This window comes from Castanea sativa, chromosome 6, assembly GCF_040712315.1.
Source record: "Castanea sativa cultivar Marrone di Chiusa Pesio chromosome 6, ASM4071231v1".
NCBI lineage: Eukaryota > Viridiplantae > Streptophyta > Magnoliopsida > Fagales > Fagaceae > Castanea > Castanea sativa.
Genome location: NC_134018.1, coordinates 26,932,294 through 27,004,382, shown reverse-complemented (window position 1 = coordinate 27,004,382; position 72,089 = coordinate 26,932,294). Strand labels below are relative to the sequence as shown.

Sequence of the window (72,089 nt, the reverse complement as noted above, 5' to 3'; positions counted from 1 at the left end):
GTATTTCGTTTTTCATGATTGACTGAGTTTTTTGCTACTTCCCTTGAAGCTCTCCTTAGGTGACCTAGGTCTTCAAAAATTAGAGCTGACCCATCGTTCTTTTCCTTCGTCCTCGGCCCATTGACCCAGGCCCAGTAATCCCATTAACCATCCTCGGGTGTATTATTGTCCTCGGGCATGGCCCATAGCCGAACACGCTTGTTTGGACTTCCCACTCCCACAAGTAATGTACCTGTGATTGAACCAACCAAGTCTAACTTTAAGAACCTCTTTTCTTGATCTAAACTATTGTTCATTGTCTTGAGAGAAGTACGGGAAGGGATTGGTTTGACCTCATTGCTACACCAGCCTCTTTTAGAATTAGGAGGACTTCCTTTCATGTACTCTGCTGAAATGAGGTTTGTGTTAATTACTAAATTTGGAGCTTTAAAATGTCCTTTTGTCTTATTGGTCAGGTTGTTAGCATCCAGGGAAATGAGTTGATTGTAAAGGCTTTCAAGAAAATGGGAGAGAATCAAATTGGTGATCTCCCATATATAGGTGCCTTCAAGCAAGTGTTAATTAATGTGACAAGCCTTGCAGCTAGCTAAATAATTTGTATGATTTCCACTTTTCATGTATGCTTAAACGAGATCTCTTTCATATTCTGTTGCTTATTTTGAAACATGTCAAATTTGTGTCCATTGTAGAGCAATCTAACTCTCATGTCAATGGTTTAATCACATATTGTTGGAAAAACATGGTCTGTATCGCATATAGAACATACGCAATGGAAAAATAATGGATCTACTTCATTCTCAACTGATAACATGTACTATGTAAACTTGAGAATTTAAAAACAAGAGAGCGTACCTTGGTGCGGTGAAATTCAAAACCAAACATTAGAAGTACTTGGAAACACTTTTAATCTTCACTCCAATTCCACTTATGTCCAAGAAGTGTAGTTTCTCAATCAATTTATATGTATGTGTTCAGGGGAGAATAAGAGAGTGGCTTACACTCATTAACACACCATTTCCATTCCCTAAAAATTCTGTATGTTTCTCTCCTTATATATAACTGATTATCTAATTGGGTTAGCCTTTTAGGCCATTCCAATTGGGCTTTAGTATGTGGCTTGGAGTGGGACCAAATGAGACAAATAAGACACTAGCTCTAATGAGTTTTGGGCTTTTCCGTCAACTCTTGACAAGCCCAAAATTACCATTAATTATATTTAATATCACTATATAAATATAATTGCACTCTAGGCCTTATTAATAAATTATATCCCAAGACTTTATTATACATTTAACCCCTTTATTAAAATATTCGTAGTAATACAAAGTCATGAATGTTGACTGTCATTTTGAAGATTACTACATCTTAATCCTTAAGTACCCGATTTAGTCCTTTAAGTTATTCATTATATATTTATGAAATCCAATTTTATAAATATATACTTTAGTAACTTCTTACTAAAGTAGTTAGGTCTAACATTCTGATTAACTAAACCCATTAAACTTATCTCAAGGAAATATTTTATATCTCCGTTAAGAGATTATTAATTCCATCTTGAGAATATATGTTCCTTCAATATTAAATGTGGTTGCCCAACATACTAAGGTTTTGATTGTGACTTTAAATCCCACTCCTGATATTTCAAAGCAACCTACACTTCATGATCAGGTTCATTATTTTCTCAGAATTAAGAGTTGATGTAAACAGAAGTCGTGAGATTTATTATTCATTTGAAAGTCGTTAGTAAAATAATAAATCTCACAGCGGTCTAATTCAATATGTCTTAACACTTAAAATATATCAATATATTAACTAGAAGTCTCCACTTCCATGATCAAGACAAATCGCCTTAATTGATATAGAGTCCGTTTGGATAGAACTTATTGCTGAAAACTGAAAACTGAAAACTGAAAACACTGTAGCAAAATAATTTTTTAATGGGTAAAAAAACACTGTTCACTCTTTTTTTTACTGTTTATATGCCTTGGTGCACTATTCATGTCCCATGAACAGTGCACCAAGTGCTGGTCTTTAAAAAAAAAAAAAAAAAAAACGCAAACGCAACTTGTAAAACGGGGATCCAAACGGGCTAATAGTCTTCGTAGATGAAATGCCCAATTTCATCACTGACTACGAACTAAAATTCTGTGTTTACAAAGAACTTGTGATTTATATCTTCCGTGACTAAATCACATAAATCACATACTATGCATTTCATGGATTATATGATAATATCCAAATATTCATGTTACCATTATTTTAGATAATAATAAAACAACTTTATTAATCACAACATAATGTCATACATAGCATCATACAATAGGATTTAAAGGGCACGTATCCTAACAATCTTCTATTTTCCCTAAAGACTATTGTGCTCTAATCTAACTCTCATTCCCTCCAAATGTGACTCAAAAGTCCTTTGGGGCAAGGCTTTGGTAAAGGAATTTGCTAGATTACATGCACTATCAATCTTTGCTACTACTACATCTCTTTGAGCAACAATATCTCAAATGATGTTGTACTTTCTTTCTATGTGCTTTCCTTTCTTGTGATTCCTTGAATCTTTGAATTGTAAAACTGCTCCACTATTGTCGCAAAACAATATGATGAGAACTTGCTCCATTCTCACAACACCAAAATCAAAAAGGAATTTCTTGAGCCAAACAGCTTCCTTTGTCACTTCACAAGCAGCAACATATTTAGCTTCCATGGTGGAGTCAACAATACAAGATTGCTTAACACTCCTCCAACTTATGGCTCCACCTCCCAAGGTGAACACACAACCTGAAGTGGACTTTCTGAAATCAAGATCTGATTGAAAATCTGTATAACCAACGAGAATCAAATCCTTACTATGGTAAACAAGCATATAATCACTCGTTCTCCTTAGATACTTGAGAATATGATTTCAGCTTGCCAATGTTTAAGTCTTGCATTCGATTGATATCGGTTGATCATGCCAACTGAATAACAGATATCTGGTCTAGTACAAAGCATGGCATATATGAGACTTCTCACTACAGAAGCATAAGGAACTTGTCTCATTGTATTTTCTTCCTCAAGAGTCTTAGGCCTTTGGTCATCAGACAGAGGAACTCCATGTCTGAAAGGAAGTAGAGTTTTGCATGCTAAACCGTTCTAGAACCTTATCTATATATCCAGCTTGTGATAAGCCTAACATTCTATTCTTTCGATCTTGCCAAAGCTTGATCCTAGAATAAAGTTAGCTTCGCCCAAGTCCTTCATATCAAATTGGCTTGACAACCAAATCTTTACTGGTGACATTACCCCTACATCATTTCCAATGAGTAGAATATCATCAACATAAAGTACTAGGAACATTACCACTTTATCTCGATGTCTTTTGTACATACATGCTTTATCTAGATTTTGTTCAAAACCGAATGACTTGATTGTTTGATCAAATCTGATGTTCCATGATCTAGATGCTTGCTTAAGTCCATAAATAGATCTTTTCAACTTGAATACTATATGCTCTTGGTTCTTTGCTATGAAACATTCTAGTTGCATTATATAGATTTCTTCTTCAAGATTGCCATTTAGAAATGCAATCTTGACATCCATTTGCCAAATCTCATAATTATAATGAGCAACAATGGATAAGAGAATTCTGATAGATTTAAGCATTGCTATTGGTGAAAAGGTTTCTTTATAATCAATACCTTCTTTTTGTATATACCCTTTCGCCACTAGTCTTACTTTAAAGGTTTCAACCTTTCCATCTATCCCTCTCTTCCTTTTGTAAACCCATTTGCAATCAACAAGTTTAATACCATTAGGCACCTTTACAAGATCTCAAACTTGATTGGAATACATAGAATCCAATTCAAATTTCATAGTTTTGACTTAATGATGTGCGTCTATATCTCTTATTACCTCTTCATAAGTGCAAGGATCAGATTCAGCCTCTTCTGAGATAGCTTCATAAGTTTCTCCCAGACCTATAAATCTTACAAGTTTCCTAACAATCCTCCCATTACGACGAGGCTCCTGTGTACTAGTCATCTCATGAGTAATATCTTGTGGTGTATCCGATACAGCCACATCATTTCTAGTTTCATCCATTGATTGTTCAATTACAGGTTCATTCATTTTAGCAAAAATAACTCTACTTTCAGGAGTATAATCATTCATAGAGTCATTTTTCAAAAATTTGGCATTTGTACTAACAAACACTTTATTATCTTTATGACTATAGAATAAACCTCCATCAGTTCCTTTTCGATACCCTACAAAGAAAACCACTTCTGTTTTAGATTGTAACTTGTCAGACTTTCCTTTCAACACATGTGCTAGACAACCTCAAATATGGAGATGTCTCATACTAGGCTTGCGCCTAATCCACAACTCTACCGGTGTTTTAGGAACAGACTTTGAAGGTACTAAATTCAGAAGATACATTGTAGTGTTTAAGGCATATCCCAAAAAGAAATTGGTAGAGTCGAATAACTCAACATGGATCTAACCATATCTAAAAGAGTCATATTCCTTCTTTCTGCTACACCATTTTGTTGTGGAGTTTCAGGTGCAGTCAATTGGGATATAATCCCATTTTCAGTTAAGAAATCCTTAAAATCCCCAAGAAGGTATTCACCACCTCAATCAGATCGAATGACCTTTATGCGTTTACCTAATTGATTCTCAACTTCAGCCCTAAACTCTTTGAACTTTTCAAAGGCTTCAGACTTCCGTTTCATTAGGTATACATAACCAAATCTAGAGTAATCATCAGTGAAAGTAATGAAATACTCATAGCCACCTCTTGCTTGGGTTGACATAGGACCACATACATCTGAATGTACTAGTTCTAGCAAATCTTGGGGTCTTCTACCTATTGCATTAAAAGGTCTTTTGGTCATTTTGCCCTCCAAATAAGATTCACAAACTGGAAATCCATCAAAGTCCAATGGCTCTAAGAGTCCATCTTTGATCAGTCTTTGAATCCTATTTGAATTAATATGACCCAAATGTAAATGCCAAAGATATCCATCACTAGTAGAAGGAAACTTTCTTTTTAATGATTTTACATGTGAATTATTTTCTAATTCAAAATTGTATAATTCATGCTTATCATGAGTTTCAATATAAAGACCATCAACAATATTGCCAGAACAGATAAATACTTTATCCTTCTTTGTTACAACATTGTCTTTCAGGATAACATAATATCCATGTCTACCTAAATAAATTGCAGAAATTAAATTCCTACGAATATTAGGTACATACAAACAGTCTTCCAATATTAAAACTGTAGAACCAAAACAAAAATTAAACACTCCAACAGCTATAACTGGAATTCTGCCCCATCAGCCAAAGTAAGAAACAATTCCTCTTCATTTAGCCTTTTGGTCTCTTGGAACACCTGCAAAGAATTGCAAATATAATTAGTACAACCTAAATCCATACACTAGGAATCCGTGTGATTTTGTACTAAACATATTTCAAGAAGGAATGAACTTTTCATACCCTTATTATTGGCAGCTTTGAATTTCAGAAAATTCCTCTTCCAATGACCTTTCTCGCCACAATGGGAACACTTTCCTTTTGTGTAGTCCTTCTTCTTTCCCTTGTTGGCAACTCCTAAGGCAATTTGTTTACCATCTTGCTTGGTGAAGTCCTTCTTCTACTTCTTTTTACCTTTGCCTTTCGACTTAGGTTGAGAAGTAGAAGCTTTAGCCATATTAGCATCAACACTGGTTGTACCAAGAATGCCTTCCGTTGCCACCAACTCATTCATTAATTCAAACAATGTATAAATCTTTTTTTTATGTAATAATTAAGTTTGAATTCCTTTAATGATTCTGGCAGTGATTGAAGTATCATATCCGCTTAGGATTCTCCATCAATGTCGGCACCTAAAACCCCCAGTGTATTCAAATGAGAGATCATCTTAAGACAATGTTCCCTTACTTGAGTATCTTCAGCCCTTTTGGTATTATAAATTTGTCTCATGGTTTCTTGTCTTGCAGAACGGTCTTGCTCACCAAACATCTCCTTTAAACTTAGCATTATGTCTGAAGCTAATTCTACATCCTACATTTGATGCTATACAACATTTAAAATAGATGCTAGGATATAGCACTTGGACATCTCATTAGATTTTTGCCAACGATCATATCGCTGTTTTTCCTCAAGAGGAGCATCTAATGATGGGAAGTTAGGACATGGTTGACTAAGCACATACTTGTGCTCTTCAGCAGTAAAAACAATGTCCAAATTTCTTTTCCAGTTAACATAGTTGGACCCAGTCGGTTTATTTTGATTAAAAATAGCAACAAGTGAGCTAAATGATGCCATGTTTAATCTGAAAACAATAAACATGAATATAATAAGTAAATTGGACATTATCAATTTAGCATATAAACATATAATATGGAATCTTAATAAAACCATAATATAAAATATGCAACGACAACCCAATCCATGTTCAATGTCCCTCAACATAGAGTGAACATTGAATACTATGATTGATTGAGAACTATTCTCATTATTAGTGCTATTATGATAACTCTTATCAAACACTAATAATATGTCGTTATACATTTAGCCTCTAAATAATAATAGTAACAACTCAGTATAGAGGATATTATAATATTTAGTCTAGTGTGTACCATTGTCTAGAGCCATGTGTAGCCACATTTCATTTACCATTAACAGGTTTATCTTGTAGTACCATGATACAAAACATTCTTCGCATGTAATGCAAAGCTCAAGGCTAAGACAAGATATTTGATCAAACCACTATAAACTAGGAAGTTCAATCTTGTAACACCATGAAATAAATACTCTCCGCATGGAATGCAAAGCTCGAAGCAAAGACAAAGTATATATTTCATACTACTATGAACCGACAATGGAGGCCATGAGATGCAACCCTTGTATCTCTCTCCCACTAGATATTTTAAAAGAAAGGTTTTTAATTAGAAAACATGTGTAATCTCATCACACATAGCCTTGCACTTTATATATGTTTTAACACTTAGTGAAATTTCAAAAACAATTCATTTGATCAATCGAAGGTATTTCTCGATTGATCAAAACATTCAACAAATCCATTTCAAGTTTCTGGATGACTTAATCAATTCTCGATTCCTATTTGATCGATCAAAAAGGAAAATCTGATCGATTGAAAGAAATTCTCGATCGATCAAAAAATTGAAGAAATTCATCACAAAGTCTCGAATTGACTCGATCGATTCTCGATTGCCATTCGATCGATCGAAAAAGAACATTCAATCGATCGAAGGTGATTCTTGATCAATCGAAACTCATGAAACTGAATTTTTTCAAAATATTCTGATAATTGTTTTTTAACGTTTCACTTGAACAAAACATAGTTTCTTGATCACATCATAATGAGATTGAGATCAAAACTGAATTTCATTGATGCTATAGCCTTAAAGTTCAATTTAATATACTTAATATCAAACTTAAACAACATCAGAACATCAATATCAGTTTTTATCAAACAGTAATTTCAACAACCATGCAGAAAATTGATTGCAGAATCTTCTAACATCATGAAATTACTATCTTTAATTCCAAAACTCACAAAACATGTTATACAAATTTGAAATTGAAAACTTGGCTCTAATACCAATTGTTGGAAAAACATGGTTTGTATCGCATACAAAACATATGCAATAGAAAAATAACGGATTTACTTCATTCGCAATTGATAACATATACTATGTAAATTTTAGAATTTAAGAACAAGAGAGCATACCTTGGTGCGGTGAAATTCAAAACCAAAGATTAGAAGTACTTGGGAACACTTTTAATCTTCACTCCAATTCCACTTATGCCCAAGAAGTGTGGTCTCTCAATCCGTTTATATGTACGTGTTCAAGGGAGAATAAGAGAGTGGCTTACACTCATATACACACCATTTCTATTCTTTGAAAATTCTGTATATTTCTCTCCTTAACATAAATGATTATCTAATTGGGCTAGCCTTTCGAGCCATTCCAATTGGGCTTTAGCATGTGGCTTGGAGTGGGACCAAAAGGGACAAATAATACACTAGCTCCAATGGGTTTTGAGTTTTTCTGTCAACTCTTGACAAGTCCAAAATTACCATTAATTATATTTAATACCATTATATAAATATAATTACACTTTAGGCCTTATTAATAAATTATAACCCAAGACTTTATTATACATTCAACCCCTTTATTAAAATATTCGTAGTAATACAAAATCATGAATGTTGACTACCACTTTAAAGATTACTACATCTTAATCCTTGAGTACCTGGTTTAATCCTTTAAGTTATTCATTATATATTTATGAAATCCAATTTCATAAATATATACTTTAGTAACTTCTTACTAAAGTAGTTAGGCTTGACATTCTGAATAATCAAATCCATTAAACGTATTTCAAGGGAATATTTTATATTTCCGTTAAGAGATTATGAATTCCCTCTTGAGAATATATGTTCCTTCAACATTAAATGTGGCTACCCAACATACTAAGGTTTTGATCGTAATTTTAGATCTCACTCCTGATATATCAAAGCAACCTACACTTCATGATCATGTTCATTATTCTCTTAGGATTAAGAGTTTATGTAAATAGAAGTCATGAGATTTATTATTCATTTAACAGTCGTTAGTAGAATAATAAATCTCATAGCGGTCGAGTTCAATATGTCTTAACACTTAAAACATATCAACTAGAAGTCTCTATTTCCATGATTAAGACAAATCATCTTAGTTGATATGTTATAGTCTTCACAGATGAAATTCCCAATTTCATCACCGACTACGAACTAAAATTCTGAGTTTAAAAAAACTTGTGATTTATATATTCTGTGACTAAATCACATACTATGCATCTCATGGACTATATGATAATGTCCAAATATTCATGTTACCATTATTTTAGATAATAATAAAATAACTTTATTAATCACAACATAATGTCATACATAACATCATACAATATGATTTAAAAGGCACATATCCTAACAATAGGCAGGTATTTCAATATAAAATTGGTTGGCAAATTGTGCTTGCAATATGAGAACCCAATGTTAATTTAGTTGCACTGCAAATTCAAACATTTGGTGTTAGCCAAATTTTAGAGCATATTACCAACACTACAAAAAAGAGGTCTATAGTAGCGTTTTTTTTTTTGTGGCGTATATAAAAAAAACACCACTATAGTGGCGTTTTCTAAAAATACTGCTATAGGCTTATCTATAGCCGTGTTTTGAGGGCTCTATAATGGCGTTTTGAAACACTAGGCCTATAGTAGCGTTTTAAAAACGCCACTATAGGTATAGTTTTTATTATTATTTATTTTAAAAGCCAACTAAAATAAATATATTTTTTTAAATGACCTATAGTGGCATTTATAAACGCCACTATAGGTATAGTTTTTTTATATTTATTTTAAAAGCCAACTAAAATAAATAAATATTTTTTTTAAATGACCTATAGTAGCATTTATAAACGCCACTATAGGTCCTTTGTAGGAAAAAAAAAAGAAAAAGAAAAAAAAGCCCAACTGAAAAAAAAAAATTTAATTAAAAAATGATCTATAGTCCTGGGTCTTACAAGGGCTTATGGTGGCGTTCATAAACGCACGCCACTATAGGTTGTGGGTCTTACAAGGGCCTATAGTGGCATTTATAAACGCCACTATAGATCCTTAAGAAAATTATTAAAAAAGAAGCCCAACTGGAAAAAAAAAAAAATTAAAAATGACCTATAGTGGCATTTATAAATACCACTATAGGTCCTTTAAAAAATAATTTTTAAATCCTAACTCGAAAAAAAGAAACAATTTGAGGATAAACACCTCTATAGGTCTTAGGTCTTACTAGGACCTATAGTGGCATTTATATATGTCACTATAGCTCCAGCACAAAAAACAAAAAACAAAAAGCGTAACCCAAATAAATAAATAAATAATTTGAGGAGCTATAGTGGCGTTTATAAATGCCACCATAGCTCCCAAAAAAAAAAAGCTATTCAACATTCGTGGGTTTCAAAACTGGGTCTATATTTTCTTGTCTCTAAACTCTCTCATATCTAACTCTCTCACTCTCATCTCTCTCACTCCACGCCAATCCCGCCAGCGCAGCCCACCATAGCCCCGATCTCGTTGCTCAGCCCACCGTGCCGTTGATCCCGCCGCTCAACCCACCATGCCACCAAGCCTGCTGCTCAATCCACATGTCGTTGATCCCACCACTTAGCCCACCACGTCACCAATCCCACCGGTTAGCTCACCATGCTGCCGATTTGACCCCGACACAGACCTACCACGCCTTCCTGCCTAAGCTATTGTCGACCCGGTGAGACCCTTCCCCTTCCACTATAGATCATTATCTCTCTCTTTTTGCTTTTTTTGTGTTTTTGTTGACAGTCAATCTTGCTTTTTTTTTTTGTTGTTCTTTTTTGTTTGGGTAGTAAGAAAATGGAGGAACATTTTGAATGAAGCACATATTTTAGTAATGTTTGTGTCTATGTTTGTGTTTCCGATCTTATGCGTATGTTGAAATTTGGGTTTGTGTTCTTGGATTTGTTCTATTGTGTATCTGACCTTGTGCTTATTTTTAAATTTGGGTTTGTGTTCTTAAGTTTGGGCTTTTGTGTTTCTGAGCTTGTGCTGTTGTGTTCCTTAAATGGATTTGGTGTTGGATTTGGGTTGGATTCCTTGAAGGAGATGAGATTTTATGGGATTTTATTTTTGTATTTTGGAGCATGTCGTGTTTGATTTTGAAATTTTTGGGTTTGTGTTTGAATTTTTTTTTTAAATTCTGTTTTGTATTTCTTAATTTAATTAAAATTGTAATTTTAATTTTTAAAATTTGAAAGCATTTATTTTTATGATTCATAAATTTTTTTTTATAATTTTTTTTAAAGATTTGTTGGTTATAGTCGCATTTTGAAATGTTGCTATAGCCAATTTAAAAAAATATATATATATAAGGGTCTATAACAGCGTTTTAAAAATGCCACTATAGATCCATTTAAAAAGGGAAAAAAAAAAAAAGGCTGTAGCAGCACTTTAAAATGCCACTATAGGTCTATAGTTATGGTACAATAGTGACGTTCATAACTGCCACTATATTGCCCAAAAGGGACATATAGTGGCGTTTTTAAGACTTCTAGTGGCGTTTCATGAACGCCACTACAGACCCAGTTCTTTGTAATAGTGCAATAGAGTAGTGATAGCGTGATATTTGGATTGCTTAGCCTGAAGTAAATTTATAAGTAAATTCTTGAAGATCTGTTAATTCTTTGGAATAGTTTGGATAAATTATTGGTTGCATTGTTGCAAAATGCAACATCCAATTGCTTCAATAAAGTCCACTCGTGTGAATTAATAGTGTTTCAAACTAAACTTTATTAGAGTTTCGGTACATGAAATTGAAAATAATTTCTTTACTGATTTTTTTTTTCTAGAAAAGCTATTCAATTATAGATATTTAATATATTTTCTTTAAAAATTTACGGTACTTAACAATTATTAATTTTATGTGGTCAATTTTCACCATTGTAATTCAGAACACTAAATGTATTTTGAACATTTTGTTTAATCCATGATAGAAGAAAATAGAGATTTAAAAAAAAAAACATAAAAATTCTGATTGGACAATAAAGGTGATTAAAAAATAACTCCCAAAATAATTCAAACTTGAAACAAGTATTTTCTTCATAAAATGTCCCGCGCTTGGATTGATGGCTAGCATTACTACATGCAGTAATGCTAATGCTAGTGACCATTTTATGAAGAAGGTAGATGATCTCTTTTTTTATTAAAACATTTCTAATATCAAAGGGTTGTAGATCACTAAGTAGTGGATTTCTCACCCAAAAAAAAAAAAAAAAAAGTATTGGAACCAAAACTCATTCACTTCTATATTCATGCGTTACATGTCTCAAAAAAAACAATACGGTGCTTACACACACTAGGATCACAATGAAAGTAATCAAGTTCAAGTGCTCGGTCATGCAAACCTTCTAGGTATATATATTGATCCCAGGACCGTTTTCTTTTCTTTTTTTCGTGATTCAATGGATCAAAGGATTTGGTGTTGATTGAGGGATCGGGCCTTTGGGTTTTATCTCTTCTGAAAGATTGAAACAATAATGATGCAAAATTAAGGATTTTTAAAATTGTGAGATATTTTTGAAATCTGACAATTTTACCATAAAAACTTACAGAATGATATGTCAATAATCACAAAATAAAAATAATAAGAAAAACAAAACTACTCAAGTTCGAGTACCAAAAGTTGATGACTTTCTGGATTGCTTATTAGGATAACTGTAACCTACTCCAAAATAGGTCCCAGGATTTGGCGTTGTTGGAGGTATTGGGCCTTTTTTTTTTTTTTTTTTTTTGGATTCCAGAAGCAGGGAAAAACAAAGCAACATTAAGAGTTTGTACAAAAGGCTGGATTCAACCAGCGCTGTCTTAAAGGCACAAGCGTTGCCTGCTTAGCTACAATATTGACATAGTTAACTATCAAAGGTGGAACTAAGATCACTTTGCAGAGAAAACCACCCCGAACAAGGAATCTAAATCAGCAAGTCTCGTAGGGTCCTGCCAACTAGAAGCACTTAGAAACAAAACTATCTGGAAGTTGTGAGCAGTAGCTATAAGGCTGGCTTCCACCATAGCTTCCAATAGACACCCTGTAGTAGTCCTAGATATACTACTATTAACACAAAGACCCTAGCTCCCAGTGGGTTGATTGCTTCATATGCATATGCTCTTCTCCTCTGCTTCCTATTTCTGCTGCTAAAATATCTTGATGATTAGCTGCCAAGGTCCTGCTGCAGTTTGGGGTTCAGCAGCTGGTCTTGTGGGGGTCCCAGATTGGCAGGGTTGTTCACTGAAGGACTCCTTGTACCTGCAAGATAAAGACTGAGCCATTAGAATAACCTGCAACGGATTATGGGTGATCCCATCATGAACTACTCTATTTTGATGAGTCCACATAGTCCAGAGGAAGGTGAACAGAGCTTGCAAATAGTCCATATAATTTGGGATCTTTAGATCATGTTTAATGAGCAAAATATTTAACCACTGCTGAACAGAGATATTTGCATAGTCAGATGCATGAATGGCAAGTGTGGACCCATGCCAACAGGCTCTAGCAAAGGGCACTGCAGGAAAAGGAGTGTAGATGTTTCATCCTCTTCATGGCAAAGAGAGCATATAGTGTCTAAGGAAAGACCTCTTTGCCTGAGATTGAGGAAATTTGCTAACGAATCATGCAGCAATCTCCAAATAAAGTTAATAATTCGGAGAGGCACCTTCACTTTCCAAATCATAGACCAGATTTTAGGATTCAGCTGGTTCTACCAAGACAAGTTACTCATTTCTTTATTTAGGAGAGCATAAGCTGTCCGAACCTGGTAATCCCCAGTGATGGAGTGTTTCCAAAGGAGTTTGTCTTGGACTGAATTGGTTTTGGGAAGCGGTGTATGGAGAATGTCCTTTGCTTATGTAGGGGAATAGAGGTTCCTTACAAGATCAGTTTTCCAAGAGGAGGTATCATGATCAATGAGGTTTCCTACTGTACCTGTGGGAAGTCTAGGATCATTGAGGTTTAGGTTAGGGCAGTGGTACCAAAACTTATCGGTCAAAGGAATACCAAAGCCACTTCCAATCCACCATCTACCTTCCTTTAAGCAGGAAACTCCTGGTTGATGATATTCTTCCAATACCAGGAGTGATGGGGTTTGGAAACACAATCTTGAATAGAGCAGTTTAGGAAATATTTAGCTTTGTAGGTTTTGGCCAAGAGTGATTGAGGGTTGTGACTGATTTTCCAAAATTGTTTAGCTAGCATAGCTTGGTTCATGCCTTTGAATTTCTTAAGCTCAAACCTTCCTACTTCTTTAGGTTTACAAACAGAGTCCCATCCAATTAGATGCAATTTCCTTTCACCATGGTCATGCCCCCACCAAAAAGACCTCACAATTGAATCCATTTTGATGATGCAAAGAAGATCAGTGGGCTGGATGCTTCGGACTTCAAAGGACTACTGGTTCTCTCTACGGCCTGAAAAAGAAAGAAAAGCGAATCAAAGGCGACCGGGGCTGCCGGCCAAAAACCCTCCGATGGCAAAGTTAGTTTTTCTCTCTATGTTATCTGAGTTCCAACTTTTTTGGAGTGAAAAATGAACATACCTTGGCCTTGTCTGAAACAGCCTTTATATAGTGTTCTTATAGGCGGTTACCAAAATTGGAACTTCTCCTGGATTCAAGGAGAGGTAGAAATCAAACGTAACTTGCATAACCGTTTAGAAGTTATGCTTTTGCCTCCACAACGGATACCTGGCAGTTATGCGTGGGATAAGGAATTACCGCGCTGTATTCGGAGATTTTTCTAAGTATGATACTCTCGTCCCAGAATTCCTTAGTCGAGTATGTTTCGGCACAGGCGCAGAGGCTGCCTCGTCTAACAGTCACTCCTTCAGGACGAGGTTATCCGCGCTTTGGACGAGTGTCTATTTTCTGGTGGTGCCTACCTCGTCCAGAACTCTTCCTATCTGGACAAGGTAGCTGCAAGTAGGTTTCGAAGGGTGTTTACAATTCCAAACGGGACACGGACGACCTTTATGGACGACTTGGAGATAGGCAAAATCAATACCCCATCACATTTTGTTACAAATTGTGCCAGGAACCTTGAACCAGGCAAAAGTATACAAAGGCAGTGCTTGTAACACAAAGGAGATAAGAGTAGACCTTCCCGCTTAAGAAAGCAATCTGGTTTTCCAACCTTGAAGTCTAGATTGAAGTTGATCAACTAAAAACTGAAAGTCAGCACATTTGTTACCTCTAAGCTTGAAATCAAGTCCAAGGTATTTAGAAGGCTTCTTGACCAAATTAACCTGAAGTGTTTGAGCAAGTGTAGCTTGATCATCAGGAGCCATATTGGGAGAACAGAAAAGATCAGACTTGTTGAGATTAAGTTTTTGTCCAAAAATTGCACAATACCAGTCAAGAATAAGTCCGATGCTTTCAATAGATTTATCATCCTTTCGGAAGAAAAGAAGATCAGCAATCAAAAGGTGTGTGAAGGAAGGACCATTTCTGCCTATCCTAACACCATGAATCAGTTTTAGGTGTACAACTTGAAGTAAGGATAAGGATAGAATATTTGCACAAAACAGAAAGAGATAGGGGGATAAAGGGTCTTCCTGCCTTAACCCTTGGGAAGGTTTAAAGGAGGATGTTAAATTCCCATTCACCAAAAGGGTATAACTAACAGAGCTAACACATTCCATAATCCACTTGATCCAATTGTCCCCAAACTTCATAGCTGTCAACACTGCCCTAAGAAAAGTCCAATTAACCCTATCATAGGCTTTGCTCACGTCAATCTTGAGCATCCCAAAACTGGCCTTCCTTCCTTTCTTCTTCCTTAAAACATCAAGAACCTCATGAGCAATAAGTATATTATCAGAAATGTTCCTGCCTTTGATAAAGGCATACTGAAAAGGAGTGATGGGGGTATCCATCAGAGGTTTCAGCCTATTAACTAGAATCTTAGAGATAATTTTGTAAATTACATTACAAAGGCTAATAGGTCTGAACTGAGTAACTTCCTTCGGAAAGGGAACTTTGGGGATGAGTGTAATAAAAGTATGGTTGAGGAGAGTGAAGAGTGAACCAGAATGGAAAAAAGCTAGAACAGTGTTTATGACATCAACTTTAACAATGCCCCAAAATTGTTGATAGAAGAAAGTAGGTAGGCCATCAGGTTTAGGCGCTTTGTGGGAGCCCAATTGAAACACAGTGTCCTCAATTTCCAAAGGGGTGATTGGTCTATTGAGAAGAGCAATGTTATGATCAGTAAGAGTAGGGATAGGAAGGGATTGGATTCCTGGACAATGCTGTCAAAATTCGAGGTGTTGGAGCCCTCAAAACAAGATTTGAAGTGGTCAGTCAATATGTTTTCAATCTCACATAAACTTTCTGTAAGATTCCCTTGGCTATCCTTAATGTGGAGAATCTTGCTTTTAACTCTTCTCTGTTTTACTGTAGTCTGGAAGTACTGGGTATTTCGATCCCCTTGGAGAATCCATCTAGTCCAATCCTTTTGAGCCCACATCAATTCCTCTCTATTCAATAGGTCCTCCAACTCATTTCTAAGTGCTCTTTCCTTATAAGCATCCTCAGTAGAATTGATGGTATCCTGAAGTAATTGTAACTGGGTTTGCTTCTGTTTGATGTCTCTCTCAACCTTCCCAAAAATTGTTCTGTTCCAGACCATGGCTACCCTTTGAACGTTTAAAAGTTTTCTCCTAAGTTGTTCAACCCTTGACCCCTGATATCTATGCACATGAGGAGACCAGGCTTGTTTGATCATGTCCTTACAAGCAGGGTGTGTGACCCACATATGTTTAAACCTAAAATGCCTCTTTCGAAATCCTGTTTGCAGCTCAAAATCCAACAAAATTGGACCATGATCTGATTTGATAATGGGAAGATTCCTTAAAGAATAAGAAGCATATTGATTGATCCATTCAATACTGGTAAGAGCTCTATCCAACCTTTCCATGACCAGACCATTCTCCTTCCTATTATTCATCCAGGTAAATCTCTGTCTAGAAGCATGAAGATCACACAATTGAAGATCAAAGATGACCTGCTGAAAACAATTAGCACCTAAAATACTAACCTGTGTAAAAGAAAACTTCTCCTCCTTAGATAAGATTTGGTTAAAGTCTCCAATGCACAACCAATTGGGATGAGTAGTGGTTTTAAGAGCAGAGAGTTGTTCTCAAACTTCCCCTCTCTTAGCCTGGTCAGGATGGCCATAAACAAAAGTAATAGTTAAAGGTTGTCCCTTATTGCCTAGAAGATTAACATGGATGAAATGTGCAGAATGAAAAAATAACCTTAATGCTGGGTCTAGGCAGCCAAGCAAGAATTAACCCCCCACTAAGACCCAATCTAGGGACCTCCCACCCATCCGAGAAACCACATTTCTCCCATACATCCTTGCCCTTCCCCTGAATTAATTTGGTCTCCATAAGAAAAATAAGATCTGGTTTAAGTTCATGGGCTTCTTATTGACATTGACGAACTGCAGAGGGTTTGCCCAAACCTCTACAGTTCCAACTCAGGATTCTCATGGCTGCTGGGGAAGTTATTCTGGGCCAGCTTCCTAGCACCCATTTGGATTACAAGGAGTATCCTCAGCAGGTAGTACATCACAACTAGTATTAAAAGAGCTAAACTGTTCAAGAGTTGCATAATTGTTACCTTCATTAGCAAAGAAACCACAAAGCAACCTCTACCTGATATTTCTACCCAGCCTGTCCAATTCTGCTCGAAATATTTTCTTTGAAGTTGTAGGAATCCCATCCAACCACTCCTCGCAGTAAAGATTAGGTAAAGTCCCCAGTTCCGAAGCAATGGAGGTAGGTGATGATGGGCCTGGGCCTAAATTACCAAAGTCTGAGGCTGAGTAGTTGTCAAGCCCAGTGTCTAAACTCACAGTATGACTATGAACCAAATCCACCTGTGTATCAGGGTCAATCAGGAATTGAGTCCAGGAATGCTCACAGCCCATCACTTGAGATCTTCTAATTTGTGGCCCATCACTATTCCCTCCCATTTCCAATCTAAACCTATTTCTATCAACCCTATGCACCAAGGAAATTGTAAGAGGGTCAGGGTCTTCAAGAATCTGACCTCTGTCCCATGCATTCCTACATACCCACTATGGCCTCTCTTCATAAAGCCTGTCCAGGTTGAACAATAACACAGTCTCATCATTGTCTGTTGTAGAACTACTTCCAAAAGTCTTTCGCAGCACACCATTAGTCATGGAAGGACCATTCTCTGCAACCCAGGTCCACTGAAGAGATGAATTTGAAGGTAAAGCCCATGGAGGTTGTTGAGTAAAGGTGGCAGTATTTTCATGGATGGGAGGTTGGTGGGAGAGACTGTCTAAGCTAGGATTAGGGAGTGGATTCGTGATATGGTTAAGGTCAGGGGAAGAGACAGGGGAATTGTGGGGGGTAGGTGGGATTGAAGGGTTACTTAAAGAGAGTGAAAAGATGGCAGAATTAAGGGTTGCATGTTCATTTTCGGTGGTCAAGGGGGGAGAAGCATATGAGGGAAGGGGTGTAATGTTAGGGTTTGGGATGGTAGCTGCTTCAGGGTCAGGGAAAAGTTGATGATTGTCGGGCTGAAAAGGAGAAGGCTGCTGATGGGCTTTGATTATTGTGAGTGGGTGGTTGTGGGCCAAATCGGCCCAATACCATCATTTTTAAAAAAATTTAGGCAGAAAACACTGTTTCGAAAGTAATTGGGGATAAACCACTTTTTTCAGTACTCGAGTTCACCAAACTCGAGTACTGGATTTTACACTTCCACCGTGGCATGCCAGCATGGAATTTCTATTTAAAAAAATTCACCTAGTACTCGAGTACAACAAACTCGAGTACTGTATGATCTGGTCCCCGAGTCCACTAAACTCGGGTACCAATCTGGATTGTCCGGCAGCTTGTGGTTGGATAATCCAGATTGATACTTGAGTTTCATCTACTCGAGTACCTTGAAAAGTACCCGAGTTCTTGAAACTCGAGTACCAATCTGGATTGCAAGTTTGTACCAATCTGGATTGTCCGGCAACATGTGATGGGAATCCAGATTCATACTCGAGTTTCATATACTCGAGTACTTTGAATAATACCCGAGTACTTGAAACTCGAGTACTAATCTGGATTGCAATTTTGTACCAATCTGGATTGTCTGGGAACACGTGATGGGAATCCAGATTAGTACTCGAGTTTCGTGTACTCGGGTATTGTTCAAAGTACTCGAGTATATGATACTCGAGTATTGCTCACTAAAACCGGTAATTTTAATCTCTCATCTCTCATCTCTCATTTCTCACTCACTTGTACACTCTCACTCTCCAAACCCCAAACCCATTTCATCGCCGGCAAAGTCGGACTCCCAAACCCGTTTCATCACCGGCGCCGCCGTACAAACCCCAAACCCCTTTCATCGCCGGCGACCTCGCACTCTCAAACCCATTTCATCGCCGGCGACCTCGCACTCAAAGGTTAGTAATTTTGGTAATTTTTTTTGTTCTTTCCATGAGTTTTTAAGTAATTGTGGTAATTTTGATTATTAATTGTGTTATTTTTTATAATTGTGTTGGATCTAAAATGTTGTTCATTGTTGTGTAAAATGCAGAGGAAACAATGAAAATTGTTGTGAAAGTTTAACAAGAAATGAAATATTGTTGGCTAGTTTTTTGTTTTGTTTATATGTTTTTTGAAAACATTGTGAAACGAAAATGAGAGTAGAGGAGGGTGCATGTTGCATTGTTGTAATTAAAAGGAATAAACTTCATATGGTAAAGGTAATTGTAACTAGTACCAAAAAGCTCAGACATTATAAATGGTTTGGACAAAAAAGGACATGCATTCTAGTAGAAGAGTGAGTGCATACTTCCTTCTGTCAACAAGCTATACTACAATACCATCAAAAACAAAGATAACACGTTCTATCACAAGAAGTTACAGCAGCAACCATGTAATATCATCCTCATAGACAGAAAGAAAAGCAACAGCACACCAAACATGAACAGACACTATTTTATTTTATTTTACTTTTAACATTTGTACCATAAAAAAGTTCAAAGCTTACCTTTGTCACACTCTCCTTCACCCAAATCATTCATCCCCATCACATCTATGTTAAAACCAGCCCTATTATTCTACTCCTACCAAGAAAATGGGAACCCATATAAAAATGCTTCATCCTAATGTCCTACCCCTACCAATTATAAAATAATTAATTAATTGTTTGCTTACTTTCTTCACCACACCTAATCTCTTTTCTGAGTCACTGACATAGTTTTTTGCCATATTCCCAATAGAACAGAAGTGAAGTTTGATGTCTATTCTGTCACATGTTTCCTAACATTTCTTAGTATTTCTAACATATCACTCACAAGGTTGTGAAGTCATCTATTATGAAATTTAGCCTTAACCCTCCCAACTTTGAAATAATAAAGGTTACACAGTCATCTCCAAATTCATAAGGGTAGCCCTATTCCACCTTTTTTTAATTAGTAATTTACACACACTACCAATGGATCTTTAACCCATGACTCACCCTCCAACTAATTATTATGGAAGAAGGAAGTGCCAATTGAACTATAGCTCACTGGCAACCCTATTGAACTTTCAGTTACCCATACTAGGTCATGTCTCTTTTAAAATTTTCTTTCAAGTTCACAGTGAGTTTAAAGTTATATGGCACATTAATGTAATCTGTCATAATTATACTAACCCAAAAAAATTATGCCAAAATCATGTTTTCTACTTCTCCTTCATTATTTTTTTAGTAATCTGGGATTCTAAAAGCTTTTTACTAAGAGAAAATCATTAAATTCCAATTTCCTTGATAAAATCCATTTTCTTCTCAAGGACAAGGGATTCGTTTTAACAAGTTACAAGAGCTATTCTTTTTTCATGTTATGATAACTAATCAAGTGTATGGGGTGTTTCAGGGGCCTTAATCTACAGTTGGGACTTGACAAATTTACATTTATGAAAGAAAAAGTATTTCACCAAAAAATATGCAAACATTTTTTAAAAAATGAAACTCAAGTTCAACAATGACAATTCATACTATAATATTCTATCATTGTCAATCATCAATGCTTCAATGTATGTCTAGGCATCTTTTAATTGTAACAGTATCTCTCTTGTTAGCCAAGAGCTATCGGTACATTCATTTTACACTACTGAACATTAGAATGTAAAACATGTCAGGAAATTTCAAACTTTAACAGCAAAATAAATGCGCTTGAAGTTAATTTTCCTGCAAGGACTAATTGATATGAATCAGACAAATGAAATGAAGGATTTTCTTTGCGCTTGAAGTTAATTTAATGCATGTTTGGTTGATGTTAGCCTAAGCTAAAAACTTAGAAATAGGAAACTCACCCCTTATGTATGCTTGAATCGTGCTTGTGTTTATTTTGATCTATGTTTTCTTAAAGCAATTTGCATGTTTAGGACATATCCCACTTAGAAAAACCCTTCCTAGAATATGGATAGAAGGTCTGTAGTGGAGGCCAATCCATTGAATTGAGGATACTTGAGTGCCTAACACTTTCTGAAGAATTTATCCTAACTTTGGACCATAGTTTGGTAATGTAATTCTGCATAAGGGTCGAGAGCGGTTCCTACACCTATTGTTTATATTTTGCAATTAATCAAACAATTGGTATATTCATTGATATACAAATTCCAATACTAACTTTAAAATACAACTAAATATTAAATATAACTTAAAACTAAACAAAGGGATGAAGAAAGAGAACATGTATATATAGGTACTGACTTTAGCAATTTGGTTCAATAAAATTACACTTGAGCCACCCTCAACAATAGCATTTCCCCTCTTAAAGGCCATCAAAAAATTATTGATATAAAAACAAATAAAAAAATTAGTGAGATGCTATCAATGAGATGCTATCATTTTGATTTAGCTTATGGGTATTTGATGAATATACTAATGGGCCATTAATCACCTTTAATTTATGCCAGGTATGGACCCACATCAAGCAGGACCCTCTATAGGGACTGCCTTGACGAGGCAACCTATGCATCGTTCAAGTTTGCTTTGGGATGCTCCTTTGGCAGGCGAGGTATGCACTTGTGTCCAAAATCGTAATCAATATATGTAGTAGAAAGATTTTGGGCATTATGTTTGAAGTGTAATTATTACGTGGTTAGTGAATGCTATTATTAATACTAAGCTGCTTTGTTTGTAGGAAGTGCCAGGTGTTCTGACTTGTCGTCACCGAGATAAAGGTTTGTTTGATGGTGGGTTAGATCCACGGATTGCCGCTTATATCACAGATGCGGGGTTAGATGGGCTACTTCGGGTCCCACATATGGACCTTGACCATGCACTGATCACGGCCTTAGTGGAGAGATGGCAGCCAGAGACGCACTCATTCCACTTGCCCCACGGTGAGATGACCATCACGCTACAAGACATAGAGGTCATCATGGGGGTACCTGTACATGGCTTGCCGGTGGTAGGATTTACCCATATGGACAACTAGCGTGACTTTTGCATGGATTTGCTAGGTACCCCCCCTCCACCGGATAGACCAGTTGGTACAAAAAAGAACACTGCAGTGTTGGAAGGGCCGAGGATAAAAGCCAAATGGCTGGAGGAGCATTTTCGCAACCCTCTTCCCGCTGACGCCACTGAGGTGTGTGTGCAACAGTATGCTCGGTATTACATACTCCAAATGTTGGGTAGTATACTGTTTATGGACAAGTTTGGCGAACGGCTCTCAATTATGTATCTACAATTTTTCAATCCAATCAGCAATGGAAAGAATTATAGTTGGGGTAGTGTAACACTAAGTTGGCTATATAGACACCTCTGTAAGGCATTAGAGAAGACAGCCAAGCAAATTGGTGGTGCACTGCTATTAGTGCAGTTGTAGGCGTGGGCGAGGTTTCCACAAATATGTCCTGTGATGAGGCATCCACACCAGGCACTGCCCCCAGGTCCACTTGCTGTCAGGTATGTAGGATCTTCAACTTAGTTATCGTTTTACATTTCCGCATTAATTTTTTTCACATGGGAATTATGTAAGTAACTAATATGAAGGTTATGTCTGTGTTGTTTGGTAGATGGAAAGGGGCTAAGATAACAACTGACCATCCAATGCATGTCCTACGCGCCTATCGTGTGTCGCTTGCTTCGCTCCGGCCAAATCAGGTATTGTGCCTTACAAGTGGGAACCAACCACTTTATGGTTGTTTGTATGGTTGTTTGTAAGATATCGTTGCACATATATTGTTAATATGGTTGTTTGCATTTTTTGGATCATTGTAGATTGTCTGGGAGCCATATAGAGATTATTTGGGTTCCCTGCCCGCATATTGTACGGCAGGCCAACACATATGGAGGTCCATCGTGCCGCTCATACATTTTTGGGTGGTTGAAGGCCATCACCCTGAACGTGTTCTTCGACAGTTTGGGATGAAGCAAGGCGTACCGAACAATGTCGATACTTCAATTGAACTTCACAAGATAACACTCCAAGGTAAGCACGAAAAAAATTGGGTTCAAGAACATGCCACTCATATTGCTAGATGGGCTGCGCATGCCACAATTACTGAAGCACCGCCCTTTCATGGGGTAATGAGCTACAATGACGAGTATATGGTGTGGTATCGTCCCATCACTGTTCAGTATATTACAAAAGAGACATCATACTGGGACACTTTGGTAAGTTTACAAAGATTGTTCTATTATAAATGTACCTCGCTTCGCATACTTTAGTTCCAAATCCTAACACTACTCTTGTATACTTGTGACAGGTTGAATCACAGTTGAGGATTATGGCGAAGTTCGAACCAGGGTCTGAGATCTACACCGACTGTATGAATGCCTTGCAATCTGTTGAAGAGATCAGTCGATTGACCTTGGACGGTGCACGCACTGTGGGCAACGCAAGTGAACCGGCTGTAGGGCGTGGTCGGCAAGCAGGTGGACATCGAGGGCATGGAGGTCGTCAATCTAGTCAGCGCCATGCATCTAGTCGGCGTCCAACAACTGCGAGCCGTCACACATCGGGTGGGCGTCACACACCCGTGCATGACCATACGATGGAGGAGGCAAGTCAGACATCAGATGAGATGTGTTTGGACACTGGTTATGACATGGGCTCCATGGCACATGATGATGCGGGTCCATCCCATACGTTTGCCCCGACATGTCGGTCCCCATCCACGGTTCGTGATGATACCTGCCCACCCACATCCTCTCCCCCACCAACTACCGGCACTATCCCCGCAAATGTATGTGGTAGATATGAGATGAGATTCATGCCCACCCCTGGGCCACCCACCCCTGGTGCCATCCAGACAGAGATACCCACCCCCCACCTGAGGCTTCACACAGTGAGGATCGGTCGCGAAGGCCGCAACGGACACGGACACATCCTCCTAACTGTGGGACTGGACATGGTACTCCCCCTCTTATACTGATTACATATGCATCTCTTTATAGTTAAATGATTTGAACTTGAGTATTTGCTTGTGTTCTTTTCAGGCAAGGTGAGACCAGTCAAGGAACCAGTGAGGAGAAGAAAACGAGGATGATTTTCGATGGTCAATCGCATTGGTGGAACCAAAGGGTGAGACCAGTCAAAGGTCTTAGTATTGTTGGTTAGAAAGTGTAGTGGTGGTGGTTTCTACATACTGGGTTATCTTGACCTTTTTTCTTTTTCCTTTTTTAAATAAAAAAAATTACATGTGTTTTCATCATGACACTTATTCCTTACTTCTTTTCAATGATGAATCTTGGAAATGGTAGAAATAATAATAATCTCTCCCAATAAGGAAAATGAATATGATTGGTTAAAGATTCACCTCTAATTTGACTGTTTATGTGAAGTGAGATAGGCATGTTTCTTAATTATCTTAATTATTTAAGTGGTGGCTTGCCAATTGCCATGGCCCAATGAAGAGACCATAGCCTAGCCAGAGAAAAAGGTTTGGTCTCCTGGGCATGACCTGGTGTGAATATGACACAGGGAGTTCCATATTCTTATGGAACCTTTGAAACCCAATATTTTTATGTTTTTGTTCTTTTGTCACATCCTAATTAACGCTTTCTTGGTATTATTTAGTGCTGACTGCATGAATCGGCAAACAAGCGCAGAATTTCAGTTACCGGGGCATCAAAGTTGTTGGCAAACATTCTGTACTCTTACCGTGGAATGGTTCTGTCTGTTGGGACCATGATTGCTGGATGGGATGAAACGGTAAAAACATATGAATGTATTATATCATGTTTTCACATTTTCTCTTAATCAGTCTCTTATAATATGTATTTTCTATGGGATTATAGGGTCCTGGACTATATTATGTGGACAGTGAAGGAGGAAGGCTCAAAGGAACGCGATTTTCGGTTGGATCTGGTTCACCCTATGCTTATCGTGTCCTGGATAATGTGTGTGTGCCTTCCCCATTATTCTATCTTGCCTAGTAATCTACTTGAAATTTTTTGAAGGAAACAATAATGTTGCATTATTGACAGTATTTTGTGAAATTGATTGGAAGTTTGTGGTATTATTTTCCTTGAAATATCAGATACAAGAGCAAAAAATTAAAACATATATTAAGGAAAGAAAAATCTAGCCACTGAGCTCTAGCTCACCTGGCACCTCCTTCCCTTATAAGTGGTAGGTGTAGGATAAGATTGTGGGTTCAAGACCCATTGGGTATGTGTGTAACTTACCAATAAAAAATAAAAACAAAGGACTCTGAAATTTTTTTACTTTTGGACTTGAATTTTGCTTTTGGGCACCCATATGCTGCTTCCACCCAACTCCTCCCTGCTTTTTGTCAAGGTTTATGGATGCATGGGAGGACTGGATTGTGGACTAAATATTGAAACAACTACTAGAATGTTGTGATTGCAGGCAATAATTAGGTGCTTTGTTTTTAGCAATTCTGCACTGGATCAATTTATATAGCATACAATGTACAAGATGCTTGAGAATTGAGGTGTATACAGGATGCCACTATCTAGGAACTTGGCCAAACAGGCCAGCCGTGTTTATATTGTTTAAAGTTTTTCAATTTGTAGAACAAACTTGTATGACTTGCATAAGCATAGGAGCATGCTGCCTTATACTGCTTTTCCTTATTCCACACCTTTTATGTTAATTTGAGCCCTTCTTTTCTTTCTTTAGTATTATTTTTTAACGAAATAATTTATATTTTTTCTGTTCCATTATCTTGCATTTTGTGCCAAATTTATTTGAGTCAAATGTATTCTTATACATTCATACATACATATATATATATATAGATTTGTTTTCTATGGTGTGCTGCTGCTTACACCAGCTATCACTGATTCACTATGATATGTCAATTGAAGAAGTTGCAGAGTTGGCTAGAAGGTCTATTTATCATGCAACATTCCATGATGGAGCCAGTGGTGGAGTTGCTAGTGGTACTCTCTCTCTCTCTCTCTCTCTCTCTCTCTCTCTCTCTGTGAACACCACACATCCATGATCACAATATGATTTAAGCTTGTTCTTTTTATCAGTTTATTATGTGGGGCCCAGTGGATGGAAGAAGCTTTCTGGTGATGATGTTGGAGAACTTCATTACAAATACTATCCGGTTATGCCAAGTACAGTGGAACAGGAAATGGTTGAAGTAATTGGGGCATAAGGTTCATTATTTTTTCGAGAATTGGGGTGTACACTAAAACATCATTCATGTTCGGTTGGTTCTCTTAAAACTTGTTTGTGCAGCATTACTTTGTGTCTGGTTCACTAAAAAAATGTAGAAAAGAAAATGGATATTATTTCTTTCCATTTTTTGTACTGAGGTTGTCTTGGTTTGGGAATTTGAATATGAGGAAATGAAGAGGTCTGAGAAATAGCAGTCAGACTTTGATTTTTATTTGTATTTTTCTTTTTAGGTGGATGAATGGAGGGTTAGGGTTTCATGATTTATGATTCTGATTGTTGATTGTTATTTTACTTTAATGGAAGAATGGATGTTCTCTTTGGTTGTTGAGAATGTGTGGGAAAGCAAATCCATAAACACTTTTGAATTTTGTTTAGGGGGGGGTGTTACACTATAAAATCCATGCTCAGTTGGAGACGAATGCATTATTTTGTTTATTGAAGTTGCATTTTTTATATATTAGAAATTCTTTGTAATCACTATTCTGGGTGATTGTTCCCTTTGGTTGTAGAGAAAATGTTGACAAAGAAAACAACAAAAATGTTTGGAGGTTTTATTATTTTGGTTCTGGAAATGGAGAAAACTTTAACTGTAAAATTATTTAGAATTAGTTTTTGAAAAATAAAAAAATAGAGAAGAAAAGGTTGGTATTATTATTAATTTTTTGGCATTACTCTATGTTGTTTTCTTTCATTTTCAGGAAGGTCTTTTTTGTTTTGATTCTAATTCTGATTCGTGGTTGCTCAGGATTTAACTGCAAGGAACTTCTTGCCAAGCTTTGGCTTCAAAAAGACTACAAATTTGTTTGGAAAACCAGTTATTAGTTGGGAGGTCATTTAAATTGAATTGCTTGGTAGACAGAGAAATGGATGTCAGCACATCTGCCTTGGTTGATGGTGTTGCAGAGTGCTTAAATGGTATGTGTGGTTGTCGTATTGCGGCTATCAAGATATATGATTTTGTTAATTCTATCCAAATTTATGGTTTTTCATCATATTTGTGGTTAATTTGTTTTGTTGGTTGCAGAAATGGAGGTCAAGGTAATTTTTTTTGTTGGTTGCAGAAATGGATGAAACCCTTTTCTTAAGCCTGACAAATATGACTTTATTAAATGAAATTTACTAACCTTAAATCTAGTCTCTTTAACTGCCCAAAGAACTAAAAATCTTTTGGTTTCCTTATGTTTTTATTAGCCTATGCTTTTTGTGTGTGTTTCCAAGTACCGATCTGTACTCTGTTGTTCCTCAAACATTGTTCTGATACCCAAAAAAAAAACAATAAAGGAACTAGTTATTTAAGGTCCAGGACTTAGAACCTTTGGCATTTTCCTTCATTGATGTCATATCATCTTATACGGTCTAAATGTCCATATAAGCCATGCTTTTTGGGACGACCGCCATGTCTTAAATAGCATCATGTTCTGAATGCTATTTTCTTTTTTTTAATTTGAACTAATTGGAAGTTGTATCGTTAATATGCTCATTCTTCCATGATACAACTTCCAATTTCCTGGCCTCTGCTTGGCCAATGTAGTTAGGCTTTGACACGTTGGATGAACCAAAATATAGGTTGATAAGGTCAATTGCTTTAACTTTGTCAACCAATTTTGTATCAATTTTATTTATTTATTGTTAATTGTGTTTTTCCTGGGTTCTACAGCTGTAATTGAGGTTTTGGTAATTAGTGGAAGGCAAATTGATGCTGTTAACTTGGGTTTTGCATTTGAACTGACTGGGCAGTTCTCTCCTGTGCCTTTACTGAAATCCTACTTAAAGGAGGCTAGAAAAGCATCTTCACCTGTAAAATCTGGAAACACATCTCCTACAGCCCAGGTATTTTCATCACTGTACACTATATTACACAAATTTATTTAGAAACTTCCGTTTTGATAATTCTAACTAGTGAGCCGACTCACTGATATGGATTTTGGTGGTAGCTCCTGCAGAACGGTTATTAGGTATATTATTGAGCTTGTCAGTTGCAACTGAATAAAAGATGTATAGCTGACTTTTGCATTATATTATAATTGGGTAGAAATAGTTGTATGGTATAAACTTGTTTAAGATTATGATAGACACACTGATGCACTAGCACATTTAAGCATGTTTGAGGTGCTATCTGAATGAGACTGGTCTTGTTGGTTGGATTGGCTTTACAATACTTTCATGTGATTCAAGTGGTTGGATCAGTTGATTGCTAGATGTGTTCTTAAACATCAAATCTTATTCTGGCTTCCTTACTTCTCAAAGACAAGCACCCTACATGTTTTGGATCCCCATCACCACCTATTTAATCTGATTATGTGCTGCCTTTGTATGTTCAATAGCATTTTTTATTTCAGGCTCTATCTGGGTGATTTGGTGGTGAATTAGTGACCAACACCTTGAATGGGTTTTAAATTCTGTGTGACAAGTTTAGTTATTTTATGTTTGAATGTTTTCACAACTTGATTTCACTTCATTCATTGTTGGCTTGTGTTGCATAATTGTTGACCTGGTCGCAGTCACATATGCTTGCTATTTTAATGTAATTTCTTGTTTGATGAATAGGCAGCAATGAATATTGAGGGAAAAGTTGGATGGGAGGAAATTGTGGATTCCCACCTGGAAGGGAAATTTGATGTGCAAGAACTCAACGAAGTGGCAACTCTTGCATACAAATGCATCAATCGTGCCCCAAGAAAACGACCTTCAATGAGGGATGTTGTGCAGGTGCTTTCGAGGATCGTTAAGTTGAGACACAATAGGAAACATCACAAAAATTCTCTATCTGCCACAGCAGATGAAGTCTCCATCGATGTTGACCAACTAGAAACCAGGTCTCCAATCTCTGAACACCGGAGAGAGGAATCTATGGATAGCACAGTTGACACCTATGAACTATAGATGATGGTTTGTCCATTTGTTAATTTGTTTTGTTCCTTGGTTTCTTGGTTTTGCTTTTTGCTGTATATCCAGTCTAAAAAGAGTTCAAAGGCTAGCAAATCTGTTGTAGTTCTGATTTACTCTCGAGTGACTTAGGATTCAGATCAGTGTTTCATGAATTTTGTGCAACATAGTTGATAGTTGTCTTTTTCCCTAGGAAGCATAGACGCTACATTTGGAGTGCCATACCGGTGTCTTACCAGTGTTGTATATTCTTGTGTCATGTTATAATTTTTCAGAAATTGCTTGTATTGCCATGTCCTGTAAGTACCCATGTCTGACTGTGCTTCCTAGCTTTTGCCCCCTCCACCCCTCTCTCTCTCTCTCTCTCTCTCTCTCTCTCTCTCTCTATGTATGTTCGCTAATATGACACGACACATCTTTATGTTTGTAAATTCATACTTCAGAAATGAAAATGAAGGAAATAGCTTCTTGCCTCTTTTATTTTGGAGTGGTATTGGCTCTTTGTCAACCCAATCATTATCATGCTTATCTCTAGTATTACCCCCTCCTAAGGTTTCACTGTGATAACTGATAACCTCTTTAAAACAACATACCTTTTTAAGATAGGATGTTTTTATCTTCAGTTTTCTCTCTAAATAAATTATTAATTTTTTTTTTTGGGTGCCGAATCTCTAAATAAATTACTTGTGGGAGAGATGACTCATTCTCATCATTCACCAGTACCACCACGGCACCACCGGTCCATTCATTATAGAGTAGATGGTTGTTTTTCTCAGTCAAACCTTACGGCATATTTCGTGCGAAAGAACACACTTAGAATTGGATGGCTATAAATTTGTAATAAGCTAATACTCATTTGGACGTGTTTTCATTATAAGGATTCTTTTTTTAGGGGTAAACATTATAAGGAATTTAAATAAGGGTTTTTAAAAAAAAAAAAAAAAAAAGATTGGAACTCTCTCAAATAAATAAATAATTGCTCCTCTATAATATTGTAAGATCATTTTTTGTTAATAAAAAAAAGTAACATTTCTAAATATTAATTGCAATAATATAATACCATAATCATTTTATATTATAGTGCTAAATTTAATATTAAAAAAAAACAAATTGCAAACTCATTTTCTTTATGTATTAATTTAAATTTAATATATGTACTACCTTTTTTTACGAAACATGTATTTTTTTAAAAGAAAAAAAAATCAAACTTGTTTAATATATAATCATGTTTTACAAGCGTGAATTTGTTATTTATTAGAATTCAAAATTTAGGGGGAGATATCTTATTTATTAGAATTCAAAATTTAGGGGGAGATATTAAGATAGTATTTTTGGGGAGATCTAATAGTACTCGAGTCCTTTAAGCTCGAGTACTAGTCTGCATGATTACTATATCATACCCGAGGAATACTCGAGATTAATGGACTCGGGTACTGCAGAACACAGTACTCGAGTCCTACAAACTCGAGTAATACGTTCCATACTTATTGCACACACCGACTTGCCTGGCGGCAACCACCAGAAAAATGCATAATGAATGATACTCGAGTTCCCTAAACTCGAGTACCTATTCACAATAGTACTCGAGTCCTTTAAAATCGAGTACTAATCTGTATGATTACTATATCATACCCGAGGAATACTCGACTTTCAAGGACTCGGGTACTTCCTAACACAGTACTCGAGTCCTATAGGCTCGAGCAATACGTTCCATACTTATTGCACACACCGACTTCCCTGACGGCAACCACCACATAAATGCATAATCAATGGTACTCAAGTTCTCTAAACTCGAGTACCCCTTCAGAATACTAACCCCATCACCTTTCACCTATTTTTGGTTAAGCAACTTCTGAACTCTACTCGCGTCCATCTTCCCAACTCCACGTGACGAGTCAGAGCGCTACGTGGACACAGAAGCTACTGGTAGTTGGGTCACCATTTGCAAGTCCTTGAGTTTGCAAGACCAACGTGCTGTCCATTTATCCTTTGGGTCAACCCTGCTGTGACCAGAACATAGAGGTAATAGCTAAGTGCTTAGTTTGAAATTGTGTTTGTATGTGCTTCGTATCAGATTGTTACGCATGTGGTGTTTTTGTACTCCATGCATGAGTAGTTTTTTGTACTCCCTAATTTTTCAATAATAACTATGTACAACTGCTGATATTCACACCTTTGTATTGAAGTTTCAAAAATTTGGAAATTTAAAAATGTGGTTAATAATAAATAAAGAAGTGATATAAGTAGTCAGTGTATACGAGTATTTGCAAAAATATACAAACTTAACACATGTGAAAAAGTTGTGTAATTTCTTGTGAATGTAATAGATGTTTTTGGTGGACTCTCCGTGGAAAAAATGTGTGGCCAACCCATAAAATTATTGATGATTGGAATCATTTTTCATTGTTGGATTGGATTTGAGTTGGGTCAAATTCAAAGTAATAGTTTTTTTCAACCACGTGGGCAAAAAACTCCACCCACCATATATACAAATTTATTTTATAATATTATTTTCATTTTCAGTTTGATTAAGTTTGGTATTCTTTTCATTAATTTTCACAAATTTGAAATTTTGAAATATAATTTAGGCAAATTATATGAATGGTAAATATTTATTTAACTATTTAAAAGTACTTAAATAGTTTATAAAAACTTGGCCGTTTGGTATAGAATTTTAAGCAACAATTTTCAATTTTGAAACAATATTACACGTATTTCTATACATTTTTTCATCCACATGTATTTCCGAAAAATACAAATAACATTACTAGAACAGCATTACCAAATGAACCCTAAAATTTTAAAAAGCATGAAATATATATGCACAACCCTTCGGCAATCCAACCTAGGCTTATACACATGTAATAAGTCGAGCTGAAAATTACTTCTTTATAATAAAAGCGCGAATGCGCGCACAGTGTCTTGGCACTGTACATCCAATATTTTTGCATTGTGCAGCACTGTAGCGACAATAGTGTTTTGGTTTAGTTAGTCACTTTTTTTTTCCCGTTTATTCAATCCTTTTGTTTATTCAACTGGCACTGTAACTACAATGCCTAAAGTTTTTTTAAAAAAATTATTCTCTGTAATTGGTTTGTGTTTTTTTTGCAATTGTACTCATCTTTAATAAAATCCACGAGTCTTTAATGAACTCATGAACACATTCATCTTTTGTACATATTATTCGACGTATAAAATCCACAAGTCTTTGATGTCTTTGAATAGTAATATTTCAAAGTTCAAACCTCCATTATTCGAATAAAAAAAAGTATCATCAAACTATCCTAGCTACATATTTGTGTCAATGTCCTTATGTTCACCAAAAGAGTTTAATAACTAATCTATTGTAATAAAAAATTTAACTTGCTAAGAATCTTGTAACTTAATTTATTGTTGCATTTTTTTATTTCAAATAAAAATATATAAGATTCAAATACATAAATCATCAACTATATATGTAAAAAAAAAAACTTAACCATAGCCAATGCACACCAACAGTAGTAAACCGGATCCTTTTAAGAGTAATGCATAGTCTATTTTGCTACAGTCATATTGCAGTAACATGTCAGTTTCTGTGTTATGCGTCATATTGTAACTTAACACAATAGTGAAAATCTTGTATTTGAATAAACAACTTAACACAATAGTGAAAGTCTTGTATTTGAATCTTGTATTGCAGTAAATGTTGTTATGCGTAACACAAATGTTGTTTATGTAAAAATGTTGTTATGCGTTATTATATATGTAAAAACTTAACACAATAGTGAAAATCTTGTAACTTAAATCATCGCCCTAGTTATATGGTAATAATAACGCATAACACAATGTTGTTTTAACTTGACTTTATTATTATTTTTTTTCTCATTTAAAATGTAAATATGATTGTATTTGAATTGTCAGTCTGATTATGGTTCTTAATTATGTGAAAACACTAATAATTTTTTTTATACGTGATTTGATTTTAAAAACCATGTGAGTTTGACAATAAGAGATTTTATAATTTTTTTTATGAGAGAAATTTTATAAATTGAGTTAACTAGAACGCAGAACTCGATATACTATTAATTGTTTTTATATTTGTCAAATATTCAATTATTTACATGTCTATGATTGAGTTTGAATATAAATTGTTTTTATCATACGCAAGATCAGTTGCAAGTGGTTATACATTATGACAACTTTTATATTGATGCCAACAGGTCAGTGACGGATTTTCACTTTTTCTATGTATACTACGATGGAGAGATGTATTATCATGACTTGCATGGGTTGTCATACCAAGGCTCGAACCAAAAGCAAAATTGTGTTAGGGTGAAGCGTGAGATAGGCCTTATGAAATTGCAATGAAGAATATTGAAGGTGATGAGGTTAGACCACTCTAGGCATAACATTTCCATCGTGTATCGAGCACCTCAACGGGTTCTAGACACCCATGTTTTCTACAATTCACTACAGTTATCGAGTGGCGCCCAAGTGAAGATGATGTGGGAAATTGTTGAGCAAATGGTGGTGAAAGGATTTTTTTCTTCGGATCTCTATGTCACTGTTGAGCCCACCATAGTAGAGGCCGGGGAGGGTTCACAACACACTGTTTTAGATGGAACTGTAGATGAGCACATTGAGTCAATACCATTACAATCTTATCAAAGGTGTGCAGAAAACACAAGAGATGAGTATGGTACTGAACCGTGGCAAACATTTCCCCATGCTTCACACATTGAGAAGGAGCAAGGGCCCTAGGAAGTGCATGCAGGAGAGCATTTATCTCATGATGAGCTGCATGGGGGCACATCTGAACCCGAAGATGATCACGGACTTGGTGACGATGCAACCCATATTGATGTTACTAGGGATGAGTTTGAGGAACTTCTAGAAACCATGGGTGAACATGATGATGTTGATCATATCGAGGATGTGGTTGTAGAAGAGAATAGAGACACATGCCCTGGTCCCGATCCTACGCCGGAATGGTTCACCAAAAACACTTGGGATAATACGTTTGATCCATCACCGGTTATGCAAGCAGAAGTATCAAGTTGGACGCCTGGGGAGCAGCCAATGAAAGAAATGGTATTCGCGACTAAATTCGCGGTGCGACATGCATTTACTTGGTACGCACTGCGAGAGAATTTTAGGTTTAAAACTGAGCATTTAGACTTAGAGAGGCTTATGGTGAGTTGTGAGGATGATTCCTGTCCATGGTCAGTCCGTGCGATCTGTTGCAAGGGAGACAATGTTTGGAAGATCGCAAAATGCAAGGGCCCCCACACGTGCGACAAAATTCAAAATGCTCATGATGGACGGATGATTGATTCGGTGTTCCTAGCATACGTACTTGAGCGCTATATACGAGAAGACCCCGCGTATAAGATAAAGAACTTACGTCACGTTGCTTTGGCAGACTTAAAACACGAAGTATCTCACTACAAGGTATTCTTTAAGCATGGAAGTATAAGCATGATTGTAATTCCCAAAACCCATGAATACCTGATGTTATGAAAAATGAAATTGAATTGAAACAAAAAAGGAATAAAGAGAAAGAAATATTATCTTCATCTTATAGCCTTACAAGTCTTGATTTGTTTTCTTCAACTATAATTATTTGACTTGTATTCATTTCTAACATAATCATTATGGTTCAAATACAAGGTTTGGGATGCCAAACAAAAGGCCGTTGCAGCTATATACGGGGATTTTAAGGAGTCTTATGCAGAGTTGTCGCGTTTTTTGGCAGGACTTAAGGATGCAAGTCCGGGTACAAAGTATAAGTTAAACGTGGACGATAATTATGAACCGGGAACCTGTACATTCAAGTCCGTATTTTGGGCGTTTCGTCCATGTATTATTGGGTTCAAGAACTGTAGGCCTGTGATTAGCATTGATGCAACCCATCTCTATGGAAAATATAAAGGGAAATTGACGATTGCAATGGCGACAGATGCTAATAATAAGATTTATCCACTAGCCTTTGCCGTTGTCGAGAGTGAGAGCACAGAGACTTGGGGTTGGTTCTTGGCTTGTATAAGAAGGTATGTTACTGATCGGAGACACTTGTGTGTCATATCTGACAGACACCCTGGGATACAAGCTATCTTCAGAGACACTAATCAAGACTTTTTGCAGCCTCCCATGACAGAACATCGTTACTGCCTTCGTCATCTATGCAGTAACGTCAACACTAGATGGAACAATGAAATTTTAAAGAATCTAGTATGGAGGGCAGCAAGTGCAACCCAGGAGCGAAAGTTCAATGCCACCTTTGATTTAATTGAGAATGTGAACCGGGATGCGCACCAATATCTGAAGGATGTGCCCAAAGAGAAATGGGCTCTAACTTTTGACGAGGGTTACCGTTATGGGGCGATGACTACAAACGTCTCCGAGTGCTTCAATGGAGTTCTAAAAGGTGCTCGTAGCCTGCCCATTACAGCAATGGTGAAATACACATGGTTCAAACTGAATGCTTATTTCGATGATCGTCGCAACAAGAGCATAGAGTAGTTGAATTCAGGAAAAAAATGGTGTAAATATGCCTTGGATATCTTCATGAGAAATAAGGAGAAGGCAAAGCATCACAGGGTGACGAGATTGAGTGCACAACAACAATCATATCAAGTAGATACACCACATAATCCAGGGACTGCTGGACATGGGGATCACACACATGGAGTTAATTTGTTGCAAAGAACTTGCACATGTCAGAAATGGAAATTGTATAAGATACCATGTTCACATGTCATTGCAGTTTGTATTAGGTATCGACATGATGCAGAGCAGTACATTGACCAATGCTATAGCGTGGACGCACTGTTTCGGAGCTATGCTCCCGTTTTCCCTGTCTTGAAAGATAGATTATCATGGCCAGATCCTAAAGAAACTCGAAGGGTCCGCCCTAACCCCCAATTGATTCGAGAGAAAGGTCGCCCTGTCTCAACATGAATCAGGAATGTGATGGACGAGGGGCGGGAAACGGCCTAGAACCACACCATGGAAGGAGGGGGGGGAGGAAGGTGCAATGCGGGTTGTGTGACCAAGAGGGGCATAACCGAAGAACATGCCCTAAGCAGAACGAGGCCTCGGCGAGTGGTGGTCTCGCAGACTAGGTACGCTAAGTTTGAACTGTGGCATCCTTCTAATTCTTGAACGTGCAGAGTACAAACATTTTTTAACTACTCGATGTGTACATGCATCTTTTCTTCAATGTAAAATTCCCCACGAAATATTTTCTGGGTTTGTGTTGTTTTTACTATAAATCACAATTTTTTTTTTTGGGTGTTTTTGGGGGCATAAGGGTTGTGATTGATACTAGGTTTTTGCTAGATTTGTATCTGAAATCGTCAAAAAGAAGATTTGGGTTTTGAGATTTAATATGGGTTTTACTTTAGGGTTAGAAAAGGAAAGATCTTTTGGTACTTTGCTATTGTATGAAAAAAAACTCTCTATAACTTGTTTGTTGGAGTTGTTAACAATGGATTAGGGATTTCGGATTTCGGATTTCGGATTTCGGATTTTATATGAACTTTTTCTTCAAAGTTTTATGGTTGTTCGAGTGGGGGTTGAGGCATTGAGAAATTTTTTTGTGAGATGATAATAAGTATTGTGGCAACTTGTTTTAGGTGTGGAATTTTGTCTTATTGGTAGAGTGCTTGATGGGTGGAGGGCTAATAGGCCTTATTTTTGAGATTGTGGAAAGCTTTTGAATGTGATTTGATATTGAATGAAATTGGCTAGAGGATTAGAATGACTGCTTGCTTAACCTTATGAGTTGAGAGGCCTTGGAAGGTAATAAAATATTGTTCAATTTTCAAGTATTAGAGTTTCAATAAGTAGCCATTATTCTTTAGCCTTTTTATAAAAGGTGGATAATTTGTGTTTTGAATCCATCTTATCTTATCTTATCTTATCTTTTATTGTATGTTTAATCTTCTTCTTCTTCTTTTTTTGAGAGGGGGATCTGTTAATATGAGGATCTCAGAAATCTTCCAATGTCATCCATGTCTTATGTATTCAAGTTTGCAGGAAAATTTTTCTGCCAATACGAACATCCTATATGTGGATTTAGCTTCTGCAGAGTTGGTTGGATCAAGCAAAAATGAAAACAGTTTACCAGGCATGGTGCTAAATACAAAAAAGCCAGTTGTATATGAGGATGCTTTTGGAAACCGGCATAGGTACATACTTTCATCAAACTTCTAGCTGCTGTTTTAAATTTTTCTTTCTTATAGTACCATATCAATGGAAGGTGGTTGTGCTTTGCATGAAAATTGCATAAATGTGCATTCTGCTATATATCAAGCCAAATGGCAAATGTTCAAACTATGAAAAGAGGAAACCTCCGTGCCATCACTTTTATTAATGTACTCTAGGATACGAAATCCATCACAAGGTGCATTTTGTGAAAATGCAGACAACTTCTTTTATATATTATATTTGGTTCAAAAGGTATTCATAGTTGATCTGTCAATGAGCTCTATCTCAAATGAAACTTCCTCTTTGCTTTATAATAGGATGGAGGGAAGGTCATGAATTCAAAACTCACAATGTGCATGTGCAACTTACCAATGGTAAAAAAAAATGGTTTTCTTATGATATTTGTAAATTATCCATAGCTGTTTATTATTCTTGAGAACCTATAAAATATTTCAATTACTTATCCCAAAAGAATAATAATAATAATAATCATCATGAGAACCATCATCCGGCACATATAAATGTAAGCCTCAATTGAGATTGATGTGTAAATCCAAGTCTGTAGCAGATATGTGCGGTTTAACATTGGTCTAGTAGCCATTGTCACTGACACTTGCTGTCATTTATAAAATTGCTTAATAGTATTGAAAGCACGATTACGGAAGAGTAAAACAGTGTAACATGTGGTATTGCTAAAATGATGGCACCCATCAGATTCAAAGTGTGGGTTGGATGCTTAATTTTGAAACATGTTCAAGATTGAATTTGTAGAGAGAGAGAGAGGCAAAACTGTAGGCTGGTCAGAATTGGAGAAGTCAAGTCTTGGTTTCCCAATTCAAACATTTCCTTGAGATTCGATTTCCTGAAAATTTCCTTGCGCTTCATTGTTTGATGTGGTGTATTTGGAGCGAAAGGAATGCTAGATGCTTTGAGGGATGCAGACGGTCATTGCTAGAGATTAAGTCCTTTTTCCTACATTCTCTCCTTGTTTGGTTGGGAGTGGCTTTTTTTTTTTATTGGTAAGTTTCACACACACCCAATGGGTCTTGAGCCCACAACCGCATCTTCCATCATAATGGGAGGAGCTATAGCTTATTGGTTGGGAGTGACCTTGATTCCTGAATTCTGATTTTATATGATGTTCAGCTCACTTTCTTCTAACTTTATTTATATGTCAATTTTTTAATTTGACTTAGTTTTCAATCCCCCTTATACCTGTTGTGCAGAACACACCACTTGAGAAGTTGGACAAGAAACATTTTGCCAAAGGTTCACGTGTTTTTCAACAAAATGGGACTACTGCAGCTCTGCAACAAGACGAGAATTCAAAAGAAATTGCCCTAATGGAAGCCAAAATGCAATAATTGTGTGACTGACTGGATGAGGTTAGCCTGTGTTCCATCCTCATCTAATCTTACCTTATGTTTGTACCCATTGTGCGTAATTGAATTACTCTTTTATGTTTGGGGGCATTTAGATACATGCATACAAAAGTTCTTATATATATTTTAACTATAATGTATAGTTCTAACAACTACATGTGTGATTTTTTTTTCTTTTGTGATCTTCCATAGACAATTGCACGAACAAGAGACAATATTGTGAAGAAGCAGGCTTTGACATATGAGGAAATCGAAGCAGAACGTGAGTAATTAGACCTTTATTTCAGTCTTTCCAATCATTTAAGGTAGAAGTTCAAATCCTGATTTTGAAAAGACTTTGTTAAAACCTTTAATGTGTCTGTTCTGTGGCGTCTTGTGTCTATAATGCAACACATTTAATTTACGGGGGCTCAAGTGGTCTTGCAGGTCCATATGGAGCAGTTGATAGAAAACTGTATGTGGGCAACTTGCACTTTAACATGACTGAAAGCCAACTTAGAGCGATACTGCAATCGCATACTTAATTTGGTTTATCATTGGCATTTTTCTTTTAATTGAAGTGATAATTATAAATTTTCATCTATGCAATTTTTGAAATCATTATGTTACTCAGATTTTTGAGCCCTTTGGTCCTGTGGAGCTTGTTCAACTGCCCCTTGATCTTGAGACAGGACACTGCAAGGGTTTTGGATTTGTTCAAGTCAGTACAAATTCTAGTTTTGTAAAAGATTGATTTTAATTGATAAGGTGGTATACGAGTAGTTGTTTGATCTTCATGCTTTTGCAGTTTGCCAAACTTGAAGATGCAAAGGCAGCCCAATCTTTGAATGGAAAAGTGGAAATTGCTGGTCGAACTATCAAGGTAGGTTTCTCTTTATGAAGCTTTAACTTGGATGTTACAAGTGTCAATATTGCTGTTATTTATCTGTGTCTGTACTTTTGTGGCCATCATTACTTATTTTTGCAGTTCTGTGTGAATATCTTTTGACTAATCCTGTGCCTGTATATATAGGTTTCATCAGTAACAGAGCATGTTGGAACACAAGATACTGGAGCAAAATCAGCAAACTTTGATGATGATGATGGGGGTGGTTTGGTGAGTTAAATTTTGATATCATATATAGGGAGTTTAGCTTTAGCATAAAGATGGGTGATCTATGTGGTTCAGTTTATTAGATTATGTTGATACTCATTTACCATAGGTAGAGTGCTGCATAATGCAATTAGGAGTATGGTTAATTTAAGATTATTTTCAATCTAGTTAGCCTGTTAGCAGGCTTGTCTCTTGGCAACACTTTTGTGCATAGCCATAGTGATTGATTTTTTTATAAGAGCAGTATAGTTGAAGAATGCAGTATAGTCTGTTCTGTGGCGTCTTGTGTCTATAATGCAACACATTTAATTTACGACAAGGGTTAAGCATCCAGTATGGTGTGATTAGTTTGGGAGCTGCTGATGGGGTAACCTATCCATGCTGTATACAATATTAATTTTGTTTCAAGCTTTGAACCACCCTCACCCCAAGGTGGTTCTGCTCTCATCATGTGTATACCCTTAACTGCAGCTTTGTCTCTTAAATAAAACTTCCTGTATATCTATCAAGATATTGAAATGAGTCCACAACTTGGGTCTAACAAAAACTTGAGGTGGGCATGAAATTCCTTAAAAGCAACATGAAGACTTGAGGTACTTAAAAGCCACACCTTATCCTTGCCTAATGTTTTTGCAGACATGATTCTGAAAATCATTGTGCCACTTTTCATTCTTTTTTAATGTTTTTTTAAACATCTTGAGGTACTTGTTAAGTAAAGACATGCTCAATTCAACACTAATTTGACTCTTACTTTTTCAGGAGGCGGTCGGGGAACGGTTGTGATTAGTAGTCGGAACATAAACGGAAGTGATCATTCTTGTCGTGTATTGCCATTAAGCTTGAAAGGGGAAAATAGTTGGGATGCTGAGAATTAGAGTTGAATGGCTAAAGTGGAGCTCAACATTTTGAGTGTTGTGTAATTATGTTATTATATCGATAAAGCCGTACGAAATACAAAATTCCCATTTTTCAATTTAAGAAGCTTGTTTAAAGTTTATTTATTTACTTTTATGAGGATGCTGAAATGTCAGACGCTAAGGAACAAAGTCATAGTTATATCACATTCTGTGGCTTTATCTGGGAAATTTGGCAGGAATATTGCATTTATTTTGCTAGTTTGTTATGTTGATTGGCAACAATGAATGGGCTCATTCCTTTTGTAATGTAATTGCTGTGAAATTTCTCTCTTTTGTTTGGACATGGCATTCAAATGCCTGCACTTGTTGAGAAGTTTAAATTCTAGTTTTTTCATTTGTGATAGATATCAAATCGGTTGTTCATAGTTACATTCCTCACCGGTGCCAAAAGCAGAAAATGTTAGGTGCAAATAATGAGAATATAAAGGAGCAGGAGCTTACTGAGAATACTGTAAAAAATCAAGTTGATGGTGACAGTTCTGTGAAACTCGAGTATTAATCGGCATGACTCAACAAATTCAGGCAAATCCAGATTGGTACTCGAGTTTCAAGAACTCGGGTACTTTTCAAGGTACTCGAGTAGATGAAACTCAAGTATCAATCTGGATTATCCAACCACAAGCTGCCGGAAAATCCAGATTGGTACCCGAGTTTAGTGGACTCGGGGACCAGATCATACAGTACTCGAGTTTGTTGAACTCGAGTACTAGGTGAATTTTTTAAAATAGAAATTCCATGCTGGCATGCCACGGTGGAAGTGTAAAATCCAGTACTCGAGTTTGGTGAACTCGAGTACTGGAAAAAGTGGTATATCCCCAATTACTTCCGAAACAGTGTTTTCTGCCTAAATTTTTTTAAAAATGATGGTATTGGGCCGATTTGGCCGGTGGTTGTGACTGCTGAGAAGTGAAAAGGTTCCCATATTTGACCTGGGTTGTCCAGCGACGCCTTTTATTGTAGAAGGCTCGAAGGTCATTATGAAAATGGGCCTCCAACGAATCAAAACCAAATTGAACATGGTGCATGCATTGGATTCGAAGACGTTGTTTGATGAGCATCCTCTCTATCTCGTCCATACTTTCACTACATTGAGTTCTAGTGTACCCTATTAGTCCACACCTAACACACAGCTTATGAATCCTCTCATACCTACACTGTATCCAAGTCCGAGACCCTCCATCAAGGCAGAGCATGAAGCCCGCAGGGATAGGCATCCATGGATCAATTCAGAGCCTCACTCGCATGAACCTTATGGGCATGTTTGGTATACTGCAATAAGAGCTATAATGTAATAGTTATTCCTATAGTTTAGTTATTATTTAGTTTGTTTATGTTTTTATTACAAGGAATAATCATTCCTTATAAATAGCTATTCTTCAAAATGAGAAATAACTATTCCTCTTTAAAATGTTGTATTAGCTATTCTTTAGTTGTGCAATAATTTCAAAAATTATATAATTTCAAATAAACAAACTTTCCATATACATTTAACAATTATAAAAATAAAAAATCATAAAAAATAACACATATCTCTCTTAAATTTAAAAATGATAATTTTTAAGAAAATATAATTGTATGAGTAAGATATTTCCTAAAATAAATGTTAAGTTTTATTCTAATGTTATAACTCGCAACCAAACTAATAAATAGGTTTAGTTATTATGTTATTACATATTTTATTCCTAGTAATAAATATTACAATTCCTGTCATATTTTCTGTGTACCAAACTTACCCTATACTCCTGGGCATGTGATCCTCCCTATCCACTTTTTCAAGAATGCCCATAAGTTACCCATCCGTTTAGCTAGTTCCGAATATTGATATTCCAGAGGTAACCCATGGAATTGTACCCAGATTGAAACAAAGTAAAGTTGCAACCTATTCAAAACTAAATTGGGTCTCCATTTTTCTAAAACTAAGCAAGCCCCATCCACTGCCCAAGGTCCCTCTAAGCAGAAATGATCTAGATCTTCAAGGAGGTCAAAATATATCAGATAAAAAGAACGAATGCACGACAAACAACAGAGACCTTGCCTCTAAGTCTCCATGCAGAGTTGATAACCATTTGTAAATGATGCACTGAGAATTTCCTATAATCCAGAATGAACCCAATGGCATAATGGCTCCAGAAATCCCTCTGCATGTTGATATTTTCTGCATCAGCTTCAATAATAGGTCCATGCCTTGCAAATGGAGCTTCGCTTCCCTCATTGGTGTGTGAAGAAGCATTAGATTCTTCAGCAAAGGGGCCACCATTGACTTCAAACCCACTATTCTCAGTACAGCCAAATTCTCGTGCTGGAAAGAGGTTCCCATAGGCGGCCAAAATGGCCAAATACCACAATTTTTAGAAATTTGTAGCAAAAAAACACTATTTCGGAACTCGAGTTTATGAAAATTGAGTTCTTCATCAGTTCTGCCACCGTGACACTGCTGAGCTGGAATTTATGCGATTAAAAAAAATAATGTGGTACTCGAGCTTGGTGAACTCGAGTTCCATGCAACACAGTACTCGGGTATACCAGGCTCGAGTACCTATTATAAAAAAATTTATGTTTATGTTTATTTCTATGGTACTCGAGCTCACCAAGCTCGAGGTAGCTTTTTTTTTTTGGTAATCGACAAATAAACATAAACATAACAATAAGTAACTTTTTTAATTTATTTAAATAGAAGCATTGTAAAATATAGAGATTTTAATTTCAAAATATGAATTAATTTCTACATTAATTAAAATTGTTCATTGTTTTCTCATAAAAATTGTTCACTGTTTTTTGCATAAACTATTTCTAGCATTCTGCATAAAATTATTTTATGTTCAACATTATTTAAAAAATTGTTCACTCTCTTTTCTGCGCAAATCATTCTCTGTTCACTAATTAAAAAATTGTTCACTGTTTTCTCATGAAACACCTAGTGAATTCATGTTTTCTAAATTTAAACGCCAATCTGAATACTTTTTCATGTTTGAATTTCACGATAATCAAATCTATGTTTCTGCATTGATAAAATCTATTTCTACATTAATAAAATTTTCTCTCTGCACATCATGTTTACTGTATATTCGAATCTGCTAACTACATTCATAAAATTTGTTTTCTGCATTAATTAAAACTATTCATTGTTTTCTCATAAAAATTGTTCACTATTTTCTGCATAAACTGTTTCTAGCATTCTGCATAAAATTATTTCTGTTTAGTATTATTTAAAAAAATTGTTCTCTCTCTTTTCTGCATAAATTATTCTCTGTTCACTGCATAAATTGTTCACTATCACATAGATAGAATCATGGTAGAATTTGTAAAGTTTTTGAATTCCAGTTACCCTAATCATCATGGCTACTCTTATACCACTACTCAGCAAGAGCACAAAGGTGTACAGAAAAAAGTTTGTTTTATTATATATGCTTTAAATTTTAAAGATGATTTTCTTATAAAACATTTTAAAAGGACTTTACAAAAGGACATTGACTGAAAGGCTTTGGAATTACATCTTGTTAACACTAGTGCATTTATTGAAGCATCTGGTTGTCAACTCTCTGGCAAGGAGGTTGGAGATTCAAGCTCCACAAAGACAGAATCATAGTCTCCTAAAAGCTATCTTATGGGAACAATCTTTTCAAAGCTCCACCCTAAGATTTAGCAAAAAACAAGACTTGCCATTAGAACCTTACCCCCTGAAATCCCACAAAATATACTAACACATAAAGTCATAACAAGTTCTTATGATAGATGGATGTACCTTTTCAAAGTATTAGTCTCTACAGCATTTATCAGAACAGAAGACATGATAGATGACATATGGCTATCTCATAAAACTATATGGTATGAAAGTTTTGGAGAAGCAAATAGAGTTTATGAAGGAACAGGAGACAGATACAATCCCTATCTGGGATTACTTATCAATACAGAGACAAAAGATCCAGTAATTCGTGATACTTTATGGTTATCAGAAATGCTAGAAGTAGGGTTTATCAGCAAATTAATCATAACTTTTGGAATTCAGATTAGTTTATTTCCCGAAGTCATCCAAGAAGTAGCCGCACAGATTAGAGAACTTAATTATATGAAGATCATTATCTGGAGTACTCTTCCAGCTTGGGATAGTAGTTATTATATGAAAGCTCGGCCAGCACACATTTTGGTTCTTATTCATGATTGGGGTTGTATCCTTGAATACAACTAGTATATAGGAGATACTTATTTACCACTTAATGATCCGGATGCTCTGGCTCAAGAATGGTCTAATTTCATGAGTAATAAGATTTATGAGATACAGAAAGAATTAGATAAAGACTTCTACTTATATAGTTACACAAACAGGATAGCTGTATATGGTCCAATACCTTCAGCAAGGAGGCTATTTGGGAAAAGAAAGATTGTTAAGGATCCTAGAATGATACAAATTGAAAGACAGACAAATAGATCACTATTCATTGGCGACAAATCACCATTTCTCTGGCTATAGATCAATATTCACCAGCACGCGTGAATAGCTTCCAGACAAATCAAGATAGTCCAGACAAATACAGACAGTCTAGACAGATACAGACAGATGTTCAAAAGTTACTACTGTTTACTAGCATGCATAAAAAGAGATTTGATAGATTCCCAAGATCTGAAAGATTCCGAGACCTAATGAACAGTGAATAATTTATGCAGAAAAAACAGTGAACAATGTTTCAAATAATGCTGAACAGAAAATAATTTTATGCAGAATGCTAAAAAAGTTTATGCAAATAATAGTGAATAATTTTTATGAGAAAACAGTGAACAGTTTTAATTAATGCAGAATACATATTTTATGAATGCAATAAGCATATTTGAATATATAGTAAATATGATGTAGCACCAACTATGACATGAGTAGTTTTTTGAAGACACGTCACTAGCCCGCTGCTATAGCACCAACTGTAGTCATACGAACCACATGCGCAACAGATGCCACTGTTTCACACGTGCTGCTCAACAAGTTAGCACGATTTCACACACTGTCCAGTCAATTCATCCACATTCATGTGAATACTTAAATATATGAATAATCGTACCCTAGTGCCAGGGACATAGCATTGTGTCAATTAAATACGATGCTCTGTTCAAGAACACTACAACCACCGCCCACATCTTTAAATCTCACTATGACATTGGGAACATTTAAAATCTTGTTCATGTAGTGTTTTTCTAGCCTTTATTGACATGACAAGCCCTAATAACTGAAATTATAATACTTGGAACATGAAAATAAGGTTATAAATGCACCACAATAATGATCTTATTTGCATCCCACTAACTTCGTAGATTGACTAAGCTATGAGTCGCAACGCCTCAACATCAAATCGTACAATGCGAAACAAGTTTGGATCTACTTCAACAAATGGATTATCACAAGTTCCAGCAGATCAACAACTACAGACATACACAGACCACTATGGAGGGAAATGGGTTGGAAAGAAGAGAGATTTCCTTAATATGCCAATATACACGTACGAGAGTCTTGGAAGCGTCGGGCACATCATGGTCGGCAAATCTACAAAACTAAGTATAGATACCACCGCAATAGAGTTCACCGTAGCAAAACCACCATGGTTAACCCTATATGAGAAAATGTGTGAGTTGGAGGTGTATTGTTGATGGCATGGGTTACTGGGAGTCGTGCATTGAAAATGAGAAATTGTCACTATAGAACAAGTCCAATTGTGTATTGGGGTAAGGGTTCAACTATAGGTTGGTATAAGGGATTCCCCATTTGATTGGATATGTGAACCATTTCGAATCTGCTTACTGCATTCATAAATTCTGTTTTCTATATTAACTAAAATTGTTCATTGTTTTCTCATAAAAATTGTTCACTGTTTTCTACATAAACTATTTCTAGCATTCTGCATAAAATTATTTTCTGTTTAGCATTATTTAAAAAAATTTCACTCTCTTTCCTGCGTAAATTATTCTCTGTTCACTATTTAAAAAATTGTTCACTGTTTTCTTATTTACATTTTTTTAAAATATGAAGGTTGCATAAGTACAATAATGATTGATTTACAATTTAAATTGAAAAATAAATAAAAGATGCCTTTATCACCCCAAATGAATGTAGAATGAACTAATGTTAAGGCAAAATGACTAGAAGTTCTTTTTTTCAAAGAAAAGGTGACCAAAGGTAGGAGCTTATGGGAAATTCCTATGATTTCTGAGTGTAACTGGAGGAGGAGGAAAAATTAAGGACATGTTTTATCATTTATGGCATGACCACTAGCATCTGAATTCTTCATTACTGCAAGCTTACAGATAGGGTGTAGCATGATGCAATTGTTGGACTTATGCTAGATTAAAGAATCTATTTTGAATCACTAGAGATGTGTAAAGGTTCAAATATATGAACACATATATTTACTCTGTTGAAATACTTCAATATTAGCAAATACAATTGTATTGCAAATTAGTAGTCAATAAAAAATTCTCTTCCAATCCTAGATTGGTACCCAAAAAAAAAAAAATTTACAAATGCATAAGAATTCTTTTATAGCTTAGTTGACCTTAACTTTTATGATAAAAAAAAAATCAACAACCAAGGATAGCCAAGTTCGGAGGGGATAATGCAGAAATACTATGTGGGTGTTCTGCAATGTTTCTGACAATGCAAAAGCTTTTTTTTTTTTTTTTGTTGCTTGTGCCTTAAGTTTCTAGGTGAAAATGGCCAAATACCACCATTTTCAAAAATTTGTAGCAAAAAACCACTGTTTCGAAACTTATTAGGGAAATCGTGTTTTCTAAATTTAAAAGCCAAATCTGAATGCTTTTTCATGTTTAAATTTCACAATAATCGAATTTTTTTTTTTGCATTGATAAAATTTGTTTCTACATTAATAAAATTTGCTCTCTGCACATCATGTTTACTGTATATTCAAATCTGCTTACTGCATTCATAAAATCTGTTTTTTGCATTAATTAAAACTGTTCATTGTTTTTTCATAAAAATTGTTCACTGTTTTCTGCATAAACTATTTCTACGATTCTGCATAAAATTATTTTCTATTCAGCATTATTTAAAAAATTGTTCACTCTCTTTTTTGCATAAATTATTTTCTGTTCACTACTTAAAAAATTGTTCACTGTTTTCTCATAAAACACCTAGTGAAATCGTAAGTGTGCAAAATTCGAATTCGTTGAGTGTGTAAAATTGTGAAAATTGAATCAAAAATTGAAGAACATACCAAATTGAGTAAACTCAATGGAAAATTAATTACATTAGATGTACAGATTGTCTAAATTTGTTTCCAAATTTGAAGACGTCAAATGTACAAAATTGTGAAAATTCAATTTAAAACTGTGTACTAATGTAGTAATCATCCTGATTTGATGAAAATTTCGAAATTGTTGAACGTACAAAATCATGAAATCTTAATGGAAAATCGAAATTGTTGAACATACGAAATCGTGAAAATTCAATGGAAAGTTGTGTACATAAGATGTACAAATATTCCGGACTTGTTGAGAAATTTGATTTCGTTGAAAGTACAAATCGTGAAAATTCAAGAGAAAATTGTGTACATTAGATGTACAGATTGTTCGAATTTGTAAAAAGCAAAATTTTTAGGAGGTGTTTTATGAGAAAACAATGAACAATTTTTAAAATAGTGAACATAAAATAATTTATGCAGAAAAGAGTGAACAATTTTTTAAATAATGCTAAACAGAAAATAATTTTATGAAAAATCCTAGAAATAGTTTATGCAGAAAACGGTGAACAATTTTTATGAGAAAACAATGAATAGTTTTAATTAATGCAGAAAATTTTTTTATGAATCCAGTAAGCAGATTTGAATATACAGTAAACATGATGTGCAGAGAGTAAATTTTATTAATGTAGAAACAGATTTATCAATGCAGAAAAACATATTCGATTATTGTGAAATTTAAACATAAAATAGCATACAGATTTGGCTTTTAAATTTAGAGAACACGATTTCATATGGTGTTTTATGAGAAAACAGTGAACAATTTTTTAAATAGTGAACAGAAAATAATTTATGCAGAAAAGAGAGTGAACAATTTTTTAAATAATGCTGAACATAAAATAATTTTATGCAGAATGCTAGAAATAGTTTATGCAGAAAACAGTGAACAATTTTTATGAGAAAACAATGAACGGCTTTAATTAATGTAGAAAACAAATTTTATGAGAAAATAGTGAACAATTTATGCAGTGAACAGAAGATAATTTATGCAGAAAAGAGAATGAACAATTTTTTAAATAATGCTGAACATAAAATCATTTTATGCAGAATGCTAGAAATATTTTATGCAGAAAATAGTGAACAATTTTTATGAGAAAACAATGAACAGTTTTAATTAATGCAGAAAACATTTTTTTTAAAGCAGTAAGCAAATTCGAATATACAGTAAACATGATGTGCAGAGATCAAATTTTATTAATGTAGAAATAGATTTTATGAACCATTAGGGAGCTGTAACTTTGTTATCCGATCAAGCAAAGCCTTAGGGAGCTCTGACCATGGCCTCCAATCGATATTGTCAACCATTTTTTTCTTCTTACTTCTAGACCCCTTGAGATTCGTGTCATTGTGCCACTCTCGCAGTGCCATGCCTACCTTCCCACAAAGAGAAAATATAGTTTAGATTGTGCATATGGTTATACACTCATAATAGTGGCTTATTGTTTTATCCCAATTTTCCACATTACATGCTTCAAAGTTGGTCAAGAGGAAAAGTATATAACAAATCTGATATTGAAAGACTTTAAAGAAACAAAATATTTGGTCAAGAACCTGCTTCGAAGTTGTATGTGAAAACTTAAAACCCAAGCTACCACCTTTATTTGATCAGGTGGATGTAGTTTCTGTTTTTTTTTTTTTTTTTGGTTGGTTGGTAATTTATGTTGCTTGTGACAACTTATTTAAGTACAGCAACAATGCCACTCGATTTTTTATTTTGGTGGTTCTTTGGTATAGATTTCCTGCCATGTATTTCGTGGCATAGATTTTTGGATAAACCCAAAAATGTTTAACTTTTTAGATAAACTAAATAAGGAGTAATAATAATAATAAAATGCGATAAAGGGAGATTTTCAATACATTACGATTCATTGTATTCAAATCATCTCTAACTTCTACTCATTTTGTCACACTTGTTCTATACTTCTACATGGTAGACTGTAGGTGAAGTAGAAAAAATAGTGAGTTTATTAGAAAGTGATAAACAATCAATCACAGTCTATCATTATTGGATAATTTTGACAAAGTGTGTATCAAAATAGATTCGATTATTGTGAAATTTAAACGTGAAAAAGCATTCACTAGGTGTTTTTTGAGAAAACAATAAACAATTTTTTAATTAGTGAACAGAGAATAATTTACGCAAAAAAGAGAGTGAACAATTTTTTAAATAATGCTGAACATAAAATAATTTTATGCAGAATACTAGAAATAGTTTATGCAAAACACAGTGAACAATTTTTATGAGAAAACAATGAACAATTTTAATTAATGTAGAAATTAATTCATATTTTGAAATTAAAATCTCTATATTTTACAATGCTTCTATTTAAATAAATTAAAAAAGCTACGTATTGTTATGTTTATGTTTATGTTTATTTGTCGATTACCCAAAAAAAAAAGGTTATAAGGAACTCGAGTTCCTTACAAGGTACTCGAGCTCAACCAAGCTCGAGTATCATAGAAATAAACATAAACATAAATAGTTTTAATAATAGGTACTCGAGCGTGGTATACTCGAGTACTGTGTTGCATGGAACTCGAGTTTACCAAGCTCGAGTACCACATTATTTTTTTTAATCGCATAAATTCCAGCTCAGCAGTGCCACGGTGGCGGAACTGATGAGGAACTCGAGTTTCATAAACTTGAGTACCATTTGGAACTCGAGTTTCTGAAACTCGAGTTCCAGAAAAGTGGTATTTCCCTATTTAGTTCCGAAACAGTGTTTTTTTGCTACAAATTTCTAAAAATTGTGGTATTTGGCCATTTTGGCCCCCTATAGGCAACAGAAAAGATAGGATCTTCCCAAACAGAGAAAGACTGGAGCAGAACACGACAAAGAATAGAGCACACGCAGACAACCAAAAGAGGAGACAAGCAGAAAAGTAATGGTAAAGAAGAAGAAAAGTCAAGAGAAGGGACAAAAGGTATAAAGGAACAAGTGAAAGAAGTATTTAGAAAAACCCACTTACGAGGTTTGAAAAGAGTGGTTGAAACAGTGCGAAAGGGAGATAAGAAAAAATTAAAGGCTGGGTACAGATTGGGGCGTTGAAGGAAACAAGGAAAAGATGTTTGTTGGGGAAAGTATAGAAAGGTTTAGGGTACCGCGCCAAAGTAAAGGGCGTCGTTGGAGACTTGGAAAGGAAAGGCGATCTCGTTGAGGGAAAAACGTTTACTATAAATTAGTTGACACTTTTTAGGAGGTGTTTAGTAGAGTAGTTTGAGATAGAATTTTTGTAATTTTTTGAAATATGTGTAGATAAAAAAGTGTGTGAAAAAATGTGTAATGTTGTTTAAAATCTGAAAAATGTGAATTTGGGATTACTCACCAAACAGGCCCTTAATTTCTTAGAAAAAAAAAAAAAAAGAATTCCAGACTACTACTTAAAAATGTGTAAATAAACAAAACCCAAATATCTTTCTCTACCTCTGAAAGAACAAGAAAATAATGTTGCAAAATTATAACATTTTAAAATTATGACATTTAAATTAAAAACCTTACGAACTTTTTTTTTCGGAGAATAAATGAAAAACCTTAAGGACTTATATGTCAATTTACGTACCTCTTCGATACTTAAAAACCAAACCGTAACAACAGTCATTGTTAGTGGCTAAAAATTAATTCAACAATTTGAAATTTGCAAATAACTAATTTTGAGGGTATAAAGGCCCTCACAAATACTTGCTAATGATAACTGCATCCCTTTATTAGAAATAACAAATAAGTTGTCTACTTTTTTAGTTGTTTGGTAATATATTTGTGAGAGTAAATTTGTTGAGTAATGACAGTGAATTGCCCTTATAAATTAACTATTAGCAAATGTAGGGTCGCAAAGTCCCTTTAAGCAACAAAGCAAATACGATGACATTCGAGGGTCATATACCCTCACTAACAAACTTTTGCGACGATATTTGACGTTTTGCGAGGGTGTTTTACCCTTGCACATACTCTTCTTTTTTTTTTGTAGTAGTAGTAGTAGTAGTATATGGAGGTACATTTTTTAAGGTTTTATCATGCGTTGGCATTGATTAGGTTTTTGGTTGGATAATTTATTAGATTTGTTGAGAATTACTTACCATTCATACAAGCTCAATTATGGTAAATCAATTATCAATGGCTATGATTAACTTCAATAATCAGTTTGAACCACAATGGCAGCTTTTTTTTTGTCGTTTATTTAAAAGTTGATATGTTAATTTTTAAAACTATTGTAGTAAAATTAATTGTAGTATCTCTAATATTACTAAATTTAAACATAAAGAATTATATCAATGGTAAATTAAGTGTATCCAAGCATAAAATATAGTACTCACTAGTGATAGAATATGAATATCAATAACTTGTAATATATTCTATTGAAAATTTCGAACTTGTTTTATTTTGTTAATCTTGATACCCTATGTTATGAGAGAGTGTTTGTGTGTGTTTAACCCACCAAAAATAACCTTAAACATATAAGCTAGCTTATTTCAAATTTTAGAGGTCAAATTGCCAAGAGCTTTATAGCTCAATTGGTTGACACATCCTGATATTTTCAAAAGTGACATTAAGGGTTCAAATCTTCCCTCCTCCAACTACCAAATTATAAAAAACTATAAAAAATGGAGGTCAAATTGAAATTTTGTCTATTTATTAGAAAAATGAAATAAATGTTTGTCCAAGGAAGATTGTAGGGTCTTGGGCTTCGGCCGAGAGCGTGGGGCTTTGGCCAAGATCGTGAGTAGTCCGAGTCCGAGGAGGAACATCTCCTCAGATAAGCTAAACGCAGATCGGGTATAGATCCTAATGATCAAAGTGACCTTCCAAGAAGTTCTAATGATAGGGACGAGCATCATGAATGTACAAGAGAGATAAGGACTCAAGAATATCTAAAGGAAAGCTGCTACACCGCATTGAATGCCCTGCAGCTAACTTTCAGACCGCATTTATGTGGAAAAGACCCTTGAACAGTGCTACCTTGGCAACCACAACTCACAGAAGGCCAGAAAGGGTGTCTGATGGGACAAGCACTCAAGTGGTAGCTCAAAAGATCAACAAGTGTAGGATTAAGATCATCCAAAAGGAACTATATAATGGAAGAGGCCCTTCATGAAAAGGGGATGGAAAAAGGAGAAGAGAAAGCACTGTAGCAATCTCAATAACTCCTGTAACCATTGTCATCCAATATATACTAGAACAGAGCTCCTCGGACTGTGCCGAGGACAAACTTTTTCGCACAAACCGGGTTCAATTCTTGTTAGCTCGTCATCCAAAACCATATTAACTGTTATCCATGCACTAAAACCTAGCTCTTTGACCCACTCTTTCACCTACTCTCTACAAATTTATTGTATTGGGTTCACTGGGCCAAGATCCTTTACATTTTGGGCTTGGTCTAAAAATCATGTCCCTACAATTGGCGCCGTCTGTGGGAAGAGCTTCTGTGATAGTGAGTGCAACGGTTAAATTTGGTAGGATCAGGCCCCCATCAGTAAGAGTCCCTAGGGAAAGCCATTATAGTGGTGAGTTTACCATGTGAGCAAGTCACTACATGAGGCACACACAGTTGTTGTCCTAACTTAGCTTCTGCTCAGGTCTATACTACGAAGTGAGGATTATACGGGGAGGATTACTGAATGGGGTACAGTTCTAGGGGCTTTTGACATCAAGTACATGCCTCGTACCTCTGTCAAGTGCCAGGTCCTCGCGAATCTGGTGGCCAAGTTCGCTGAACCTTCATTAAAGGAAGTGGCAGTAACACATGAGCAATTAAAAGGGGCTCTGCGGCGGGGCTAGCTCTTGAAGGTATATATTGATATCTTCTAATATTTTGAAGTGGATAAAAAGAACCTTAGCAATGCCGGGTCCTCAGACCTCCTGCTTTGGAGAAATTAACACACACTGGCATCTTTTGAAGTGGTTAAATAGAACCTTAGCTATGCCGGGTCCTTGGACCTTCTGCTTTGAGGAAATTAACACACACTGACATCTTTTGAAGTGGTTAAACAGAACCTTAGCTATGTTGGGTCCTCAGACCTCCTGCTTTGGGAAAATTAACACACACTAACATCTTTAAAAGTGGTTAAACAGAACCTTAGCTATGTCGGGTCCTCAGACCTCCTGTTTTGGGGAAATTAACACACATTGGCAACTTTGGAAGTGTTTAAACTATAACTCAATTATGCCTCAGTCCATGGACCAGATGATGTGGGAAAGTTAACACTCCTTAACAACTTTCAAAGTGTTTAAACTATAACTCAAATCATGCCTCGGTCCTCGGACCAAATGATGTGGGAAAGTTAACACTCCTTGACAACTTTCAAAGTGTTTAAACTATAACTCAAATCATGCCTCGGTCCTCGGACTAGATGATGTGGGAAAGTTAACACTCATTGACAACTTTCAAAGTGTTTAAACTATAATTCAATCATGCCTCGGTCCTCGGACCAAATAATGTGGGAAAGTTAACACTCCATGACAACTTTCAAAGTGTTCAAACGAAACCTTAGTTATGCATGGCTCCTTGGACCACATACTTTAGGGAATTAACCTTCCATGATATCTATTTGTTTCTCACTAAGTGTCAAGACAGGCCCAAGATTATAACCAAATCCTCAGATTGGTAGCTTTGAAAGGAGCAATTTACAGTACAAATATGGGGCGCGTGAAGCGGCACTCCCCCGAGTGTAAATCAAAGGATCAAAGCAGAATTAACTCTTAAGAATTCAAAACCCAACTTTTTTCCTCGGATGAGAGGAAAAAATCGGAGTTTTGAGGGGCTATTGTAGGGTCTTGGGCTTCGGCTGAGAGCGTGGGGCTTTGGTCGAGATCGTGAGTAGTTCGAGTCCGAGGAGGAATATCTCCTCGGATAAGCTAAACGCAGATTGGGAATAGATCCTAATCATCAAAGTGACCTTTTAAGAAGTTCTAATGATAGGGACGAACATCATGAACATACAAAAGGGATAAGAACTCAAAAATATCTAAGAGAAAGCTGCTACACTGCCTTGAATGCCCTGCAGCTAACTTTCTAACCGCATTTATGTGGAAAAGACCCCTGAACAGTGCTACCTTGGCAACCACAACTCACAGAAGGCCAGAAAGGGTGTCTGATGGGACAAACACTCAAGTGGTGGCTCAAAAGATTAACAAGTGTAGGATTAAGATCATCCAAAAGGAACTATATAATGGAAGAGGCCCTCCATGAAAAGGGGATGGAAAAAGGAGAAGAGAAAGCACTGTAGCAATCTTAATAACTCCTGTAACCATTTTCATCCAATATATATTAGAACAGAACTCCTCGGACTGTGCCGATGACAAACTTTCTTGCACAAACCAGGTTCAATTTTTGTTGGCTCATCATCCAAAACCATATTAACTGTTATCCATGCACTAAAGTCTAACTCTTTGACCCACTGTCTACAAATTTATTGTACTGGGCTCATTGGGCCAAGATCCCTTACATTTTGGGCTTGGTCTGAAAATCGTGTCCCTACAAAGATAATACCTTGTGGTTGTCCAGTTATTCAGATTCTCTAATTAGAAGCCTCTTCATTATTTATTTTATAAAAATTTAAAATAAAAAAAATTTACATGTATTTTTTTAAAATTTAAGAGGAAATTACATTTTTGGTCCCTATATTTTGGTTATGTTTTCAATTTGATCGTTATATATATATATATATATATATATATATTTGCTGTCATTTTGGTCCTCAAGTAAGGATAACAAGGACCAAAATGATAACAAATTTTAAAACATATAGACCAAAAATGAAATAAAAAAATTTGAGGACCAAATTGAAAGTACCTCCAAAATATAGGAACTAAAAAGGTAATTACGCCTTTATTTTATAAACTAGTATTTTTTTTTTTTCCGAACAAGGCACAACTTAATCAAAAATTATATATAAACTAAAGAAAATATTTCAATAATATAATTAAATGAAATCGATGGTAAAAATAAAAGAACAAAAATTACATTTTTTTTTTTTTATAACCAGAACAAAAATTACATTAAACTATTTGATAAATGGAGATTGTATACTACCAAGTCTTAAATGAAAAAAATTAAAAAACTAAAAACTAAACTAAACTAAAGATTTCATCATTCTCCAAAAAAAAAAACTAAAGATTACATTAAACTATCAAATAGTTAAAAAAATAAAATATAAACATATTTCAAAATAGAGTTTTATTTAAAGTAAACATGGCTAGTAATTTTAATGTACTTACAGTTATCACACAGTGTTGTATAACTTGTAATACTTTACATTGACTTACAGAACCCAATTATGTATAACTTAAAAAGACCTAACTTTTATAGTTAAAAAAAAAGCATGTTATATTATCAAAATAATATAAATAAATAATGAAATAAAGTGAGGAATTTTATTAAAATAATAATAATAATAAAGCATGGTATATACAGGCATTGTCGTGGTCACTGACTTGGCTCGGTGGCTTGGATGCAGGGGCGGAGCTAGGGGTCGAGAGGGGGCACTTGCCCCCCTGGCCTAGATGCATTTGAGATAAAAAGATAGAACTATTACTAATGAAAAGTTATAAAACCGTAAACAATACAACCAGCTGCTTGCATGATATGATTGGAAGCATAGCCCACTTTTGCCATCTTAAAATATAAGTCGATCCTATATTAACATAACCCATTTCTATTAAAACAAACAAACAAACAAACAGATACCTTGATGCATATCTAACTTATAACCTCATCATATTGTTTGATTTTTCTTCTCTCTTTCTTTGGTGACTTTTTTAATGCATTTCTTCTATTGTAGTATAAATAAATGGTTAATAGATAGGATGGTTTTTCAAAAATAAGTTTCATGTTAAACTAAAATAAATAGACCTATAACATATATATAGCTTTACAAAAAATAATAGAAATTTACGTAAGTTGAACTTTTTGTCTATCTAACAACTAAAAATCTTTCAATTTGTAAGTAGAGTTATAACTTTTTTTTTTTATAATAAAAATTTTAAAAGGGTTATTCATGAAAATAAATTCCTAAATAGATAAATATAATATAATGAGTATGTTATTTTATTGGAAATTTTCTTGCTTTTAAATACGGCTTAGTATACACATGAGTGAATTGTTATTTTGCAAGTTGATCTCAAATACTATATGTAAATGTTGAAAAATGTTTCTTGTCAAATGTAATTCCCCCCCCCCCCCCCCCCTAAAGTTAGATCTTGGCTCCACCACTGCTTGGACAAGTGGGGTGGCTTTTGTGTGGACTCTCTCAATGACAGCGCAATCGAGTTGGCTCAATGATGTTGTTGGCCATTGTCATACATGGCAGTACTGGACATCCCTGTAGATCACCCATTTCATCCACGCTTTAAGGGTGTGTTAATGGAATTTTTGTACAACAATGGATTTTTGGCGCACTTAATGGGCTTGTTGCTGTATATGCACCGTAAAATATTGCTGGTAAATTACTTATTTGGTTACTAATATTTACATTGCGTTTTAATTTGGTCCAAAATCATTCCAATGTTAGATAGTGGAGGAAAAAAAAAATCTAACAAGGCAAAGTGGCTTCAGGAAATTTTTTATCCTGACTTGATGCCACATGGATTGCCAAGTGGCTTCAGGAAAAAAAAAGCGCAATTTTTATTTTATTTTTAAATTATTATTTTCTTCAAAAAATTTTGTGCAACCAAACACCAACTTGATAATAAAATTTACCGTATAGACCCACCTCCAAAACAACAAATTAACATATATGAGAAAATGCCATAACATGTTGAAAACAAATATAAGAAATCGCTATTATTTAAATTAGTATGTAGTCCGGTGTATATGCATGGATACAATTAAAAATAATCACAATTATACGGTTCAAATTATACTTTTTTTTAGAAGAGGTTCAAATTATACATGGTATTAGCTTACACTTTTTTTAAACCATACATTTTTTAAATATGTAATGGTTTCTCATTATATATATATGATTTAGAATTTAATTGGTTTTAGACTCTTCGGGTTTTGCACCCAATAATTGACTTGCCACAAAATTAAAAACGTAGATAGACACGAAGCAAAAAATTGGACTCCAATTTAAATCCAATTTAGAATCTAATTGGATTTAGACTCTTCGATTTTTACACTCAATAATTCATTTAACACAAAATTAAAAATTAAATAAGACAGGTGCAAAATTGAGAATCCAATTAAAATCTAATTGGATTTTCTCTAAGTTTTGGATATATATATATATATATATATATATATATATATATAGAGAGAGAGAGAGAGAGAGAGAGAGAGAGAGAGAGATAAGGTTAAAATGCAAAGTATACCCGGTAAGTTTGACAAAAATTCATTTCAATCATTAACTTTACTTTTGTTCAATTGAGTTTTCTAAATTTTGAAGTTATCCAATTTAGGCTTTTTGTCCAATTTTGTAAAAAAAAAAAAAAAACGTTAAGTATGCAATTAACTAATGGAAAAAAAAAATTCTTACATAAAAAAACTATAAAATATTTTTATTAATTTGATAGATTTTTTTTATGTGAATAATTTTTTAAGCATAAATTTTTAACAAAATTGGAGAGAATTTCTGAATTGAATAAATTTGAAATTTAAGATACTCAATTAAACCAAAATAAAATTAAAATACTGAAATGATTTTCAATCCTGAAACTATCTAATTTGTATTTTAGCATTTAAATAACATAAAAGATAAGAAATCCAAAAGAAAAGTATTCAATTGCGGTATTCACTCTTTGCCAGTGTCATTTCACCACTGTAGTTCTGAAGATGATATACATAATCGGTTTCACACACACACACATAGAGGGAACCTCTTACCCTCTCTAACATCAACTCTCTGAACACACCCACAAGAACTTATTCTAGAGTGAGAAAGAGAAAAGGCCACTAATGTTATATTCTAGAAAGAGAAGGTTGGGTTTTAGAGAGAGAGAGACAGAGAGAGTAATCTTAAATTTTCATTTTTGTTTGAGTTTTGGTTTGAAAGAAATAGATGGAAGAGGCAAAGAGGTGATCTAACTCAAGAACTAGGAAAAACTCCAAATGGGATACCAGGACGCCTAAGAGCATTTCCATCAAGTGCTTTAAATGCCAAAATATTTAGCATGGATAAACAGTGCAATCTCAAATTTAAAAACATATTATTCATGAATTGTAAAACTTTTTTTTTTTTTTTATTCCCGGTGGGCCCAGACAGATGTGGGAAATTTTTTTTTTCCTTTTTTTAATCAACTCTTCCCTCTCTCCTCTCTCCTCTCTCCTCTCTTCTCTCTCTCCTGTCTGCCTTCATCTCTTCCTCTTCACTCTCATTCTCTTCCTCTCTCATCCTCAATTTATTTTCCAACAATGATGTTTACCGGAAGCACTGTTAGACCAAGACATGCGAGAAAGATTGCCACTCAGCTGATTGGCAAAATAAAATATTATCCAGTGATGACACTTGATTCAGCAAGTACTATCTCCATGGCATTTTTTAGCATGAAATGCACGAAAAGTTGAACCTGGAAAGGAAGAGATCATATTAAATTTCAGTGCTAATATACCTCAGATGAGAGATTTAAACCAAAATGACATGACACAAATTAGCTACCAGTAAGCATGAAAATTTGAGGAAAGGTACAGAAGAAAGATGCAAAAAAACTTTAGTGAAAAAAGATTGGAGGCTCCACTTTTTACTTCTATGTCCAAAAATCAGCAAAGCTAAAACTTAGAATGACAATAACAAGTTTGTCCTTTAAACTTCGATAAACCTAGATGATCTCGCCTGAAGCTGCCTCACCTGGAGCTGCCGATCTCACCTGAAGCTAGCGATCTCTCCTAGAGCCGCCTTGCCTAGAGCCACCGACCTCTTCTCTCTCCACCTCGCCGACCTCTCTTTCTCTTGGTGCTTGTGGCAATGTTTGTAATAGTGGTTGTTTGATTTTGGTTGTTGTTGGTTGGTTGGTTGATTTTGGTTGGTGGTGATGGTTTGTAACAATGGTGGGATGTGGTGGTGGGTTTGTAACAGTGGTTGGTTGTGGTGGGGGTGGCAATGAGCTGTAGTGGTTGGTTTTTTTTAATGTTATTTTAATATTTCTATATATTATTTTAATGTATAGAATTGAAAGCTAGAAGATGTGATGTACGGTAAAATAATAAAGTAGCCTTTTTGATGTGTTAAAATGACTTTTTTTTTTTTTTTTTTTACACCGCCTTATGTGAATGCTCTAACTAGGCTTCAATTGTCACTTCACTTCTCTTGAAGATGCCTAAGAAAGGTTCATTCTTTCTTGATAGTGATTGGGTTCCAAGAAAGCATTGATTTTCACGGGAGGGTTAGATTTGTTATTTTAGAGGTAGGTTTGAAGGGTGAATAAAGTTTGTGTTTGGATGCACAGAAAATTTGGGGGAAGAGAATGAAAGTGATAAACTTTTATTTTTGGGGAAGTTACATTTTTCCACCCTCCACTATATCTCATGTTTACACCCTAAACTTTTTAAATGCACTTTTTGCACCCTAAATTATAACCATTGTTACACTTAACACCCAGATGTTAAGTTTTTTGTTAACTTGGTGTTGAGATCCAAAATATTACAAATTAAAAAAATAAATATAAAAACCCATTTTGGCATTCAAAGAAAGGACAAGGCCCAAATCTGTCAATCAAGGTCCACTTAAGATAAGTGAAAGGAGGTTCAAACACATGAATGGGCAAGCCTTGGGCCTTAGAAAATAAAGAAAAAGGAAAAAAAGGAAGTTCAGCCCAACCCTTGTGAAGAAAACCTGCTGGGGAGCCCAAAAAGGGACTAAACCAGGATACCTAGGGATTCCCAAAAGCTCGGGATCCTCAAGATATGTAGAAAGAAGTCAGCTGGGATTAGGACAGCTTAAGGGAGCATGCTTATAGACACAAAGAACAAAGGTGGACATGTCCCATCAGGCGCCCATGGTTTAGAAAAAGGCTAATGGCTTAGGAATCAGCACTCCAAAAGAAAAAGCCTAGTAACTCGGGAAATGCAGGAAGGTGGACCATGAAGGAAGGTAGCTGAGGATCTTTCAACTTGATAAAGAAGAATATGCCCATTTAGAGAAAATGATAAAAGGTGAAGCAGCCCAAAAGGTGGATCTGAAAAGTAGCATCTAAAAGCTTTGGAAAAAGGGAATTGAAAATCAGCCCCTAGGACCTCCCAAAAGGGGAAGGTCAGCTGGGGACTTTTGGGGGGGGGGGGGACCTCAAAAGGGGAAATAATGAGAAAATGAGGAAGGGACCAGCCACCAATGTTGCTGACACAACATTGATTTTGGTACCTAGGGCAGCAAATGGAGGGAATTAGTGGTACCCTAAAAACCCTAGGGTGGTACTATAAAAGGGGATGAAGTCAACAGCAAAAGCCATTCAGCAATAGTGAATCAGGGTGAAAAGATCCTTAAAAAACTCCTATAGAATTCAAAAAAGGGAAAAAAGAGGGAAAACTCTGTGGGGGATCCTAAGATAGACACCAAGGGATACATTTGGATTCAAAGGGATTCAAACCTCACAAGTCTTAGAAGCCTAAAAGAGCTATCTAAATTTGTGACTTTTGAACTTATTTAGACCTTGTAACAGATCCCAGTCGAGAAAGGACCAAGTGTATTAGAAAACTCAAGAAATAATGAAATATTATTCATCATTCTAAGGATCTCTAACGTTTTTTATTTACCTTTGCTGTTCCTTACTGTACAATACGTATATATTTTGTATGTATGGATGTGTAAGTGTTGTAGGACCCGTGCCTTTGTGCACAACTTGGTTCGTAATTAGCCTAACATAGTTGCGGTGAACCAAGCCCAGTCCACCAAACTACAAGCATAAGGCCTAGGGTCCTTGTTTCTATTTGGGCCTGGTTACTGTAAAAAAAAAAAACCCACACTTGGACGAAAAAATATGATATCACGTGAAAAGACCTAATTGCTCCTCTTTTCAATGCTTTAAAAACAAAAGATAAATTCCATTTTACCACTCTAAACTGTACTCCTTATTACACTTTGCACCTTAAACTTTCATCCAAGTTAATAGCAAACTTAAGGGCAGGGTACAAAGTGTAACAAAAATCATAGTTTAGGGTGCAAAACATGCATTCGAGAAGTTTAAGATGCAAAGTGTAACATGAGATATAGTTTAAAAATGGTAAAGTGAAATTTTCCCCCTTTTTTTTTTCAAAACTAGTATGTTTTTTTTAGATACGTGGTAACTCATGTGGCATCCAGTCAACATAAAAAATATTATTTTAATATCAACGTGTCAAATTTTATCATTAACAATAATGACTATTGATGGGGATCAATTAAGGTTAACCCGTTCTTAGATGTCGTCCATGACCAAACCACATCCAAAGAAAGCAATCTAAGAATGACAGAATGAGTGAACAACGCTCGTCCTTTAATAATGAAATGATCCAATCCGGAATTCCTTCATGGATGATTAGATATATGGACGAGTATATGTATATGCATAGACGACTAAATTATACTTGATAAATCCTACGAAGAATTCTCCAAAAGTTCCACATAATCATACCACGACACATTACTCTTACTACATGGAAGGGACTGCTCAGACTTCACTCCATATACCCCATTTTCTCCGTTAACCGCCCATATCATCCATGATGATAGTGGATTCAAACAAGTAGACCCACTACTAACTCTCTATAAAAGGAACAAATCTCATTCACCCAAGATAAGTTCTAACCATTCGCTATTTTCCATCCTTGTGTCCTAGAGAGAAAACTGACTTGATCATCAGAGGATCCTTAGCTGGGTCAGACCAGTCACCTTTGACAATTATTTTTTCTACAACCATTACCGTAGGCCGAAGTATTGCAGCCTACTGATTTTCGTGTATCATCAGTTGGCGTCGTCTATGGGGAAAGATAAAAGTTTCTAAGTGTTAACTTCTTTACTCTTTCCAAAGACAAAAAGGTTGCATGGTTCAAACTAGGTCAATGGCCACCAGTCCAGGACACCAGGAGAGTGGAAACGTCTCCAGTCACCCAAATCGTGCGCCACCACCCCCTATGACCAACCAACAAAACAGAACCAGGAGTTAACTAGAGAAGTTAATAGACAACGTCATCAGTAACATGGTAAAGAACGAGGCCAAAATTTAGAGAATGAATGGGGCTGAGAACAATGCTGAAGGAGACCATTCCAAAGGTACCGTCACTCGTAGAGTACCACATTTGGAGAAGGAGATGGACCAAATGAAAAGAGCCATGGAAGAGATGAAGGATTCCATGAGGAGAGCAAAACATGTGGATGATCTCGTCCACAGGACTGATTCCCTTTTCATTGCATCCATCACAAGTCATCACTTGCCTTCCAAGTTCAAGATGCCTACCTTGAACTCATATGATGGGACGCGTGACCCTTGCGATCATATTGCCACGTTCAAAACAACCATGCATCTCTAAGGTGTTCTAGACGAAATCATGTGCAGAGCCTTTCCTACCACCTTGAAAGGCCTAGCTAGAATATGGTTTAGTAAGCTATAGCCAAATACCATAACTTCATTTCAAGAGTTAAGTAAGTTGTTCGTCAACAACTTTGTTGGGGGACAAAGGCAAAAGCGTTCCTCGTCCAGCCTGTTGAACATAAAACAAAGAGAAAATGAAAGCTTGCGTACGTTTATCAACCGTTTTGATAGAGAAGCTCTATTAGTGGACGAGATGGATGACAAGATCCTCTTAGCAGCTTTCTACAATGGAGTTAGTTCAGACCTATTCATAAGTTGTACGACCAAGAGCCTCAGACAATGGCTGAGTTGATACATTCAGCCCAGCATTTTATGAATGCAGAAGATGTGATTATTTCCAAGAAGAAGAAGAAAGGTGAATGGCTAGACAATGGATATATACACCATTCAAAGCAGGGTCCTCATCCGAAGAAAGCCAAAATAGGGGAGAAAAGGGATCGCGATGGCAAAAAAGCAGGGTCGTCCTCAGGATGATACTTCAACTATACTCCCTTGAATACTTCGCTTAACTAGGTGTTAATGTAGATAAAAAATGATCCATCCTTGAAGTGGCCCGAGAGGATGAAAGGAGACCCTAGCAAGTGGAACAAAAGTATGTACTGTCATTTTCACCGTGACTATGGACATGATACGGACAAATGCTACGACTTGAAGCAACAAATTGAAGCTCTCATTAAGCAGGAAAGTTAAAAAATTTCTTGGGCAAGACCACAAGGACAAGAGACAGCCAATGAAGGGGAAAGAAGAGGAACCAGCATGTCCATCGCTTAGAGAAATAAGGATCATTGTAAGAGGTACATCAACAGGAAGCTTGTCCAAAGCCAAGAAGACCTACCTACGAGAAGTCTAGAATGTTCAAATATCTAGATGACCACCAAGGATGATCAGAGAAGATGAGCCAACCATTACTTTTTGTTGACACCACATTTTCAACCCACATTTAACCTCACATGGAGGGTAAAAGGGTAATTTTGCCTTGAAAATATGCATCTTGATTCTGGTTAATAGATCCTTAATCTCATTTCACCAAAATGATGTTATTGTTGTAACGACCAAATCAACTGGTCAAAAGCCCTAATCGGACCATCAGATTGAAAGTTATCATCAAATCAAGTTTTAATGGCCGAAATGCACTATCACAATTTGAGTTCGACTATATGTGATTATGAACAATTGATTCCAATTGGTTATAATTATAATCAATTTGAGATTAATGATGTGTCATAATTTGATTGGTTAGGACTACACTTTATGGTAAGGTTGCACACACCTAATCAATGAGGAATTTGTGAAATTATGTTTTAACTAGGGTAAATTTGGAACTAATTAAGTCTGAAATAAGAGTAATTGGAGCCTATTAATGTTAATTGAGAACTAATTTGGGACCTATTAATGTTAATTGTGCTGAAATTATTTTCTAATAAATGACCTCTGCTCATCATTTTCTTGATATCTCTCTAAATATTTTGAATCTATGAATGAGGTTAATTTTCTCAGAAACTAGACATCCGGGGCTTCAATTTGAGTATAATAATGAGACAATTTCAATCAAAATTAAGTAATATATGATTTTTTGAAGTTGGCTTTACATGCTGTTACAGTAGCTACGGGAAAACTGAATTTTGATTGCTCCTCACTCCCTCCAATCTCTACATTTAATGCACCCGATTTACCTAAAGGCTAAAATAAGGTCTAGGTTCATGATTCTTTGTCAACCCTCATTAAATAACATTCCATTTATATTTTCTTCACCACTACTATATAAACCTCCCTCTCCTCCATTCCAAGTGACACAAAAAAATCCCTCTCTTCTCCTCTCTTGAGTTCTAGTGAAGTTGAGTAGTCTTGTTATATCTTGGTCTTCTTGAGACTCAAGGTATTGAGTGAGACTCACTCTTCCTCTCCTAACTCTTCTTTTCCTCCACCCTTAGGACCTCTACCAAGAGTTTCCTCCTCCACCGTATGGATCTTGCATGAAGGTATAATTCCTTTCTCTAACTTGTTTTTTCGTGTTTCCATGATGAGAATTTAGGATTAAAGCATGATAGTAATTATTTAAATTCTCTTGAATATGTTTGAATGTTCTTAAATTTTCTTATGTGTTCCTCATATTTTCTTGGATGTTCATCACATGTTCATGCATAACATTAGTTTTGATCTTAAATCCACATCAAAAACATGAAAAAGATGTTTGTTTAATAATACTTTTAAATTCTTGAATCTAGGATATCACCATCTACACACATTCACTAGAATTTATTTTTCAATCCAAATGAAATGCTTAATAAATTGAATTAGGGTTTATCACACGCACACACATTAAATTCAACATGCAAATTGATTGACATATTAGATGATATGATATGAATGTTGGCCACCATAGTCTAGAAGACCGGTTTCATCAGCTAAGGTGGGTGCCTAACACCTTCCTACCTTGTAACATAGCCTTCAAGCTTAGATCAAGGGTTGATAGACCAATACTTATCCTTGTAATTTTCAATTTCTAGATTGTAACTAGGAAACAAAGCTATGTACTTATCTTAGATTGTATCTAGGACCAAAGCCATGTAATTTCTTATGATCAATGTAAATTCAATTGCAAATCAATAAAATATTGAATTTTTTAATTTTGGTTTTCTTATTTATTCCAATAATTAAATAAGTGGTGACTCCATTGTAAAACCCTTAATCTAAAGGGAAAAATAAAATCAATCGAACCTCCATTTTGAGAGGCAATAACACGACTCCACCCATTCATGTGGGCTTGGCCCAACATCCTAAAAAAGGGGCCGAGGGCATGGTCTCTCACACTTTTACAGACGAAGACGTGAGATGACTGCACCATCCTCATGATGATGCGATTGTCATTACTTTGACGGTTGCAAATTATACAACTAGAAGGGTGTTAATAGATAATGGGAGTTCAGCAGACGTCCTCTACTATCCAGCTTTCTAACAAATGAGGATTAATAAAGAATTACTTCATCCAGTAAATGTGCCACTGATTGGGTTTGGAGGAATGAAGGTTCTACTAGTAGGCACCATCTCCGTGCCAGTTGTGGCTAGCTCTTACCCATGGCAAATCAATAAGGAAGTGAATTTCCTTGTTGTAGATTGTTCATCTTCATATAATGCCATTATTGGACAACGACCAACTTTGAACAATTGGAGGGGTGCAATGTCCATTTACCATTTGTTTGTTAAGTTCCCAACGAAGTATGCCATTGGAGAGGTACAAGGAGATCAATTAGTAGCTAGAGAATGTTAATTAGCAATGATGGCCATGGACGAGTAGATGCAAACAATAAGCATTGAAGAAAGAAGAACATTAGCGGAGCCAATTGAGCTATTGGAAGATGTACCGTTGGTCGAGTCCAACCCAGAGAAGTTTACCAGGATTGGAACGAGTATAGGAGAGAAGACAAAGCAGGAACTCGTTGGGTTCCTTAAATAGAGCATAGATGTTTTTGCTTGGAGTCATGAAGACACGTCTGGGATTGACCCAAGTGTGATTACTCATCATTTAAATGTTTCCCCGTCCTACAAGCATGTTCGTTAGAAGAAGAGAGTATTCACCCCAGAATGAGATAATGCCATCAAAGAAGAAGTCCATAAGTTAGTCACTATGGAGTTCATTCACGAAGTTTATTACCTTGATTGGCTAGCTAATGTAGTGATGGTCAAAAAGGCTAATGGCAAATGGAGGATGTGCGTGGACTTCACAGATTTAAACAAGGCATGCCCAAAAGATAGCTACCCTCTTTCACGCATTGATCAATTGATGGATTCAACGGCTGGACACCAGAAGCTAAGTTTCATGGACACATCCTCAGGGTACAACCATATTAAGATGGACGAGGCAGACTAGGAGAAAACATCCTTCATCACAAGCCAAGGTTTGTTTTATTACAAAGAAATGCCATTTGGTCTAAAAAATGCAGGAGTTACCTACCAAAGGCTAGTCAACCATATGTTTCGTCCACAAATTAGGTGAAACGTTGAAGCATACATAGGCGACATGTTGGTTAAGAGCACAAGAGAGATGCAACATTTGGATGACCTTCAAGAAACCTTTGATAAACTTAGGCGATACAAGATGAAGTTGAATCCAAGCAAATGTGCCTTCGGAGTTGCATTATGAAAATTCCTTGGTTTTATGGTTTCATAGAGAGGGATTGAAGCAAACCCTGATAAGATCTAAGCGATTCTATACATGGAGCCCCCAAAGAATATCAAGGACGTCCAGAGCCTTACTGGACGAGTAGCTGCCCTTAACAGGTTTATTTTAAAAGCTACTGAAAAATGTTTACCATTTTTCAGAGTGTTAAGAAAAGCATTTAAATGGATGAACGAGTACCAACAAGGGTTTGAAGACTTGAAGGATTATCTTGCTTCAACTTCGCTGTTAAGCCTGTCTAAACTAGGAGAAGAGTTGTATCTCTACCTAGCATTATCCTCTCATGTAGTAAGTTCAGCCTTGATTAGAGAGGAGGGAAAGGTACAGAAACCCATCCACTACACCAGCAAAGCTTTAAGGGGATCAGAAGGAAGATATACGCCTATGGAAAAGCTTACATTTTCATTCGTAATAGCAATAAGGAAGCCCAGGCCCTATTTTCAAGCTCACGTAATCAATGTCCTGACAAATCACCCGCTAAAGAAGGCCATGAACAAGTTGGAGGCCGCTGAACGACTAATCCAGTGGGTAGTAGAATTTAGTGAGTTTAAGGTGCGATACAAACCAAGAGAAGTGATAAAAGATCGAGTCTTAGTGGATTTTATTGCCAAATTCACTCTTGCTAGTAGTAAGCAAAATGAAGACTAAGGGGCAAAGCAATGGGTCGTCCATATGGATGGCTCGTCCACATAGTATGCAGGAGGAATTGGGATAGTTTTACGCTCACCAGAAGGGGATCATCTGGAGTATGCAGTCCGTCTACAGTTCCAAGCAACCAATATTGAAGCTGAATATGAAGCCCTGCTTTTGGGCTTGGAGCAGACTTTATCCTCATCTAGGGAGACTCGCAATTAATTATAGGCCAAATAAATGGAACATGTGAAGCTAAGGAGGAGCGGATGAAGAAGTACTTGGGTAAAGTTAAGCAGTGCATCAAAAACTTCATAACAGCTCAATTTCAACAGATATCAAGGGAGGATAACATGGAAGCTGACGTCCTAGTCAAGACGGCATCTGTAGATGAAATGATGAATGATCAAATCAAAATCCAGTACATCCCAAGTATTGACATTCCAGAAGTACATTAGATAGATAGAGTATTTAACTGGACCACTCCAATCGTCTCTTATCTTAAAGACAGACTCCTCCCAGAGGATAAGGAAGAAGTAAGGAAGCTAAGGGTGAGGGCAACGAGGTTTGTCCTTATAGACAAAGTGTTATACAAGAGGGGTTTTTCTCAACACTACTTGAGGTGTTTAAATCCAGACGAGACTCTTTATGTCCTAAGAGATGTCCATGAAGGGGCTCGTGGAAACCATTCAAGGGCCAGATCCCTTGTTTTTAAGATGGTTCGCACAGGATATTACTGGCTGTCTATGTAAGCAGATGCTAAAACTTATGTTAAAGCATGTGATAAGTGTCGAAGGTATGGCAACAACCTAGGCAACCATCACAATATCTTACTCCAACGGTGGCCCCTTGGCCCTTGGCCCTTTGCCTAGTAGGGACTTGACATTCTTGGTCCCTTTCCCATGGGGACGAGACAAATGAAGTACTTAATGGTAGGGATTGATTACTTTACCAAATGGGTGGAAGCAGAGCTCGTGGCAAGAATTACTGAGCAAAATGTCAGAAACTTCATTTGGAAAAACATAACCTGCTGCTTCAGAATTCCTAGGGTGCTCGTCTTAGACAACGAACACCAATTTGACAATACACCCTTTAGAGACTTTTGCGAGCAAATGGGGATTAGGAATCATTATTCCTCACCCTCCCACCCACAGGCTAATGGACAAGTTGAAGTTGCAAACCGATCTTTGCTGAAGATCATCAAGAACAAGCTTAAGGGGGCAAAAGGGATATGGTCTGAAAAACTACCCAGCGTCCTCTAGGCATACATGAAAACAATAAAGACTCCAACTAGAGACACTCCCTTTAATTTGCATATGGAAGTGACTCAGTCATACCCGCTGAGGTTGGTTTAACCAACTACAGGCTGGCTCATTACAACAATGAGGAGAATGAAAAACAGCTTCGTCTAAGCTTTGACCTTATGGACGAGTAAGGATGGATGCAGAACAGAGGGTGGCTGGTTACAAAAACTTAATGGCCAAGCATCATGATGCGCTGGTGAAGCAAAGACAATTCAACATGTTAGGATGTGTGCCCTTAAATCCTATTATATGATGCTATGTATGACATTATGTATGACCAAATATTGTGATTAATAAAGTTGTTTTATTATCATCTAAAATAATGGTAACATAAATATTGGGACATTATCATATAGTCCATGAGATGTATTGTATGTGATCTATGTGATTTAGTCACAGAAGATATAGATCATAAGTTCTTTGTAAACTCAGAATTTTAGTTCGTAGTCGGTGATGAAATTGGACATTTCATCTGTGAAGACTATAACATATCAACTAAGATGATTTGTCTTGATCATGAAAATGGAGGATTCTAGTTAATATGTTGATATGTTTTAAGAGTTAAAACATATTGAACTGGACTGCTGTGAAATTTATTATTCTCCTAATGACTGTCAAATGAATAATAAACGGATGACTTCTATTTACATGAACTCTTAATCCTGAGAGAATAATTGACTTGATCATGAAGTGTAGGTTGTTTTGATATATCAGGAGTGAAATCAAAAGTAACGATCAAAACCTCAGTATGTTAGGCAACCACATTTAGTGTTGATGAAACATATATTCTCAAGATGGAATTCATAGTCTCTTAACGGAGATATACAATATTTTCTTGAGATAAGTTTAATGAGTTTAGTTATTCAGAGTGTTAGGCTTAACCACTTTAGTAAGGAGTTACTAAAATATATATTTATGAATTGGATTTCATAAATATATGATGAATAACATTAAAGGATTAAACCGAGTACTCAAGAAATTAAGATGTAGTAATTTACAAAGTGGCAGTCTATATTCATGACTTTGTATTACTACGAATATTTTATGAAGGGGTTGCATGTATAATAAAGTCTTGGGATATAATTTATAAATAAGGCCTAGAGTGCAACTATATTTATATAGTGGTATTAAATATAGTTAATGGTAAATTTGGGCTTGTCAAGAGTTGACAGAAAAGCCCAAGACCCATTGGAGCTAGTGTCTTATTGGTCCCTTTTGGTCCCACTCCAAGCCACACACCTAAGCCCAATTGGAAAGGCCCAAAAGGCCAACCCAATTAGATAATTAGTTAGATATAAAGGGAGAAACATACAGAATTTTTGAGTAAGTGACACTATTGTGAAATAGTGTGTATGTGTGAGAGAAAACCACTCTCTTATTCTCCCTTAGAAACTGATTGAGAGATCACACTTCTTGGGCATTAGTGGAATTGGAGTGAAGATTGAAAGTGTTCCCAAGTGCTTTTGATCTTTGTTTTGAAATTCACTGCTTCAAGGTACGCTCTCTTTTTCTTAATTTCAGAAACTTACATGGTGCATGTTATCAATTGCGAATGAAGTAGATCCGTTTAATTTTCCGCTGCGTATATTTTGTATGAGATACAAACCATGTTTTTCCAACACAACATTGGAGATCTCATCCTAAAAAGGGTGTCCCTAGCTACAAAGGTCCTCGCCCATGGAAAGTTAGGGCCTAACTGTGAAGGATGAGATTCATACTACTTGGAAGCCTTGGATGGATGAAAGCTGGAGCACCCGTGGAATGTGGAGCACTTGAGGAAGTACTACCAGCAAAGAAAACTCATCGGGAAGGTCAGCATGGACGAGTCTAAAAGATTATTAGTGATTTCTAGTATTTTATCTATGTTATCTTTTAGCACTTATGTTTTCCAACAGTATTTTATGTTTTCTAACATTTGAATTCCCTAAAAAACACTAGCTACTAGCGTGTGCTATGGACGATGTCATGAACAAAGTCCTTGAATATAAAGTAATTTGAATTCCCTGAAAAATGACTAAGGGTGAGTTTGGTTCAGTTTTTTGTAAAAGTGCATAATGAAAAAGTGGAGTTTTCAAAAAGTGCATAATGAAAAAGTGCATTTTCAAAAAGCTGAGTGTTTGGTAAAAACTGTTAAAATGTGCTTTTTGAAAAAGCTGAGTGTTTGGCTAGCACTTATAAAAGTAGCAGTTTGAGGGATAAATTACCAAAAAGGACAATGTATATATATAAGGGAGTTTGTTTCATACTTTTTTTTTTTTAGTGTGAGTTTATTTCATACTTAAATCAACTACTTCATATACTTACTAAATAATAATAATAATAATAATAATAGGGGTAATTACACTAAACCCATCTGTGGTTTGGGCAAAAATCATTTTGCCTACCCGTGGTTTGAAAAGTGTCACTTAACCCACTTGAGGTATGTTCCGTTTGTTTTCCGTAGCCCACCTCTGTTAAAATCAAGGGTAAATAAGTATTTTTGCTCAAATTTTATGTCTCTCTCCTCT

At 35.8% G+C, this 72,089-nt stretch overlaps 1 protein-coding gene and 1 long non-coding RNA gene across 5 annotated transcripts; both read left to right on the top strand.

The window, feature by feature from the left end:
* The first annotated feature begins 24,249 nt into the window (after positions 1 to 24,249).
* On the top strand, positions 24,250 to 29,633 carry LOC142641118 (calcium/calmodulin-regulated receptor-like kinase 1). Of its 4 annotated transcripts, none has more exons than XM_075815506.1 (7): positions 24,250 to 24,831; positions 24,918 to 25,019; positions 25,962 to 26,027; positions 26,124 to 26,305; positions 27,020 to 27,189; positions 27,932 to 28,104; positions 28,822 to 29,633. In XM_075815506.1, exons 5-7 carry the CDS (start codon positions 27,138 to 27,140, stop codon positions 29,155 to 29,157), a joined length of 561 nt encoding a protein of 186 aa, XP_075671621.1. In that variant the 5' UTR covers positions 24,250 to 24,831; positions 24,918 to 25,019; positions 25,962 to 26,027; positions 26,124 to 26,305; positions 27,020 to 27,137; the 3' UTR covers positions 29,158 to 29,633. The 4 variants fall into 4 exon arrangements, with proteins under 4 accessions (XP_075671621.1, XP_075671623.1, XP_075671624.1 ...); XM_075815508.1 differs by having other exon boundaries at positions 25,956 to 26,027; XM_075815509.1 differs by having other exon boundaries at positions 25,953 to 26,027; positions 26,124 to 26,252.
* A 9,724-nt stretch (positions 29,634 to 39,357) lies between these two features.
* On the top strand, positions 39,358 to 39,947 carry LOC142638635 (uncharacterized). The gene is made up of 3 exons (XR_012845034.1): positions 39,358 to 39,432; positions 39,520 to 39,594; positions 39,745 to 39,947. It is a non-coding gene; the product is annotated as an uncharacterized LOC142638635 (long non-coding RNA).
* The last annotated feature ends 32,142 nt before the right edge of the window (positions 39,948 to 72,089 follow it).

Coding starts and splice junctions, on each gene's coding strand:
- LOC142641118 (XM_075815506.1), top strand. CDS start 27,138: ATGGATGTCAGCACATCTGCCTTGGTTGATGGTGTTGCAGAGTGCTTA. Junction 27,190..27,931: donor TGTTGCAGAGTGCTTAAATG/GTATGTGTGGTT, acceptor TGGGTTCTACAG/CTGTAATTGAGGTTTTGGTA. Junction 28,105..28,821: donor ACACATCTCCTACAGCCCAG/GTATTTTCATCA, acceptor TTTGATGAATAG/GCAGCAATGAATATTGAGGG.